The sequence below is a fragment of the Rhododendron vialii genome, chromosome 6a (genome assembly GCF_030253575.1).
Source record: "Rhododendron vialii isolate Sample 1 chromosome 6a, ASM3025357v1".
In the NCBI taxonomy this organism is placed as follows: Eukaryota; Viridiplantae; Streptophyta; class Magnoliopsida; order Ericales; family Ericaceae; genus Rhododendron; species Rhododendron vialii.
The window spans coordinates 24,834,063-24,904,130 of record NC_080562.1 but is presented as its reverse complement, the minus strand read 5'-3'; the positions used below and the strand labels follow the sequence as shown (position 1 = coordinate 24,904,130).

The 70,068-nt window shown below is 39.1% G+C and overlaps 4 protein-coding genes and 2 long non-coding RNA genes across 6 annotated transcripts; 3 read left to right on the top strand and 3 right to left on the bottom strand.

Moving 5' to 3' along the window:
• The first annotated feature begins 1,416 nt into the window (after positions 1-1,416).
• LOC131329897 (glycerol-3-phosphate acyltransferase 1-like) lies at positions 1,417-6,340 on the top strand. The gene is made up of 3 exons (XM_058363314.1): positions 1,417-2,424; positions 4,537-5,035; positions 5,623-6,340. The coding sequence occupies exons 1-3, from the start codon at positions 1,690-1,692 to the stop codon at positions 6,021-6,023; spliced, it is 1,635 nt and encodes a 544-aa protein (XP_058219297.1). The 5' UTR covers positions 1,417-1,689; the 3' UTR covers positions 6,024-6,340.
• A 3,931-nt stretch (positions 6,341-10,271) lies between these two features.
• Positions 10,272-11,355, top strand: LOC131329896 (uncharacterized). Its single transcript, XR_009200879.1, has 2 exons — positions 10,272-10,568; positions 11,001-11,355. It is a non-coding gene; the product is annotated as an uncharacterized LOC131329896 (long non-coding RNA).
• Positions 11,356-11,894: 539 nt separating this feature from the next.
• On the top strand, positions 11,895-17,504 carry LOC131329895 (glycerol-3-phosphate acyltransferase 1-like). Its single transcript, XM_058363313.1, has 3 exons — positions 11,895-12,987; positions 15,782-16,283; positions 16,876-17,504. The coding sequence occupies exons 1-3, from the start codon at positions 12,340-12,342 to the stop codon at positions 17,268-17,270; spliced, it is 1,545 nt and encodes a 514-aa protein (XP_058219296.1). The 5' UTR covers positions 11,895-12,339; the 3' UTR covers positions 17,271-17,504.
• A 922-nt stretch (positions 17,505-18,426) lies between these two features.
• Positions 18,427-21,058, bottom strand: LOC131329894 (uncharacterized). Its single transcript, XR_009200878.1, has 3 exons — positions 20,877-21,058; positions 20,478-20,576; positions 18,427-18,828 (listed from the first exon to the last, which is right to left on the bottom strand). It is a non-coding gene; the product is annotated as an uncharacterized LOC131329894 (long non-coding RNA).
• A 400-nt stretch (positions 21,059-21,458) lies between these two features.
• LOC131329893 (uncharacterized) lies at positions 21,459-25,553 on the bottom strand. The gene is made up of 6 exons (XM_058363312.1): positions 25,357-25,553; positions 23,404-24,875; positions 23,197-23,290; positions 22,325-22,554; positions 22,159-22,236; positions 21,459-21,957 (listed from the first exon to the last, which is right to left on the bottom strand). Exons 2-6 carry the CDS (start codon positions 24,871-24,873, stop codon positions 21,829-21,831), a joined length of 2,001 nt encoding a protein of 666 aa, XP_058219295.1. The 5' UTR covers positions 24,874-24,875; positions 25,357-25,553; the 3' UTR covers positions 21,459-21,828.
• Positions 25,554-57,858: 32,305 nt separating this feature from the next.
• LOC131329892 (uncharacterized) lies at positions 57,859-59,019 on the bottom strand. The gene has a single exon (XM_058363311.1). It carries the CDS (start codon positions 58,912-58,914, stop codon positions 57,997-57,999), a length of 918 nt encoding a protein of 305 aa, XP_058219294.1. The 5' UTR covers positions 58,915-59,019; the 3' UTR covers positions 57,859-57,996.
• Between the last annotated feature and the right edge of the window lie 11,049 nt (positions 59,020-70,068).

Genomic DNA, 70,068 nt, shown 5'->3' with positions numbered 1-70,068 from the left:
TGCTATTGTCAGTTCACTGGGCTGACGATAAGGACACTAGAAAACAAGGAAAATACGTAATTATGTGTACTTTTTGCACCCTTTAATACACATTCACACATTTATTATTGTCAGCCTATTGGATTGATTTTAGAAATTTTCTTTTATTAATGATAGAAAACCTTTCTTCATTAATAATAATAAAAAACTATGCACTCTAAATAAAGAGCACTGCGTGCACGAAAAACACTCATGCAACTAGATAGCCGAGGAGCGGATTAAAAAAAAAAAAAAAAAACTAGATAGCCGAGGAAATTACAGAAAAGCTACGTGCACAGCAGTTGCTACACAGCAGCTGTGCACAGACCCCGTTTTCTCCCGCCTCGGGTAGCGCAAAGATGATCGGAGCCGCTCATTTTGTTCAAAATATGTCGTTTAAGGTCTCTGTAAAAAATGAGCTTCGTTCGATATCGTTAGAGGCGTTAACAAAACACCCAAAATCACTTCAGAATTTAGGGTGCACAGCTGCTGTGTAGCAGCTGCTGTGCACGTAGCACTGCTCAGGAAATTAATGGATGAAGAGGTTGAGAAGTACAAACAAACTTAGTGGATGAAGGTGGTGATGTTTTTTGAACCCAAAAAAGTCAACTCTAATTTGTTGCAAATTCCTTTGAACTGATGGGATTAATTGACCACAGGGTGGTTGCTTAAGAGGTCAAATAATCAGATGGTGCAGATGATCAAACTCAATCGAGGTTTGACCTTTTCTAGAGGAGATTGATGCTCCATTGAAACACAACATTGATGGTCTTCTGGTCTTATCTTCAGACTGAATTTAAACACATTCGCACACAATCCAATACAGTACCAACCATTTCTATAATAAATGGATTGTAAGTAATGCTACGTCTATGTGTCATATTAGAGTTCTTTTTTATTTTTTTTTAATCAGCGTATTAGAGTTCTTTTAAGAAGTCACTACCGTTGATACCGATAATTTTCCCCAACAAAATAGTGAATAAATTTTGTTAAGTGTCACAATAGATGATATACGTACATATACGGCGAATTGCTATAATCACTAAATTAACTATTATGTATCAGATGTATTAGTAGCCGACCAAAAAAAAACAGAAGAAGATGTATTAGTAGGAAAACATCTCGGTTGATGTGTACGATAGTTTTAAAGCTGGCTCATATTTTTCCTCTCCAATCGGCCAGTTACATATTTTCGATCTCATCACTTGGCATGAGTGTACATACATACATACATATATATATGAGAGAGAGAGAGAGAGAGAGAGAGAGAGAGAGAGAGAGAGAGAGAGAGAGAGACGTTTTGACAAGCAATTAAGAGTAGATTTTTCAAACAAAAGAAGATGGTCACCAACATTTCAACCTACCAGTGTTGTTAACCAAAGAAAGGAAAACCAACGTAGTAACCCCATGCAGAGGACACCTATCAATTTCGAAAACAAAACAAAATCAGCAAAAACCAAAACCAAAATTAAGAAATGCTGAGTCCATCCTATTAATGCTAGCGGTGTGGCCTAATAAATAGATACAATAGTCAACTTCCCTCTAAACCCTTCAATTACCCCCCTATAAATTCTCTCTGCACCCCTTCCTCTCCTCATAACCACCTCTCTCTCTCTCTCTCTCTCTCTCTCTCTCTCTCTCTCCTCTGTCAACCCACAAGAGAACAAAACCATGGTGTTTCCCACAGTGCTTCTCAAGCTACTGGACTGGCTATTGTACCATCTTTTGGCCAACTCATGTCACAGAGGAGAAAGGAAAATGAGAAACCATGGCTTCTTCTCCAAAAACCCATCTCTCAAATCACCTCCACAGCCTCCTCCATACCCAAACTTGACCAAATGTGGCGATTTGGAGGGCAGGGTGTCCCAAACACTCGTTTGTGACATCCAAAACACATTGTTAGCAAATTCCCAGTCTTTCTTCCCCTATTTCATGCTTGTTGCCTTTGAAGGTGGTAGCATCATAAGGGCACTCCTCTTGCTCCTATCCTCCCCAATCCTGTTTCTTTTGGACTATGAGCTCAAACTAAGGGCAATGGTCTTCATCACCTTTTGTGGGCTTAAAGTGAAGGACATGGAGGGGATCAGTAGGGCTGTTTTGCCCAAGTTCTACCTTGAAAATCTCAATCCCAAGGTGTACGAGGTCTGGGCCTCAACTGGGAACAGGGTTGTTTTCACTAGTGTCCCAAGGGTTATGGTGGAGGGGTTCTTGAAGGAGTATTTGGGTGTGGGTGATGTTGTAGGGACTGAATTGCACACTGTGGGGCAGTATTTCACTGGACTGATTTGTGGGCCTGGTTTGGTTGTGAAGCACAGAGCCATTAAGGAATTCTTTGGAGAGAAAAAGCCTGATGTTGGGATTGGGAGTTCAAGTCCTCGTGATCACCTCTTTCTCTCCCTTTGCAAGGTATTCTTTCTTCTTAATTAGCACCAATCAATATTCTGTAATGGTAAGAAACAAGAAATTTTTTCCAGATATTTTATTCAAAAATCAGGTGTATGTGTAGATCATCAATTTTGGCATGACCCTCTTAAAGTAAATCTGGTCCATATATACATCCGTTTTATAGGGACATAAAGTTCCTTTGGATTTGTATTATCACGATCTGAATCATTGATCTTATAGAGCTTGTTGAGCACTTGTTTGGAAAAGCAAGTTTTGATCCGATATTAATAACAACATGATCGGACAACGAGTGTTTCTCAATAATTGATGGTTAGTGTGATTTAGAGAATGAACTGGGACAAAAATTTCTCTCGATCATGTGGTTATAAATGTCCGATGAACCGTAATTCTTTGAAGAAATAAAGTGGTTGGCAAACTATGACAAAATATATGGTTCAGATCGTTATGATAATATCTCGAAAGACCTCACTATGGAGCATTACAAATCCGTAGTGCGATTGTTGCGGTAAGGGTTACCTCAGTCCTTGACTTACTAGATAAAATCCCGAGTCTAGTGGTTCCGTAGGATAGCTGATCCTACTTTTTACTACTCTATTGGAAGCTAGCTAGTCATCAATACTTCTAGAAAAGAACGTAATTTAAGGGCTACAACTACGTACAAATTGAGCAAGTGGTGTTTTTATGTTCATTATATTGCCCCTCAAAATAAGGGTGCTATTTTGCACTTTTAGGGCTGGCACTAAACAAAGTTCTCAATGCATTTGATCTAGAAAGGGTGTGTAGGAAACCACATTTGTCTTTGTTAGTAGAATAAAGCCCTTGCAATCTTATGATACACGTTTACAAAATGCATGCCACTTTGATATCTAGTTTTTTATTTTTTTTATTTTTAAATTATCACTTTGATATCTAGTTAGTCGTGACTTAAATCAGTTTTTCTTTTTGGTCAACGAAAGAAGCATATCCACATTTGCTTTGATGAATACATGGTCTGATTTGATTTCAACATTCAAGGATATAGATACACAACACATATGTATGTGCATAAACGAGCAAGACAAGCGTTAAGGTATTTTACTAACTAAAATAAGTACTTATTACTTAATTTTTGAATTAAAAGTGATGTATTGTGAGAGAATGACCTGTCTCTTACAACGATAAAAAAGTAATTACAAAATAATAACCTTAGCAGAATGGGGCTCTTTGAAGAAATTTAACCGCATTTTACTGTATTTTATATATCTAACCTTATACCAAAGTTGGGTCCTATATATTTTACATAATAATAAGAGGGTCCTAGGCCGCAACCTTATGTCTAACTCTAATAAATGCCCCACTCAACAATTTTAATCTTTTGGACCCTACCTAACAAAAAAAGGCACATTCCTTGGTCTGGCACCAAATCAACATTGATCTAGGTGATTATATTACATATTTCTGTCCAAAATATCTGGAAAATTCTATTCATTTATAACAATTGATAAAAAGCTCATATAAACTACTATCACAGTGAGGATAAAAAAAAAAAAGGGGCAGCTCCGGGGACAACCGATTAAACACCTAAAAAAACACTCAAAATCTCAATCTCATAGTTCCCGATCAAATTTTTATGATTTGAACCGTTCAATGTGTGCAGAATGTGATTTTAAGAGTGCTTGTGAGAAAATAGAAAAAAATAAAACCGGGAAGTGCTTGTTTTGAGCAGTTTTTAATTGAACCGTTCATCAAATCTAAGCTAAAAACTACTCAGATCAAGCCCTTTCCGGTCTTTTTTTTTTCGCTGATTTCTAGCGAGTACCCTTAAAATCACGTTCTGATCATATTGAGCGGCTTGGATCATTAAAATTTGATCGGAAACTATGAGGTGTTGTTTTAGGTTTCTAATTAGTTGTCTCCGAAATCGCCCCAAAAAAAAAACCTACTATCACAGTGACATTTTTGCCGAACCGGATGCCATTCTTTTTCGAGCTCTAATGAATGAAGGCACAATACAATAAGTTTACCCACACAAATTACGGTTACGTAACACTTGTGTTTACCATACAAAAATGCTTTTACCATATAAATATCCACATGTTTGATGCATTTTTTGGCTGCCATTGTCTGTACCAGGAAGCTTATGTGGTGAACAGCACTGAAGACAACATCAAGGCTGGGGCTAATTCAGCAATTATGCCAAGAGAGAAATACCCAAAGCCTCTTGTATTTCATGATGGGAGGCTAGCTTTCCTGCCCACACCCTTTGCAACTCTTTCCATGTTCATGTGGCTCCCGCCAGGAATAATCCTAGCCATTTTCAGGCTCTTTGTGGGCATCTTTTTGCCCTACAAAATGGCCATTTTCTTGGGCACTTTGAGTGGCGTGAGAATAAGGGTTAAAGGGCTCAACCATTCTGGTACAGAGGGTGGGAAGAAAGGTCATGTGCTTTATGTTTGTACCCATAGGACCCTTTTGGACCCTGTGTTTCTTAGCACATCACTTGGGAAGCCCTTGACTGCAGTCACTTACAGCCTCAGCAAAATGTCTGAGTTCATTGCACCTATAAGGACAGTTAGGTTGACCAGAGATAGAAAGCAAGATGGTGAAACAATGCAGAGATTGCTCAGTGAAGGTATGTTTTTTTTTTATTTTGGCAACTTCGAGTTTCTAAACTAGAAAAATGCTTTGAAATCATATTAGAGTCTTCTGTCCCCAAATATCTTCGCTAATTCTTCAATTTGGATGCATTGGCAGCCGCGCAAGTTTCTCTTATGAGTTTAGTATTTGGAGATTTCAACTACGTTGTGTGGTCGAGTAATGATTTCGAACAAGACATTTACATTTCTGTGAATACATTCGCTTGAGGAGTCAATTACATATCTAAAACAACAAAATAGTAGTTGCTTTAAAAAATGGACAGAATCCCCTTTTTCCATTTCTCTTGTCCTCTGTTCAATGCATTGGCATCCCCATAAAATTTCGTAGTCTCGAATTCAATAAGGTTTGAGATTTTAGACATATTATCAAAGATGCAATGGCATTAGAACAAATGGGAAAAAACAATTGTGATTCTCTACATCGCAATTGAAGAACAAATACATTCGTCTCTACATCGCTGGGTGGATACTGCTTATTTTCTATCTATGTACTTACATTTTCCGATTTTTCATGATGGTTTGTTCACTATATTTAACACACATTCTAAAATTTTGCCAACAGGCGATTTGGTGGTGTGCCCGGAAGGAACCACATGCAGGGAGCCATACCTCTTGAGGTTCAGCTCACTGTTTGCTGAACTAACTGATGAAATCGTGCCTGTGGCTATGAACACCGAGGTGACCATGTTCTACGGGACTACAGCCAGTGGCCTCAAATGCCTGGACCCAATCTTCTTCTTGATGAACCCCAGGCCCATCTACTACATCCAGGTCCTCGGGAAAGTGCCCCGGGAGCTAACCTGCGCCGGCGGGAAATCCAGCTTCGAAGTGGCCAACTACATACAGAGGCAATTGGGCGATGCTTTGGGCTTTGAGTGCACTAATCTCACCAGGAAGGACAAGTACATGATGCTTGCAGGGAATGAAGGGGTGGTCCTCCAAGATAATAGAAGGAGACCCTAATTAATTTTAAAAAACTAGTATTTAATTATCAAGCTTCTGGAAATTCCCATTTCATCATTCATTTATTTTGTTTTAAAAAAAAGAAGATATCTAGGTTTTATGATCTATGTGGTAGATTTTTGGGACATTTTTGTAAAGATCTCGGGGGTATTTGGTATATGTTTCTATCAATTGTTATTGCTAGATGTTACTATATATAAAGAGATCTTGGATCGTTTTTACGATACCTATTACCTACTGTGACACCAATTTTGGAATGTATTTGTTATTACGTGCATTTATCAAATTACAAATATTTTTCATATCGTTTGGATGAATTTCTAGTTAAGGTACAAATGTTATTTATAGAATTAAAGTGTCCTTAAGGCGGCTACCTAGTGTTTAATTTCTTTATATGACAACTCATTGAGGTCGACAAAATTTTGTCTTGTCGTTTAGCACTAGTGATGGATTTCTAGGATTTTCAAGTACTCAGGTCTCCAGCCTGATTTGAGTAAATGTGCTATGTTATTTTCTTCATTTTCTGCATTCTTGCTTTTCCAGAAACTATCCTTCCTGTGGAGTGAAAAGGTGTCCCTTTGGCCTCTAATCACCGCTAGACTTGACAACACTGATTCCAACATGCTGAAGGACAAAATCTTTGCTAGGATACAATCTGGGGCCATGGGCAAAAAGCCCAATTGATTTCCTCAGTTCTAACCAGCACCTAGCATATTGCAGTTCCATTTTAGTCTCCCCTCCGGAAATTCTGATGAATATTGAAGGTTTGCTTGTCCGATTAACTTTTTGAAGGGTTAGAAATGGTGGGATTAATGATTTTGGATCTCTGGCCCCGAGATACTAAATGGGATGGGATGTAATGTGATATTAGCTGTATTTTGTTTTATTTGGGTGGGCTAAGGAATGTATAAAGGGTGGAGGATCAGTTTTTTGATGGTTGGACGAAAATATTTCCAAAGGCCGGATAAAGTGAGTTTTGTGATCTCGAATGGAGAGTAGAAATGCCCTTGGGGCAGAAGCTCTGCAATCCAGGAGATTATTGCTCAAACTCCCACAACTCTGGGCCCTAACTTTGGTTTTGAACGAGGTAGTGTGGATGGTACTGCTAATAGTCTCTAGAATTCCAAATCCGCTTGGTAAGGTATTAGAACTGAGCTCCTAGTTGTCATTGGTACACCTGTAGAATGTTTTAGTCATTTTCCTATGGCTGGCTATTAGGGAAAGGCTCTAGAAATAGCAGATTGAGCAAACAGGGCATGCTCATGATATGCTACTCGTGACTTGTGAGTAATCACTTGCGTGTATTTTTTGAAGGCACCTTCTCTGCTAATGTATGGAAGGGGCTGTTGTCTAAACGTGGTATTGCCAGAAGTCCTGTGAGATGGGATGTGAGCTGGATTGGGCTGTTGATCACAGGATGGGAAAAACTCCCAGGGATGTGGTTTTCAAAGTAGCCTACTCAGCTGCTTTATATCATATATGGAAAGGGAAAGGAACAAGAGTGTTTCAACAAAAGAGTATAGATAGTCAACGGGTTTGTCAGCTTACTATTAGTAACATTACAGTTTGTTTGGCGTCTATGAAGAATGTGCCCACTTTTGGAAATAGAAGAATTGGGGAGGCCTGGGAACATGGTTTGATGGCAGGGGCATTGATGCTGCAGATGTGGCCTAAAAATTTCATTAATTTAGAGTGTTCTGTCAATCCTTTGGCTTGTTGCTGTGTTTCTAGTCCTTTGGAATGATCTTGGTGTGTCTGTTTTCTGTAACTTCCGGTGTGGTTGTTCAAAATTGTAGGATACTCCCTCATTCCTCTTTCGGTTGGTTTCTTAATGAGATTTAAACTTAACCTAACAAAAAATGATATTCCCAGGAACCAAACTTTCACTGTAGTTTTCCTGCTATTGCTGCCAAAAAATTGCCAGAATAGATGGGGTAGTGACAATATTGCAACAAGTTTAGCAACCCGCTGGAGAGGTCACTTGCCAAACCTGCTGCCTAATTAGGCAGTGGCAGGATATTTGCCCAACTGCTGTAGATGCTCTTGTAGGTCATGATTTGGCACACAACAAATTATATAGCCCCAAGCATTTTGGAACCGTTTCAAATCTTATGAAAATCATTTAGCTCTCTATGGAAAAGAGGGGGAAAGAGACAGGAATGGGGATACTACTCCTATCTTTTGTTAAGCAAAAAAAGATAGGAGATGGTGACCATAGCATGACAACCCCTCTGAGGGTGAGCAAAAGATTCCATCTGCTGGGAAGACGGACAAGAGGAGCCTAGAGCACCGCGGGGTAATGCACACGAGGGATCGACAAGTGCTCCCTCAGGATTGGCTAGATGCTAAAATAATCCCACCAAAGGGCATAGTGGCAACTGGCAAGAAACTAGTGGCCCAGTACTAATGGCAATGTCTCTCTGCAAGCGTCTCCCAAGAGACTCAAACCCATGACCTCCTAGAATAAATCTAGTGTATGCTGAGAAAATTTTGTTGGTTCTAGTAATCTGTCTTTTTGGGCCCTTCTGCTAGGAATCAATTTTTGTCTTTCATAACTGTTAAAGTATGTTTCAATACGAAGATTTCGGTATCAAGATCGTGCAAAACCGATAATCACACAATTAGTTACGGATTTTTGAATATCGACGGTCACCTGGGTGTGCGAGCCTGTGCGTGACTGTCTTCTTTTAACTTTCTGGGCATGATGAACAATTTGGGTGGCTTTGGGTCTTTTACAGGAGCTGCATATTTAAGTTAAGAAGAGATTGGTGTTGGAATCAAGTAATTCGGTTAAGTATACAATTTTTGGTGAATTTCTAAAGCAGGGTTGGTTAACTAGTGCGAAAATGGTTGTGAACATGTTTTTCTCTTGATGATTGGGTTGATTTCCTCTTGTTTCTGAACTTGGGAGTTTTACTTAGTGCTTGTAGTGGTGTAACGTTTGGCGTTGGTTTCAATATTTTTGGGTTTAAGATGAAAGAGTTATGATTTTTCTAAGAGAGTATGACAAATTTGCTCAAAGAAATTTGTGGTGCCGTGTGTGCTGGGACTTTTGGAAGAATTGAGTTTTAATGAAGGGATTTCTAACTTTCTTTATGTGTTTATGAGTGGATTCGGTGTCAAAAACTTGCTTTGGGTTGTTGTTTGGAAGCCTTGTTTTTGCCCTTGAAAGCTGTCAAATTCGTGCTGAAAAACCCAAATTTCTTGATTTCGTTCACTGGGTACATGTAGCGCCCTTAGCTGCTACATGTACCAAACTGAAATTTTTTGAAAAAGCTTACCCTTCTACCATTTGCTCCACCGGTCACGTATAACAGCTTTTTAACACCTCTAAACCACTCCTCAACATACATTAAAAGTGTGTGACGTGATGAAATGTTGACACATGTTGTAATCACCAATAAGAATGAAATGCATGAACAATAATTATGAGATGATGACGATTATGGAAAACGTGAGAGGAAACGGTTAATCGGTAAACTAACGTTAGAAATGGTGATGTGATGACTTATTATTGATATAAATTATGTTAATGCGAGATGGGCGTGATTGTTATGCTCGTTGGTATGTGGGTTTAATTTAAGAGATATGAAAAGTTGATTTTGTTAAAAAGGGTAGGTTTTAGTAAATAAATTGGTAAAGAGAAGAGATCGGAAGTGGTTAGTCTTATTTGAAAGTGGTAGTTTTGTGTTTGGAGGATCTATGGGATCATAGGAACCCGGAATACTATAACTCTATTATGAAGTCGTGTTGAAATGTATGCAGTCATGAGTGTATGCTGAATAGGGAATAGACTTGGGTGACCCTACACTCGAGGGAAATAGACCCAATGTGACCCAAGTGATTATTATTGAGGGAATAGACTTGGGGTGACCCTAAGCTCGAGGGAAATAGACCCGAGGTGACCCAAGGGATTATTATTGATGGAATAGACTTGGGGTGACCCTACGCTCGAGGGAAATAGACCTGAGGTGACCCAAGTGATTATTATTGAGGGAAAAGGAATTGGGTGAGACTGTGGTGACCCTAAGGGTGATGTTGAGAAAAACGATGGGAATTCCTCGATTAAAAAGAAAATAAAGGAAAAGGGTTTTTAACAAGAAATTCTCTGGTATTCTTGAGCGAATCAACAAACTCCGGTATTTCAAACTCGAATCAACAGAGCTTGACCTGTATTAGTCTGGTGTTCATCCACACTACCTCACATTTAAAATGGGAAGCTTTGTATGGAATTGGTTTGATAATTGATATATACGTATGAGAAACACAGAACTTAAACTTAAGTTGCCTCCTAGGATCGTCTTATATGTCAATACATGTTTTCTTTTGATTCTCCCTCTAGAACTCCAAATCATTGTGGCTTGTTCTCCTGATGTGTGATAGGCAACTTGTTCTATATATGTGAATGTATAATTGGTACCTTGTGGTATGATGCATTGCGAGAGTTTCATATATGCTATTTGCATGTCAGACTTATAAAGGAAATCTTAATGTGGAGGAGTTTTGCTAGATGTTGAGATTTGAAGTTTGATTTGGGGTTGACGGGTGAGTTCCCATGTTGTGGAGGTGCGGTATTGTCCGACGTATCATTATCTACTTTATATTTTAACTCTATATGCATGGTGTGTATATTTTTGGTGAGAGGTTGGCTAGTTGTTTAAAAAAAGAGAAAGAAAACATTTTATTAAAGAATTCAGATAAATCTAAATGGAAATTGAAAGAGTAAGGATCAATTTGGTAGTAATGATAAGCTGAGGTTTCAAGTACATTGGGGTGTGTGTGTATGGGTGAGAATGTCAGTATTTGATAAATGGAGTTAAATATTTCCCAGCATGAGTATGGTATTTTGTGTTCCACTTTTTGACAAAACAAATATGCTTTTGGAAAATATTTTTCCTTGGTATCTATCTTCACTTCTGCACATAATTTAGGTATGGATATCTCTACGAGCTAGTGTAGCTCACCCTATCCTTTCAGGTACTCGCTATGGCACTTAGCTTGGATTGCATGAAGTGCACATTGAGACATCTCTTGAGAGCTTCATTGGAATCATTAAGGAGTTGTTTATCATCTAGTCTAATTCATGTGTACTTTACCCGCAATTGAAGGTTGTACCTTTTGGCTGGAACATATGTAAAGCTATGTATAAACTCCTCTCCTTGATTATTGTGAAGCCCTTTTAGTGGAAGACGTTTGGGAGACTTTATGTAAAAAAAAAAAAATTAGAGAGAAGAAGAAGTGACTTTGATTCTTTGTTTGTATTGGCATGACATTTAAGGATAAATATAGTTGAGAGAAAGACTTTTGTTTGTAGAAAATGTATTATTATTTTGTTGAAAATCGAGGACGTGACATTGAAGTTATAAGCCTGTTTAGTTAAATAAATAGGTTCGGCAAATTAGCAGGCTGGTATGCACCCCAATTAGTGGTCTATATGGGAAAACCTAAAGAACTAATCATAGTACTTTAAACATTTCCTAGGGGGAAAAAATGGTACTTCAAACAAAAAGGTTCACAAACGTAAAATACATCTAAAATCAAAATAGCAATTGGTATAAAGATGGTATTGGGTGGTAGTTGGAGTAATTATGTACCCATGGATGTGATGTGATCAACAAAGGCTTGTTTATTTTTAATTTCTTCTTTAAGACTTTGATGAGGACAAAAGACAATCTCTAAATGGGGGATGTCATGTCCCTCTTGGAACACTAATTGCTTAAAATGTTATGGTTGATGCCAGTAAATTGGATGGTTGCAGTTGACATCAAGGAATGCAAGCCATTCATTTTGTTCCTTTATCATATACTCCACTACGTACACGACGCTATTTAATTGACTTTCCCAGTCGCACGGCCACTGGTTTAAAATTTAAATGCATCCTCTCTCGATCCCCTCTTCCCATATTGATAATATGAGATTTTAAACAAAATTCTTGGAAACAAGAATTTCATTTTTAGCACCACTGTGGTTATTCATCTTATTTTATCTTTAAAGAATAATGAAACAATGTGGTTTACAAAAAAGAAGTAAATACAATAAGCTACCATCACTTTAAATGAATAAATAAGTTAGCAGTAACCAACAATCCTGTCTTATTTTTCTATTTTACTTTAAATAAGTGAATAAGTAAGCTATCAAAAAATTCAAAGTAAGAAATGCTGGTAGTATCCGTTTAGTATTGAGGGCCATACTAGTCTTTTTTTCTGGACTTCTTCATCTAATAAATCGCACTATAATATTGACTACCAAAACATATGTCTTGATTACTTGGCTAAATAACTTCTAATTTAATTTAAAGAGCAAATCAGTTAGGAAAATGAGAAACCATGGCTTCTTCTCCCAAAACCCATCTCTCAAATCACCTCCACAGCCTCCTCCATACCCAAACTTGACCAAATGTGGCGATTTGGAGGGCAGGGTGTCCCAAACACTCGTTTGTGACATCCAAAACACATTGTTAGCCAAATCCCAGTCTTTCTTCCCCTATTTCATGCTTGTTGCTTTTGAAGGTGGTAGCATCATAAGGGCACTCCTCTTGTTCCTATCCTCCCCCATCCTGTTTCTTTTGGACTATGAGCTCAAACTAAGGGCAATGGTCTTCATCACCTTTTGTGGGCTTAAAGTGAAGGACATGGAGGGGATCAGTAGGGCTGTTTTGCCCAAGTTTTATCTTGAAAATCTCAATCCCAAGGTGTACGAGGTCTGGGCCTCAACTGGGAACAGGGTTGTTTTCACTAGTGTCCCAAGGGTTATGGTGGAGGGGTTCTTGAAGGAGTATTTGGGTGTGGGTGATGTTGTAGGGACTGAATTGCACACTGTGGGGCAGTATTTCACTGGACTGATTTGTGGGCCTGGTTTGGTTGTGAAGCACATAGCCATTAAGGAATTCTTTGGAGAGAAAAAGCCTGATGTTGGGATTGGGAGTTCAAGTCCTCGTGATCACCTCTTTCTCTCCCTTTGCAAGGTATTCTTTCTTCTTAATTAGCACTAATCAATATATTCTGTAATGCTAAGAAACAAGAAAAGTTTTCCAGAAATTTTATTCAAAAATCAGGTGTATATATGGTGTAGATCATCAATTTTGGTATGACCCTCTTACAGTAAATCTGGATATACATCTGTTTTAGGGACATAAAGTTCCCCTATGGGTTTTTAGGAGTACTACTATTTGCACCGATGGTTTCCGTAGGGAAACCATACCGACGGCCACCGGACAGCCGATCCGAGCCGTCCAAAAATTTTAAAAAAAAAAACCGAGGGGGCCTACGCGAGAATCAATGGCATCCGATGTGTGTAGGGTGCTTGATCTGAACAGTCTCTTTTCGTGTAGCACCCTACACACATATATACACGAAAAAAGAGTGTTCAGATCAAGCACTCTACACACATCGGATGCCATTGATTCCCACGAAGGCCCCCTCGGTTTTTTTTTTTTTAAATTTTTGGACGGCTCGGATCGGCCGTCCGGTGGCCGTCGGTACGGTTTCCCTACGGAAACCGTCGGTGCAAATAGCTTTTTCGGGTTTTTAGTGCATCTTGCAATTGCTCTCTGGAGATATTATTATCACGATCTGAATTATAGATCATATAGAGCTCGTCAAGCACTTGTTTGAAAAGCCAAGTTGATCGGATACTAATAACTTGATCAGACATCACGTGTTTCTAAATAATTGATGGTTATTTAGAGAATGAACCGGGACACAAATTTCTCTTGATCACGTGATTATAAATGTTCTATGAATCTAAATCTTGGAAGAAATAAAGTGGTCGACGAACTCTATAAAATCACCAAAATATATGGTTCAATCGTTATGATAATATCTCGAAAGACCTCACTCTATAAAATTGTCAAAATATATGGTTCAGATCGTTATGATAATATCTCAAAAGACCTCACTCTCGAGCATTACAATCCCGTAGTGCGATTGTTGCGCTACGGGTGCCCAGGTCCTTGACTTACTAGATAAAATGCCGAGTCTAGTGGTTCCGTAGGATAGCTGATCCTACTTTTTACTATATTGGAAGCTAGCTAGTCAATACTTCTAGAAAAGAAGGGCTACAAGTACAAATTGAGCAAGTGGTGTTTTTATGTTCATTGCTCCTCGAAACAAGGGTGCTATTTTGCACTTTTAGGGCTGGCACTAGACATAGTTCTTAGGCTCCGTTCCAGAAACCTTCTTAAAAAATAAGCAGCTTATTTCACATTTTCAAATTCAAAAATAATGTAAATGAAAAATATTTTTAAATTTTTTTTTTGCATCGTATAAAAGATCTCGATGAGATCTTTCAAACAAGATCTATATTGCATATTTTTAGATTTCAATAAATCCATAATTTTTTAGTTTGAAATTGTCTTCTTAAAAAATAAGAGTTTTTTTTACGTTCCGGAACGGGGCCTTAATGCATTTGATCTAGAACTAGAAGGGTGTGTAGTGTAGGAAACCACTTTTGTCTTTTGTTTGTAGAATAAAGCCCTTGCAATCTTATGCTACACGTTTACAAAATGCCACTTGGATATCTAGTTAATCGAGACATCAGATTTGCTTTGATGAAGTTTTGGTCTGATTTGATTTCAACATTCAAGGATATAGATACCCAACACATATATGTGTAAACAACCAAGAGCGGCGTTAATTATTGCTTTTTGAAGAATTTTAAACACATTTTAGGGTGTGTTTTATTAACTAAAATAAGTACTTTTTTATTTTATTTTTTGAATTATAGGTGATGTATTGTGAGAGAATGATATGTCTCGTAGAACAAAAAAATAAGTAATTAAAAAATACTCATTCCGTCCCTTTTTAAGTGTCCTGCTTCGTAACTCCAACTTATTAAAAAAATATCATAATTACACCTTTCACATCAACTTTTTCCTCCACTTTCCCTACTTACCCATTATCATTACACTTTTACTCACTAACTTTTCAAAATAAAATTTATTTTTGGGGACAAAATAGACAATACACCAACTTTTACCCCCCTAACTTTACAAAATGGACACTTATTAAGGGACAGCCCAAAATAAAATACTGGACACAAAAAAAGGGACGGAGGGAGTAATAACTTTAATCTGGTTAACTATATGTTATATATCAACCTTACACCAAAGTGGGGTCCTATATATTTTACATAATAATAAGGGTCCTGGGCAGCAACTTTATTTTTAACTCTAACAAGTAGCCCACTTAACAATTCTAATCTTTTGGTCCCTACCTAACACAAAAAGGCACATTCCTTGGTCCGGATAATTATGTACCAAATCAACATTCGTCTATTCTTTTCCTTTTTTGGTAAAGGAGAGTGTTTCCGGGCTAGCTTTCGCGCACCACGGGACTAAATCTCTATGGCTCCCACTAGCCTTTGCTAACCCAAAGAGTTTTTACGCATGGGTGGCCCCAAGGGTTTTTTCGCAGTGCAGGAGAGTCAAACCTGGGACCTCAGAATGGTAAGCCCCTCTGTCCTACTCAATCACCAACTACGCTACCCATATTACATATTTTTGTCCAAAATATCTGGAAAATTCTATTCATTATAACAATTGATAAAGAGCTCATATGAACTACTATCACAGTGACATTTTTGCCGTTATAATCCGGATGCCATTCTTTTTCGAGCTCCAATGAATGAAGGCACAATACGATAAGTTTTCCCATTCAAATTACGGTTATGTAACACTTGTGTTTACCATACAAAAATGCTTTTACCATATAAATATCCACATGTTTGATACATTTTTTGGTTGCCATTGTCTGTACCAGGAAGCTTATGTGGTGAACAGCACTGAAGACAACAACATCAAGGCTGGGGCTAATTCAGCAATTATGCCAAGAGACAAATACCCAAAGCCTCTTGTATTTCATGATGGGAGGCTAGCTTTCCTGCCCACACCCTTTGCAACTCTTTCCATGTTCATGTGGCTCCCGCCAGGAATAATCCTAGCCATTTTCAGGCTCTTTGTGGGCATCTTTTTGCCCTACAAAATGGCCATTTTCTTGGTCACTTTGAGTGGCGTGAGAATAAGGGTCAAAGGGCTCAACCATTCTGGTACAGAGGGTGGGAAGAAAGGTCATGTGCTTTATGTTTGTACCCATAGGACCCTTTTGGACCCTGTGTTTCTTAGCACATCACTTGGGAAGCCCTTGACTGCAGTCACTTACAGCCTCAGCAAAATGTCTGAGTTCATAGCACCTATAAGGACAGTTAGGTTGACCAGAGATAGAAAGCAAGATGGTGAAACAATGAAGAGATTGCTCAGTGAAGGTATGTTTTTTTTAGTTTTTTTTTTTTGCAACTTTGAGTTTCTAAACTAGAAAAATGCTTTGAAATCATATAGAGTCCTCTGTCCCCAAATATCTTCGCAAATTCTTCAATTTGGATGCATTGGCAGCCGCGCAAGTTTCTCTTATGGGTTTAGTACTTGGAGATTTCAACTACATTGTGTGGTCGAGTAACGATTTCGAACAAGACATTTACATTTCTGTGAATACATTCGCTTGAGGAGTCAATTACATATCTAAAACAACAAAATAGTAGTTGCTTTCAAAAGTGGACATAATCCCCTTTTTCCATTTATCTTGTCCTCTGTTCAATGCATTGGCATCCCCATAAAATTTCGTAGTCTCAAATTCAATAAGGTTTGAGATTTTAGACATATTATTAAAGATGCAATGGCATTAGAACAAATGGGAAAAAAACAATTGCGATTCTCTACATTGCAATTGAAGAACAAATACATGCGTCTCTACATCGCTGGGTGGATACTGCTTATTTTCTATCTATGTATTTATATTTGCGATTTTTCGTGATGGTTTGTTCACTATATTTAACACACATTCTAAAATTTTGCCAACAGGCGATTTGGTGGTGTGCCCGGAAGGAACCACATGCAGGGAGCCATACCTCTTGAGGTTCAGCTCACTGTTTGCCGAACTAACTGATGAAATCGTGCCTGCGGCTATGAACACCGAGGTGACCATGTTCTACGGGACTACAGCCAGTGGCCTCAAATGCCTGGACCCAATCTTCTTCTTGATGAACCCCAGGCCCATCTACTACATCCAGGTCCTCGGGAAAGTGCCCCGGGAGCTAACCTGCGCCGGCGGGAAATCCAGCTTCGAAGTGGCCAACTACATACAGAGGCAATTGGGCGATGCTTTGGGCTTTGAGTGCACTAATCTCACCAGGAAGGACAAGTACATGATGCTTGCAGGGAATAAAGGGGTGGTCCTCCAAGATAAGAGAAGGTGACCCTAATTAAATTCAAAAAACTAGTATTTAATTATCAAGCTTCTGGAAATTCCCATTTCATCATTCATTTATTTTGTTTTTGTTTTAAAAAAGAAGAAGATATCTAGGGTTTATGATCTATGTGGTAGATTTTTGGGACATTTTTGTAAAGTTCTTGGGGTATTTGGTATATGTTTCTATCAATTGTTATTGCCAGATGTTACTATATAAAGAGATCTTGGATCGTTTTTACAATACCTATTACCTACTGTTATACCAATTTTGGAATGTCTTTGTTATTACGTGCATTTATTAAATTACAAATATTTTTCATATCGTTTGGATGGATTTCTAGTTAAGGTACATATGTTATTTATAAAATTAAAGTGTCCTTAAGGCGGCTACCTAGTGTTTAATTTTTATATGACAACTCTTCGAGGTTGAAAAGATTTTGTCTTGTCGTTATATTCAGAATTTCAAAATTAATCAAGGTGAGCTAATTAATCTGGTTTGGCTATCAAAAACATGTATATTAGTCTTCCTTGCATAGTGTTCAAGTCAACCCATTTATTCTTTTTTTTTTTTAATGAGTGGCCGAACTTATATAATTGATTTCAAAGCTTTTGAGAAAGACTAAAATATACTAAACAATACTATATTGGTCCATCCTTGATTGATATTTCCGGACATATTTCAACTATCAAAGATTCAAAGGTTGTGTTCGGTTCACATTTTAGTTTAGTTTTTCAATCATTATCTTATTTCTTTATCTGATTATTACCTTATTTCTCTAATTATTACTTTCTCATCTCTCTCTATTTTTCTTCAATCATTATCCTATTTTTCTCTCCACCTACTACCATAACTAAACTCCCAACCAAACAAAGCCAACATGTCTTTATCTAATCTCAATAATCTAGACTTGTTGCTTAGGGGTTTGCTCCATTGTAGATCTCAGGTTCGAAATATAAATTCTCAGTTCACACGGGGCTCTATCCTGACTTTAAAAGGGGGATTTGCTAGTGGACGGTAGAATTGATCCCTCAATTATTAGTTGAGGCGTGCGTAAGTTACTCTGGATATTTTGAATTTGGAAGGAAAAGAAAAACTATCAAAGACTCTTTGATATGATACGTGTTACCTAGCGTTGGTTTCTTTTCTTCTTTTTAAGATATACTAGATTTGGGCCGTCGTGCTCGCACGAGGATTTCGTGCCCGTGGAATGTCTAAAATTGAAGAATAGGAAGGCAGAATTGTGCACAAAAGGATTTACAAGTATTGAATAATTCCAAAGGAGAAGGATGCAGTATTTGCCAGTATGGATCGGGTGCTTCTGATCAACCATATTTCATCTCAATATGATCTTCATTCAAGATTACAGTATTGAAAATCCACTTACGCTCACACGATAAAATAAGTTTGTAACCATTTCTCAGTTGATGATCGAGCTGCACAAAATACACTCCAACTGTACTACATTATCAATGCGAATTGGCCAAGATTTTGATCCATGCCTTGGCACTATCCAGGTTGTTCTGCTAGCACCTTGTAAAAAACGCCTGAATCCCCGGGGCAAGAGCTATACAATACAATACAAAATGATGAATTAAAGAATTTGACCATTGAACCAAGCAAATTATGGTCCAATATATCCTCTAAGTACCAGCAACTACCAACACCTACAAAAACAAAAAACTCATCCTCATAAACTAATCATAAAACATTCACAACATAAAGCAAACTCATCCTCATAAACCCTAAACATTCACTCAATTATATAGTACTACTTCTTAGTTCTTACTGAAAGGGATGATATAGTTTCTCCCAATCTCAAAACGAACAAAGAAATAACCCTACAAATTCAGCGTAACACTGAAAATTAGCACAAACATAGCAAACAACTAAACTCTATTTTACCTGAAAATGTAACTAATGGTCATATAAACATACTTTTTTTCATCAAAACTCAAGGAATAAGGAAACCCTAGGCTGAAAAGTTTTGTAAACTAACTACAGGAAGATGGATGGGCAGCCACGACACGCCGCCTTTGAACGGCAAATCAGAATCAAGAACCCTGCTACAGTTGCCATCAGCGAAGCATGAGAGAGGGAGAGATTGACCCGAGGAAGAAGTTTCTGAAGAAATTGTACCAATGTCGAAGGCTCCTTCATACGAATGTATACATCTCGTTCTATGGCCGGTCAAATCTGCCTCTGGTCTCACATATCTTCCTCTTCCTCTTCCTCTCCGTCTTTCTTTTTTTCTCTCTCTCTAAACATGTTGATCTCCTTCTTCCCTATGTATGTGCGTGTGTTCTGAGGGAGAGAGAACAAGAGACACAAACAATTTTTTTGGAAAGGGAAGTTTTTTTGCAACGTGGCTGTAAGTTGTCCACAAGAAGGGTGTGAAGTCAGATGGACGGAATTGCCCCTCATGGCAAAGGCAGAGGGCTGCCAATCGAGGGACACAATTGGAAAATCGGACAAAAAGTGCCAACCAATGAAATTGGCCGCAACGCTCTTTTACTTACAAGTTACCATAAAGGATTAGATAGATTTTTAATGACAAAGATAACGATACTAAACTACACATCTATACAAAGAGAGAACCAGTTTGGCGTATCCCTTTTTGAGGCTGTGTCTCTTTAGTTAGTCCAGAAACAACCTTGTAATCTACACAAACTAAAGAAGCCTCTACATGGATCATTTGAAAACGATTCCACAAACTAAGCGCTATTTCATTTTCAACTTTAATCCTGTTTTACGGGTTCTAATTAGCTACTATGTAGTAACACTTTTGAATTAAAAAAGCAAGATTGTGCTGGGAACAAAAGAAACTTAAGACCCTTGAGGTAGGAAGAAGCCTTTGGCAATTGTATAGCAGGGGTTAAGAAGCCAATAAAAAAAAAGAGGTCAAGAAACGTTAATTCTAACATTTGATATAGTAGTTCTCCAAACCTCCTAGGTCCTGCTGAGACATGTAACAGACATAAATTATATAGTGGAAAACCCATTAGTTGCAAACAAATAATAGATTAACAAACATCACCCAATCAGAGAAATAAACCCATATAGCTGAAGACGAGAACTACAACATTAACTAACAAAGTTACCCATTCAGAGAAAATCTAAACAATACCCAGAATAACGAAATTGGAAATTAGAGAAGAAAATATATATTCACCATATAATCAATTTAGACTCAAACCAGGACAAAATCTTTTATACCTTTGAGCCTCGTTTTGGCTTTCTATAACCGAAGATTCGAAGTATGCTTCGATGGATCTTCCAAGGCTAGAAAACCGTTGCTCACTGACAGATGCGTACCTGAACTCAGAGCAACCAGAGCCAGACAAAACGTTTTAAAATTTTTTTAAAAAAATTACACAAAATAAAAAAGAGATCGATTCAAAAGAACTTACGTACATGCATTTTTCATCAAAGTGACCTGTGGTGAGTGAGATAGGAAGCAGAGCTTTGCAATTTAAATAGCCCTACGCACAGTTCTTCCCAATCCATCCACTTTGACTACGGATGAAACATTGAGAAACCAACCATCAGAGAGAGAGAGAGAGAGAGAGAGAGAGAGAGAGAGAGAGAGAGAGAGAGAGAGAGAGAGAGAGCAACCATTCAGATTGATGTGGGCGTTGCTGTCGGAATCGACTTCGGAAATCATCATCTCGATCTCCTCCGGTGTGATGGTGTAGCAGAGGTAGAACGAACCAGAGAGATGCAAGGTAGAGACCCGAGAGAAACAAATGAGGGTTTACGTGTAGGTTGTTGCTGTGTATGAGGGAGAGAGGAAGGAGGAGAGAGAATTGGGTAAAAATCATTTACCTCCCCTGAGGTTTCCGACAACCCCAGATTCCTCCCCTCCTTTTACTGAAATTGCACTGTCCTCCCTTGAGGTAATGGTTTGGATTTCAGATTAATCTTGCCGTTACTTGTCCATCCAGTTGACTAACGATTCTTGCTAATGTCATTTAGTGTTTGCACCCCATTCCCCATTTTACCCATTTCTTATGAGCATAAAATTTTGACCATTCATAAATACTACAAGTAAGGCAGTTGGCCATTGATATAAATTCCCACTAGGAAAAAAATTCCAGTCTACTAAATACTAACTCTTACAATTGATCATTGTGCCACATATTACATATACCAAACAAAAGAAAAAAATTCATGTCTACTAAATACTAACTTTTCCATTGATCATTGTGCCACATATTACATATACCAGACAAAAGTCTCATTGGACACATACAAAAGAGTTAAATGAGCAAGCTACAAAAGGCCTAGTGCTTGCCCTTTTAACTGCATGACCAAGTTCAACATAGTGCAAGATAACATGAAAGAACAGAACATGACTAATCTAATAGGCTAATAGCAACTCACCCAACAAAAAACAAAAGGTGTGAGCATTACAGCTGGTCACCCAAGAAGAAACAAAAGGTATGACCTTTAACATTTACTTAGTGCTCACCCAACAAAAGACAAAAGGTGTGAGCACACATATATAACCACAGCTAATATATAGAAGTAGATAAAAGAGGACTTCATGACCAAAACCACCTCAGTTTCACTTCAGTTGCAATTTGTTGTTGTTGCCCCTGCCCCTGCCCCTTGATCTTCCCCTTCCTTTGCCAAGTACCGTAGCTTTTCCTCTTCCCCTGCTCAAGACCACTCCTCTTCCTCTTCCTCTGACTCTCTGCATATATATAAGTAGAAGAGTTAGACTACACAACAGTTACAGATTCTGTACAGGTAACATTAAGAAAGTTTACTCTTGGATTATCCTTTCTTCATTTTAAAAAGAAGAGGAAAAGTCACACAAAATTTCATATAAAAAAATATTAAGTAAAGTTACTTATAAAAACAAACATTAAGTAAAGTTCAGTGTTAGTCTAACCTGAGAAACTCCCACAGAGGAAACAGGAGTACACCCTTCAGCTTGTGACAATCCCTGTGGTGGATTGGGTGTTGCTTGCTGGTTCACAAAGACATGAATGATGCAATTTAAATAACATAATATTTGAAAGTGAAACCAAATGAACATACAAAATATAATCCATCACCTCAGCTGCAGTTGGTGTGGCTTCAATCCTGGAAGCAATCCTTCTTCTCACTGGAGCTCTTTGGCAAGACCTTTTATTATGACCAAACTCCAGACAAATTGAACACTTGACTGTCTGTGACCTTCTAGACTGACTTGTGCCTGCCTCTGGCTCATCAACATCCCTTCTTCTGCTCTTTTTTGGCCTACCAGGCAATCTCCTTAAAGGTGGAGGTTCCACAATATCACCACCTACATTAATCCACCTAGTTTGATCTGGAACTGGATGAATTATACCTTCATGTGCTTTGAGGTAATAATCTTTGTGGAAGTACATGTCACAATAATCTTCAAGGTTAGCTCTCTTATGGGTTAAGGCTGTAGCCGCATGCCTACATGGTATTCCAGAGATTTGCCACTCCCTACATGTGCATGTATGTGCATTCAAGTGCAAATGATGTGAAACCCCATCCTCTAATACTTCATACTCATCACCACCCGCAAACAGAAGCGTAGTAGAGTTTCTCCCCTTCACTTGAGCTTTCTGCAACCTTTTCCTAACATGGGGTCCTACTGTCCCAGTCCAATGCAATCCTTTCTCGTACCTTTTTTGCAGCCTAGTCATTAACTTTGTACGAATTCCCTCTAACATGGTTAAAACTGGTTTAAACCTCAAGGGACCAACCCAATGGTTAAATGACTCAGCTAAGTTGTTTGTAATGTGATCATTTTTTACAGCCTCATTGAATGCATGCCTAGACCAGACAGTAGACACTTCTGAAAGCCATTTATGAGCCTCAATTGAAATACTTTTTATAGATTCCATGGCATAACCAAATTCTAACTCATTGTATGCCCTAGCAGCCTGCCAAAAGTACTTTTTAAGGAGCAAACCTGGGTGCTTCTTCTTGAAGTTATTGAAGAGATGTCTAGCACAGGTTCTGTGAGTTGCCTCTGGTACCATTTCAGCTATGACTTTGTCCAAACCCTAAGGGAACATGACAAAAAAAAAAAAAACAGAGAATAAAAAATATGTCAAAATGTGAAGCTATGAATAACAAAAGAGAACAAAATGATAACATATGAAATCAAACGGTATACCTTTTGTTGGTCTGACATAAATGTCCAAGCCCTTGCATGAGTACCTGCACCAATGACTGTGTGCAAGTGGTCTATGAAGAATGCCCAGCTGTCTCTCCCTTCACTTTCCACCACACCCACTGCTATGGGGAACAAACCATTATTCCCATCTAGAGCTACGGCAGCCAAAAGCACACCACCAAATGGGCCTTTTAAGTGACAACCATCAATTCCAATAAAAGGCCTACAACCTTCCATGAATCCAGTTCGCATGGCCTCAAAACAAATGAAATACCTCTTGAACACAGGATTATGAGTTTCTGTCAATCTGTCACATTGAATCTTCACAAGACTCCTTGGGTTACTCTTCCTAACCTCTGAGGCATATGTGGTCAACAGTGGGTATGAATCACTGTGATTACCCTCAATAACCTCTAAGGCCTTTCTCTTTGCCCTATAAAGTTGAATTCTAGAAGCTTCAATACCATATTTTTGGTGAAGCAAAACTTGCATACAGTCTAAGGACATGTTCGGATTTGCCCTTAATTCATTCGCCATCTTTTTTGCAATCCAGGTTGAATTTGCCTCAAAATTACTAGTTTCACTTATACAAGTATGCTCTTCCTTATATGTCTTTATCTTAAAAGTGACACCATCAGCCAAAGGTGATGCATGAATCCTCCATTTACAACCCACAACAGCACACCTACATGTGATCCTAGTTTTTTCATTTTTTTCCCTCACTATTTTGCAACCCTCTTGAATGGTAAACTCTTTTAAAACTTCTCTAAATTTGGTAGCATTCCCAAAAAGTAGACCTGCAGCAAGCCTAATTTTCCCCCTAGCATCTACCTGAAACTCTTCTCCACATTTGGTAGGATCAAAGGGCTGAAAAGTAGGGCCATACGTTATTATATCAGAATCACTACTAGACTCCTTACCACCATCATCACTCGAACTATACTTAGACATTCCATCACTACTGACCTCTATGTCTTCCTCAAACCCATACCCAATAAACTCCTCACTACTCTCATCATCCCATTCCACTTCCTTATCACTTATATCTAGACTGTTTTCAGACCACTCATGATCACTGCTATCATCCTCAACATTTACACATTCATGTGGATTTGTAGAAACTGAGGGAAATGAAAGTGTTGTATCAGTTGTAGATGGAATGTAAGGAAATGTAGGACCTTCCACATCACACACCTCTACATGCAGGTCAAGTACACAAACATTACAGTAGAACCCAAACATTTCAATGACATCTAAGTCAGAACTCACATCCATTCTCTCATTAGTTCCAGGTTTGTAACCATACATTTTGATGGTAAAACCCCTGTCAGATGGTAAGTGATTAAATGACCTAGAGGAGACATCATCCAGCAAGTCCATGTAACCATATTTATGGGGTTCAATGTTTTTTATCCTTGAAACTTTTCCATCAAAGTGTACATTTATGTCAAAGTAAAGTGCAGAACCCATACCTGGCAATTAAAGAAAAACAAAGTTAAGCTCATCTTACTATCTTAGCATTTAATAGCACAGAACAACAAAAGAGACCAAATTCATTGAATACGAATAAGATCCCTAATTATTTCACGCAACAACTAGATACATCAAGATCAAATCCAAAAAAAAAAAATTACCAAAAGACATCAAGATGATTAGCTTACTCAATAGTACATGCAAAAATCTTTGAAAATTTTTAAAGTTACCAAAAAATTAGAGAGTGATTGATTGTGCTTACAATCAGTAGATTTTTTTTCCTTTATTTTTTTTTTGATCCGAGTAGATTTTTTTTCCTTGCTATCCACAGTTATTGTAATGGTAACCTCAAACGAAAAAACAAAACAAAAAACAGAAGGAACCCTAAATGTACAAAACATGCGAAATTAACTCTCCATACCTCTACAACTCACTTTGATCGGTGACTCTAACTATGAAATTAAGACATAGATCTCATACCTGTTGAAGAACTTCACCCACGTACATTTATATAGAACCCTACTGGAGCATACCCATGGATCTCCCGCCATATCTTCATCTCGCCTTCCCGCCATTTCTCCCTTTGTTGTTCCCGCCGTTTCACACCTTCCGCCTCCGATTAGACGTGTTCGGCGTACAGAGTGAAGAAAGCAACCACGTGGTCGTCTGTTTGGAGAAGGCACTCTGGAAAGAATGGGTTTCAGTCTGACGAATTTCATCTCCATACGTAATAGAGAGTAGGGTAAGGTTTTTTTTTTTTTTTTTGATCTGCAAAAGGTTCAAATGGCTCATTTACCCCTCTCCGTTAACTCCGTTTAACATCTGGGGCCCATAAGGGAGGACAGGGCAATTTCAGTAAAAGGAGGGGAGGCATCTGGGGTTGTCGGAAACCTCAGGGGAGGTAAATGATTTTTACCCGAGAGAATTTACCAGAGAAATTAGCCGTGGGTGCACGAGCATTTACACAGGCCACGTGGTTGCATATTCTCCATCCGCTCCCTGTAAACTTGAAATGTCGAAAATACCCACAAAGGCAAAGCTATGGACTCTTCAATCCAAGGGCTTAATTGAAAAAATTGGACCAAATGTCCCACCCTTTCAACGTTCTTTTATTACTCCCCGTCCCAAATTCTTTGTCCGGTCCGCAAAACGGAGTGTTAAAAATAATACAATTTTTGCAAGAAAAAATCAAAAAAATTTCAACAACTTACTAGATATCAATGAGTATTTTTAATTTGTGAAAAAAATTTGAATTTTTTCTTGAAAAAATTGTATTATTTTTAACATTTCGTTTTGCAAACTGAAAAAAGAATTTGGAACGGAAGGAGTAATAGGTTAGATACACCGTATCTTGCTTCCTTGCATAGTTGCATAAATGTTCAAAAGTCAACCACCACAGTTGCACTTTCCAAAATACGGTTGAAAAGTTATGGGCCGAATGGTTGATTCATAGGTCAACAAGATAAATGGCCGACACCACGTTAGTTCATTTATGTTGAGTATATAAATGTTCCACACCCAATTCTTGCATCCATGTACGGCTGCAAATGAGTCGAGCTGTTTGCGAGCAGTTCGAAACTTGGCTCGAAAAGAGCTCGTTCAAACTCAATTCGGTTCCTAAACGTTTGTCTTGCATGAGGACAGCACAAGTGATTGAAAGGAATTGATCCGGGCTTCAATATTTGCTGCAAGTGGGAACCCAAAACGCAAAGGGAAAATGATGGCCAATGACATGTTTTGATAATTAATACCCACCAAGAACATTTTCAGCATTAACAAATATTCTTAGTTTGTCCTTAGCGAGTATTAATTATCAAAACACATCCTGAACCGTTATTTTTCCAAACCACATAGTCCAATCCACTTAATCTTCTAGAGACTTGAGAGTAAAGAGGTAAGGCTACTGGGCCCAAAGCCCCAAGCCCAGAGCAATCCTACCTTGGACCCGGAAGACTTGTCACCTTCTCAACCATGTTCACTTTGAGGGACAATTTCTTTAGAGAGCGGTTATTCACAACCCCTTATTTTCTCCACATAGTCCGTTAAATTTTTTCAACTAATTACAACATGACCTCCCAGTGCAAAATGACCTTCTTGCCCTTATACCTATACAAGAAATGACCTACATCCCCTTATGACCAAAATCCCTAAATTATCTTCCTTCCCTTCCCCCTCAAATTCATTATTCACATTTAAAAAAAAAAAAATAGGCGACTTGTTATCTTCTTATCTTCTCTTTTCTCCTGTCTCTCAAGCTTGTGTCTGAGGAACTGTTATCAAATTTTCTGATTTCAGTCCAATCGACGGAGAATACCAATCGACGGGAAACTATTTTGTGATTCTGCTGGAATGTGGGGTGTAAAGATGGATTTTGGTTCCTTGCCGTTTTCAGGACTTCTTTGGAAACAAACAATGAAGTGGATGAAATATGGAAAAAGACTAACAAATGGACTATATTAATCTCCAAAGTAGAAGTACAACCGACTAAGATAGTCGAGTGAACGATTACAAGTTACAACTATTCCTAGAAAAGAAAAGATAAAGACATGTTGGTGTTGATTGTGTGTCCCCAAAACTGCCACGATCTCAAGCATAAATAAGCTTGCCTAAGTTTGATTGGAATCTCCCTCCCAATTCTAAGTGACGATTTCCTTTCATGCCCTTATAAATAACTTCCACAGAGAAATCATGCAAATGACTGCCACGAAGAAGCATGAAAACACGTTGCATAACTGCTCCTAAACAACTGGAAACACTCTCTTTTGCCACCTGTAATTCAATCGTCAGAGAAAACAATCGATACTAATCAATCGACGGAGGAAACAAACTTTATGTTTAATTAATTCATATAAACCTTATCATGGCTCAATAATCAAATTAATTAATTTAACCATACACCTTAGTAATTTTTCAATAGTACCCTTTCATTTGTGCCACGTGTCACTCAATCGACGGGGAATAGAAGAAATTACAGATATGGTACAAACAAGAACCAAAACCCATCCCTATTTCTTCTTTATCTTCATCTTCTCTCTTCTCCTCTCTCTCAAACTTGTTCATCATTTCAATCTCAATGGAGGAACAAGGGCCAGATATTGTATCAATGGAAGATTCCAGTCCTTCCATTGAAAAAAAAGATGACCCACTTCTAGATTATGATTTTGAAATTGAAATGGAATCAAATTCTATCGACAACGATATGATGGTTGAAGAGAAGAGAAATGTTGTGATGGACATTGTATCTTGGAAGCCGCGTCAGGAGGTAAGTTTTTCCTGTTCACAGTGGCCTCTGATTTACAAATTTTTAAACCAGTTTTTCGGTGTTTCAGATTCGAATAAGTTAACCACCGTAAACAATTACCCTATTCGACAGTTAGTTACTGAAATTCAGATATAATTTCAGTATTCAATTACCGAAATATATGTATCTTATTTTGTTATACTCTAGTTCGGCAGTTAATTGCCGATATGTGTATGCATTTTCGACATGTAGTTACCAAAATATAATCTTATTTTCAAAAGCTATTTACCAAAATGTATATAGAATTTTCGTATACTATAGTTCGGCAGTTAGTTACCGAATTGTTTTCAACAAATAGTTAATGAAATTGATTCTTGTTTTCAACAGCTATTTACCAAAATGTATATTGGATTTTCGTATACGTACACACATGTTTTATTTTTACTAGTCGGCAGTTAGTTACCGAATTGTGCACACATTTTCGACATCTAGTTATCGAAATTAGTACTTATTTTCGACAGTTTGTTACTGAAGTGTTAGTACTATCTTTTCATTTAGTGATACTCAGTAGTTAGATATCGCATTATAAGTATATTTTGGACTTTCACTCACCGAAATATAGATTAAATTTTGATAGTTGTTTAATAAAATTTGTAGTTATTGTCGACTGTCAATTACTGAAATAGATCCAGAGAGCTAGAAAACTTATTTTAATGGACTTTTCAATTTTTGATACTTTCAGGGTGATGCTTCAATGCACGACAGTCACATAGGTCCAGTGGCCCTATATAATTTCACAGGGGAGTTCACGACGAAGAAGGTGAGTTTTTTTCAAACAGCTTAATTATTGGTTCTTTTGATTTTGTTCTTTTACTGCTATTGAATGTTTTTGTTCAACCGTGTTTGTAGGTTTTTCCATCCGAAGATGAGTTGAGACATTGGATAATATCTACCGGTAAAAAAATTGGTTTATGATTATCATTAAGGCGTCGAAGAGAATGACAAAGAACTGAAGGCCAAGGATGCGGTTTGCATGTGAACGGGGTGGAAAGTATAGACCGTTTAACAATAAGGCAAAGGATAAAGGAGGCAATGTGAAGGAGAATGGCAAAGAATCGAAGGCAAAGAAGATAGCACGCGTCACAGGAACTAAGAAATGCGAATGCCCGTTTGAACTGAGATGTGTTAAGAGGTTGGAAGATTGGAAGGTTGGACTGTCACTGTCTTCAACGGTAGTCACAATCATCGTCCTGCGGACTATGTTGGTGGATATGTGTGTTTCGTCATTGTCTAAATCGAGAGAGATCCTAAGTCTAATAAAGGGCAAGGATAAATTCAATGTAACTACAATTAAAATCATCTACAATGCACGCTACAAGCATGGGTTTAAGGAGTAAGCGAGGAGATCTCAAATGCAATATCTATTGGCCAAGTTACAAGAAAATGGGTACATCAAGTTTAACCAGAAAGATGACAATGACTGTGTGAAGGACTTGTTTTGGTCACATCCTACTTCTGGTGATATGTTGCGTGCTTTCTGTCGGGTATTGCTGATGGATTACATGTACAAGACTAACAGATACAGGTTTCCTTTACTCCAGATTGCTGGCGTTACATCCACTGAGAGAACTTTCTCAACCGCCTTTGCATTCATCGATAGGGAGAAAGAGGAAAACTATATGTGCGTGTTGGAGAATTCGAAGAGATGGATCCTGATGCACTTCTCCGTGTTATTGTGATAGATAGCGAGTTAGCCCTAGTGAATGTTATTACAAGTTTCATTGATTACAAGACTCTTCTTCCCACGCCTGAGTACCACAATTTACAGAAAACACAAATTAGACAACATTTGAGTGTATATCCACTGACACCACTTTTGTGGACATTCAAAATGTTTCATTGATTACAAGACTCTTTTTCCCACACTTGAGTACCACAATTTATAGAAAACACAAGTAAGACAACATTTGAGTGTATATCCGACGTCACAATTCACTAACACCACTTTTGTGGACATTCAAAATGTCCAACGACACCGTTTCAAGAATGAGCACGTTGGGGTAGCTCCAGACCCTTTGAAAAGGCTAGGTCATGACATGACTATAACTCTAAAACCCGGAGAGAGTATGTGAAGGGGAGCTCCACACCCTTTGATAAGGCCAAGTCACGACGTGACTATCACTCCGATGACGTGGAGAGGGTAGGTGACCTTCCTTCCACACAGCGAACAAAGCAAATGTGCTCGTTGTAGTAGTTACGCACACCGACCGACGTTCCCAATACGTCGTATTCAGACAAGGGAACGAACGGTGTGAACGTTGAATATTCCCAATACCTCATATTCTGATGGACATGGCTTGATTATCTCGCTTGAAGAAACCATGACAATGCACAAACCATCGAAATAACTTCATTGAAAGAAGTTGCAAGCTATGGGATGTAGATATGTTCATTGAAACTCCAGTCATTGACTTTAGAAATTTTGTATACTTGAGAAATTTTGTACAAAAGAGTTGGAAACATAGATGGGGATGTAGGTAGGTTTGTTTTATGAGTTGGAAACTCTCCCATTTAGCTCCCAATTTATAGGCATAGACATTGGGGCTACGGGAGGAATGTAATGGGCTATATGAAGGAAATTATGCCTTGGAAATCGTGGAATGATGTGACAACTTAGTGCACTAAGATTTAATAAGATTCTCTCTGTAAAGATGGCCACGTGGGCGGGGCCCATAAGAATTTTGAATTTGGGTTGGGGGAGTAGATTATGGGCCGTATGGAGGAGGAAATTGTGCTTCGAAGATCGTGCAATGATGTGACAACTCACTACACCAAGATTTAATAAGATTCTCTCCATAATGATGGCCACGTGGGCAGGGCCCGTAAAAATATTGAATTCGGGTTGGGGGAATAGATTGTGGGCTATATGGAGGAAATTGTGCCTCGAAAATCGTGGAATGATTTGATAACTCACTGCACCAAGATTTAATAAGATTCTCTCCAGAATGATGGTCACGTAGGCGAGGCCCGTAAAAATTTTGAATTTGGGTTGGGGAGTAGATTTTGGGCTATATGGAGGAAATTGTGCCTCAAAAATCATGGAATGATGTGACAACTCACTGCATCGAGATTTAATAAGATTCTCTCCGTAATGATGGTCACGTGGGCGAGGCCCGTAAAAATTTTTGAATTTGGCTTGGGGGAGTAGATTATGGGCTATATGGAAAAAGTTGTGCCTTGAAAATCGTGGAATGATGTAACAATTCACTGCACCGAGATTTAACAAGATTCTCTCCGTAAAAATTTTGAATTTCGGGCGGGGAGTAAATTATGGGCTTATTAATTTCACTATAAATATAGGTCATGTTTGGGGATTCATAAGTTCACTAGTAACCATTCATAACTCACATGAACTAATTTAAGTAGTCATGTCTAGGGATTCTCCCATGGATTGTATTTCCAATCCATGGTTTTTCAACAATTTGCACGAAAGATTTATTTCATGGCTTCTTGTTTCACACACTATTAACCAATTATGTTGCAAGGGACGTATGTTCAGAATATGAGGTATTGGGAATATAGGTTGAGGAGTAGATTATGGGTTGTATGGAGAAAATTGCGCCTCGAAACTCGTGGGTTAAGGTGACCACTCACTGCACTTGGAATTTAACCTGCAATATAAATATATGGGAACAACAATAGGCATACAACATTGAAAGTAATATTTTTTTTCAAAGGCACATTGAAAGTAGTTCAAAGAAAGCCATGAACAAGTTGGACCCAAAATGGAAGGATAAAGGCATTGCAGAATGTAGTTCGCAATTGGAAAGACTACATGAACATTTACTTCCTGGACCAGCTGGTGTTGTTCAACAAACATTACATCGTAGAAGTCAAGGGGAGGGTGTGTTGGTAATGACTACACATGAAGCAGTTCATAGACCCCTTACGGTGGAGAGTGAGGACACTGATTTCGTCGACAACCCAGCATGGATAAATGCTGTAAAGGAAGGATACTTTGATTTGCCCGGATACACAGATTTGGCTACTATGAATAAATTGCCTTCTTGTGCATGGGTCGACCTCGTAAGTTCAACTACCTTTACTCACAACCGTAGTTTTACCTTAATGCTTGAACTAGTTTTTTTTTTTTAAAACTAACTACGTGGTTAATGCTTAGGTGGTCGCATTGGTGAAATCATGCGGGCATACACAATCAGGAAGTCCATGGCTACAATGGAAGGTTAGATCAATTTTTCTATTGACAACTAATCAGGTACACGGGAGTAGATAATGGGCATTTTTTTTTCCGAACAGGATCCAACATCATCCGTGGAGGCCAGAATCCATCATAAGGCATATGCAGAATGGGTGTTCGCAGGGAAGGTTAAGACGAGTGTTTGCCTCGTACTAAGAAACATCATTTTGTTCCAGCCTCATAAAACTATATGTTTGAATATCACTAGAGCAAACTTCAGTGCATGATTGACAAATGAACACTGGCAATTGCACGATGTTGTATCAATGGTTGGTTCAGGCCCCCTAATGGTCAAATGTTGTTTTTCCATTTGCAATTTAGTCTTCAGTTACATTCTATGTAATCGTGGTTGCTAGTTTATAAGTTTATGTAATCCAACTATGTTGTTCAAATTATGTACTGCTATCATGATAGTTTATTATTTCGAGCATTCGATGGATTTATTTTTTACATGATGCCACATATCCTACAAATTCAGTCTTTCTGCATTTGTACAACATACAACAAGAGATCGATGTAAACTGGATTTTAGGGACTGAATTTTTCTGGTGTCACATCCACAAAAAATACGTGTAACCACAATTTACATCATAAACCAAACAAAAAATGTCGGATATCATAGCCCAACATATCTAGATATCAAATATCCGACATCCATAAACATCTACAAATAAAATGTCTGCTGTCCACCAACCAAAATATACAACCCATGACTGTCTAACATCATAAATTCAAGCTCTACCCTTGGCCTCAGTCCCCAATACCCCGCCTACTATAAACAGTCGCTCTTGGCCATAGAATGGCCTGTACCTCTTTTAGTGCCGCACACAACTCCACAGCTCCAAGTTCGGTATCGGCCACAGCCCTATCTACCACCTCCAACACAACTAGTACATGCTCTTCGCAACCATGTCCCCGAACAGGTGCTTGCCCACGTTCCACCCTAGGGTGCGAGACATTCCTAAACCATGGAAGGTATTCTGGATTGCACGATGAGACACTACTATCATATCCTATACGGACTCGAATATCTAGAGGCACCACTAAGGGCTAGCCCAAATTCGGTGTCCATTGGTAATCAACTTTGTATGAGCGCCGCCCTCTCTCTGCATGATTGGGTGCTATAGGGTTCGCGGGTTTTAACTATTGTAGACCAAACTGCCTCAACATTCTGTCAGGAAGATACGGCTCCACCATATCCATGTAATGAATCGGATCAGTGTAAAAGGCAATATCAGGGACAACTCGCCTGCAGGTCTTGTACGGGTCAAAATTGACCTGTTATAATCATACATAAAAAATTTACAATGAAGATAATCAGTATTATGTAAAACCAACCAAAATTGGAATATAGTAACCGATTCCAACTCAATTTGATTTATATCTCATTTGCATGCAAGTTGTCCGACAAATCCCGATAATAATTTTTAGAATTGACAGTCTCGCAATGCAGACACCAACATTGTACCAGTGGAAGGTCCTCCGTGTAGTCTGGATTAGGAACCGGATTTAAAGTGGGGAAGTGCGCGTCTATCCATATCTATAACAAAAACACAAGTTTTTCAATTCTTATGCTTTCACTTGTCCAAAAAAAAAAAGTCAATAGGACTAGACCATGAATAGTAATAATGCTTTACATGGGAGGAAATTACCCAAATACCATCAATGCTTGTAGCAACATTTTATGATTGGAAAAGTTACTCACCGCGGAGTCAACAATTATAAGTAATACTTTTTTCTTGGATGCTTTGTTGATTTCTTGCCAACTTGAGCTTTGCTTTGTAATCTTTTTTTCTTATCATTAAAATTTTTGCTTCGCTGTTAAAAAAAAAACAACTATATAAGTAATAAAGGTTACATGGTGATTATGAAAACAATGCCAAGTTGTCCATAAAAGTTAACTCAAGTGAATAAAAGGTTAAAAAAGGCAAGCGTACCTCCAACAATGTAAGATAGCCTCTAACCTGCTTCGTGTCCTTCCTACTTGCCCAACCAAGCTGTCTATACAAGAACACCAAGCAACTAGAACCCCATTCGTACGTACCCACCTGGTCTAAGTCCTCCAATAGTGTAAGGAGATTAACTTGTACCACCGGCCTTGGCTTGTCGCAAAAAAGGGTACTCCTAAAAACATATAGCAAGTATGCCCGAGCACAACGGTCAACCCTCACGTATGTGTCCCCCTCATTTACCTCGCGAAAATACATCTCCAACCAACTAAGCTTAACTAAACCACAGGAAAGTTCTGCCTTCACTACGTCCTCCAACACACCAAGCATAGTCATTAAAAAATTCTTCGCATCCCTTTTGTCCTCCGTGAACGTAGTCGACTCAGTAACAGGGATCCTAAGTAGTTGTTGTATGTCCTCTAGTGTCATCCCCATCTCCCCAAAGTCAAAGTGGAAGGTATTCATCTCCAGATGCCACCTTCGATGAAAGCAAAAATTCTTGCGGAATTGCAAATCGAGTAATTAGTTATGCCACACAACGGGAGCAACCCCGATCTGTTAACCCTTTCTTTCAACATATCATTTGTAATTTTCCACTTAGCCAACAAACTTGAGTGATGATGCAATCTCAATTTACACCGCTCTTCTCCGTCCAATATGGCTTGAGCCACGTGTGTGCGAAAACTCTTTAGCAAACTGAGGTCCGCCAGATCACCCACCGGTCCATCCCCTTCCTGTGGCTGGGCTTCACCCCGACCCCGACCTCAAACTCCATGCAGTGGACGCATAACCTACATGTATATGCCAATAATACAAGTTAGTGTTCATGAAACTTGAAAAAATTACATAACGAATTTTCAATCAGTTTGAACCAATGCGAAGATCTTATTTTCCTGATCATTTTATCCTAAAGGGTCATAATTAATTTTTAATTATAAGATTTTCATTTTATCTTAATTTTATAACTATATTTGGTTCTACAGTTATCTTAGGGCTCTAACAGAAAGGCTTTAGAATTAAAAATTAATTACGACCCTTTTGGGTAAAATAATCAGTTAATTAAGATCTTCGCATTGGTTTAAACAGATTGAAAATTGGAACACTTAATATTTTAACTATAGTTTTAATATATATAACTCTTTTCAGAATGTTACAGCACCGTTTCGATACAAAACTGACGAGATTATAGTATTAAAAAATAGTTAAAAGATTAAGTGTTTCAATTTTCAATCCGTTTGAACCGGTGCGAAGATATTATTTTCCTAATTATTCATCCTAAAGATTAACTGTTCCAATTTTCAATCCGTTTAAATCGGTGCGAAAATCTTATTTTCCTGATCATTTTATCCTAAATGGTCATTATTAATTTTTGATTATAAGGCTTTCATTTTATCTTAATCTTTTAACTATATTTGATTCTACAATTATCTTAGGACTTTAACAGGAAAGCCTTAGAGTCAAAAATTAATAATGACCCTTTATGGTAAAATAATCAGTTAATTAAGATATTCGCATCGGTTCAAACGGATTGAAAATTATAACACTTAATCTTTTAACTATATTTTTAATATATAAAAGTCTCTTCGGACAGCCCAGATTAATTTCAGATCAATGGCTGAGATCACTTCAATCCTACCCTTAACAAAGTGCCCATACTTTCTTAGTTTATTACACAAACGCCATCAGTCTTACTCAAACCCATTTTCAAATTTCAAACCTAGGTCGGATAAAAAAAAATTCAAACCCAGGTTATCTAGCATAGAAGCAAGAGGCGAACCCCCTAAACCTAGGTTATCACTTCACCCTCCATTCCTGCCGCCGCTTCTTGATCGCGGCCCACTCACGTTCACCCACCATGAATTGTTACTGATTCAAAGCCTAGATCTACCTCCACTCCAATAAGTTGGAGGAGTGCCGTAAGCACGTGTAATTCTCTTTCGTGAATCAAGTTAGTATTTGAACCATTAGCTATCAAGTACCGTAGGCACGAGCAATTTCAACCGGGGTGTGTAGTGGCGTAGGCACGGGCAAACAATCGATTTAGTGTTTGAACCACTAGCTAGCAAGTGCCGTAGGTAGGGGCAATTCCAACAGGAGTGCGTAATGCCATAGGCATGGGTAAGCACTAGTATGCCAATAATACAAGTTAGTGTTCATGAAACTTGAAAAAATTACATAACGTACAAAAAAGCAAGTATAAAATTGGAACAAGTTTACCTCATCAGCCTTAGATTCGTCCTCATAGACAGCCTTTTTCTCTTCTTGTGACTGTGTGTGAGCGCAGCCGCCTGAGAGGGTGAGCGCCTGGCGCTCACATGAACGAGCACGTGTGGGTGGACTTTATTGAAAACATGATGACTGACACAACACTATCAAACACTTCCCATTAAATAAGTATTTGACAAAACTCAGAGTCGCCACCTGGTTTAGGTCCAAGAATCATGAATGACTCTTATGGAAAGGCTTGATCCTTGCATCACCATAGACAGGTCCAAGGGCTAAGATACCGAGTGGGAAGGTGTTAAACACCCACTCCGCCCAATCCAACGATTGGCCTCTACTTATCACCATTGGTTCAAATCATCTTTATCCTAAATGCACAAGACTCGAGCAAACGGATAGGTATCGATATCATTTTCCTTGGTATCGATACCTGTTGCTTATCTCCAGCTTTCACTGTTTTGCTTCATTTTTCACCGTTTTGGTTTCCAATCACTTCCAACCTACCCAAACACCACCCAAATGACTCTTAACTTGGTTACTCGTATTTTTAATGACTTTGTTGAACGTATTCATAACTTTAAAGCTCGTTTGGACATGATTTTACAAGAATCACTTTATGTATCAAAGTTGGATTTGAATGATACGAACGTGATGGTAAAGAGGATTTTGGAACTTTACGGACACAACACGAACATTCAGGACTCATCGACGGGTGAGTGCCATACAGAGGACATCGGGGTCCTTTAATTGGCCCAGCAGGAGCTATATGCTTGTATTGGATACTTCAGGACCACCCTATGGGTAAGGTGTCTGGCAGAGGACATCGAGGTCCTTTAACTGGCCCGGCTGGAGCTACGGCTCATGACACTTGTACGAGACACGTTTTGACACATGGTGCTTTCAAAGTTTACTCCTTGAGACATGTAATGCCCCGATTTTCGGGAACGTTAAAATAGACAATTTTATTGAAAACTTAAATAGAGTATGGCTCAATATTACATCATAACCTTACAAAAGTACTTTTATTCAAATAAGGGAGGGAACTAGGGTTCCTATCTATTGCTCCGCTTCCTCCTCCATCCTAGCTAGCTCTTCGGCTCCAAAGGCTTCCAAGGTGTAGAGTTCACCCTGTTCATCTATAAGATCTGACATATTAAGTCGCCACCAATATAATATGTCAGGGTCACCAAAGGTAACACCATGAGCTAGAAATGCTCAATAGATTAACCCATACCCACTAACCCTTAACTTACAAGTAATAGACCAACGATTCCCATATAAGACATGCCAATGAAATAAGACAGTTAACAATATCACATTCACATTCGCTATTCAAACTAACGTTGGTGTCCAAGATTTCGGAGTTTCTCCTACGCGACTCATCGTAGACCGTGTCACCATTTTCCACTTTTCTTTTTCCAAATCAACGTTTCCAAAATTTGTGTTTAACACACCCAACCTCGGTTCCGCCTCTCCGGGTTCCCGAGTATCCACACAATGGTTCCGCCGCTCCGAGTTCCCATTGGCACACAATTGCATTGGCACCTCTCCGCGGTAACCAAGCCACACACCCTACCTCGGTTCCGCCACTTCGGGTTCCCGGGTATCCGCACAATGGTTCCGCCGCTCCGGGTTTCCATTGGCACACACACACACCCCCAACTCACATAATGCCACCAAAATTGGTCATTATGTAGTTTCAAAATATTTCCTTCTTTGAACACTTTGTCCTTGTTAACCACACCCTAGGTGCAATGTTTCTAACTTCCTTGATTTCGGTGTCTCGTTTTCATGCATAGACTCCGCGGTAGGACTTTTCACATACGACATCATTCATTGTAATCTTTAATCTAACAAGATCATCCAACTCAATATTATTTAGCATGCTCAAAACATAAGTTGACGAGTTCAACATATTCCCCATCCTTTTCATTATTTCTAGAAAACACCTTTCAAGTATTTCATGAAATTCTAACATTTTAGGCAACAGATAACCTTATATACTTATGACAGATAACTTTAACAGTCAACAGATAACCTTATATACTTAGAGAAAATGGTTAAGATCTTCGAACTAAAGACATTCTACTTTCCAACATACGATTCTATACTATACGTAGAGTTAGTAGGCTAGGGATTCTACCTTACTTCTTGGCGGTGGTCGGCTACGAAGATTTGGTTGTCGGTTTTGTGATTCGACGGCGTAACGGCTCCGGATTGCTTTGAAAGGAAGAGAGATAAACTTTTCTCTTCCTAGAAACAACTTACTAACTAAACTAAGCTACTTTAGAGATCTAGTGGTGGTTTTGGAAGTGGTTTGGTGGTTTCTCTCAAGAACTCTCAAGAAACACAAGAAAACAAGAACTTTAGAACTAAGAACACTTGGAATTTCTAGAGAGAAGGAGGAGCAAAGCTTGAAGGTGTGTGTTTGAAGCTTGGAATGGTTTCTATTTATAGGCCAAGACTCCTCTCTCTCTCTCTCTCTCTCTAGCCGATTCTCTCTCTCTCTCTCTATATATCTCACTTTTCTTTCACTTGTCATGGTTGATTGATAGGTTAATGGGTGAAGTTAAGGCTTGCTTGCACACTAACCACCTAGTTTTAGGCTTGCATGGCTAGTTTTAGTACTTTGGAGGGGACTATGGAAGATATGGAGGTAGAGTTGTACAAGATTTGGTGTTAAACAATTGATAATTGTACAAGTAGGACAATGGAGGTTAGATTTGTCAAAGATTGGAAGGATGAAGAAGATCATGGTGGTTAAGGCATGGTACAACCCAAATCTTTCTTCTTTCTCTTCCTCTCTCTCTTTCTCCCCTCTCTCTCTCTCTCTCTCTCTCTCTCTCTTGTACTAGTACACACACACACACACACACATATATATATATATATATATATATATATATATATATATTACAATGTACAAGAAAATAATAAACAATAGGTACTTTGGTACTTTGAGTCAAGGAAACTTAAAGGCTAAGTTTTTCCTATTAAACTAGTTAATAAGCACATGTGTACTAAGTCAATATAAATATTCATACAAGTACATATATAATATATACATAGGTACTTATGAGATCTAGGAAGATCATCTTCCCAATAAATTAATCCAATTGGGTACAAAACCCCGATATAAAATAATATAGGAGTACTTAGGAAATCTTAGGTCTTTAAATCCAAGGTACATACATAATATAATATAGGTACAAACATCACATGGGGATTTAGAAAATGACTAGTTTATGAAAACCCTAGTACTAGTTGGAAAGACTAACCTTATTACCCAATGGATAATAAAATCCCTAGTATTTATTGTCCAATGGACAAAAGTAATTAGGAAGCTTTTATACTAAAATAATCAAAATGTCCTTTTAAACAATTATAAAATTCTATTTTTTATAAATATTAGCACTTGAACAAATCCATCGAGGAACACTTTTAATATAAAGAATGGGGTTTCTATTATCCAATGGATAAAAGTTCTCCTAACTTTTATTGTCCAATGGATAAAGAAGAAAACCAAAATAATAAAAGAAAATAATTAATAAATTTTCAAGTCTAGGGTTTAAAAGGTTCACAAGGTTCAAAGATGGGCAAAAAGGTCCATCTATAGTTAGGGAAATGTAACTAGGTGACTTCCTAGTTTGGTTTCTCCAACAAGTTGGTTAGAAGCTAACTAGACTTGCTAAGTATGGCTTAAAAGTCAAGAAACGATCTATGAAGGGCTAAAGTGTAATTACGACAATTTATGGGAATTTAAAAGGAAATATTAAAAGCAATCTAAGTAATTAAAAGAAAAATTCATATATTTAACGAAATTTTTATTGACTGAAAATCAGGGCTGTTACAAGACATATGATTGGTTCTAGAAATGAAAGGTTGGAATTGGATTGCCATTATTGTCCATTCATTGGATCTTGTTGTCATTATTCATCTTGTGATCATCCTTACATTTCATATGCATACATTGTTAGATTATATAGCTTTCTACTGGGCTAGTGTAGCTCAAATCTTACATTATTTTTCAGGTACTAACCCAGGGCAATAGTTTCATGTTTGGAGTGCATGGATGTGGACATTCTTTTGGAAGCTAACATTGAGGAGTGACTAAGTCATCTATGTGATTTATCTTTTGGAAGATATATTCGTAACTCTATTTGTAAATCTTTTGATTAAAGAATATTGTGAGTTCTTAACTCTGGTTTGATATTCAGTACTTATGTTGATTTGGGCCATGGAGCCAAAGATGTACTTTTTGGAAACCTTTAGATGTTGAAGTGTTATTAAGGAAATGGGAATGTTAAACTCTTTTGGGGTATTGTACGGATTATTGTGAGATTTTATGTATGAAAATCCCTTTATATTTATGTTTAAAATCGAGGACATGACAACTTGGTATCAGAGCATAGGTTTAGAACACCTAGAGATTGTGGGGAGGCATTTCGTCTCATGGGTTCAAAAATGTCGTGCCTTCTAACATAACTTGTGCATGCTTGTGTGACTAACATTCATGTGACTACTTGGCATTGCATTTTCATTACCATAGAGTGGTGTGGAGTTGTTAAAGCGCGTTGGGAAGTTGGGGGCTTAGACCTCATAGTAATGATGTTGTGATTAATAGTTTTCCTTTCTTATATCATGTAGTGGGATGCCTTCGAGAACGCATGTTAGACAACGTGGGAATGGAACCTAGGGTGGTCGAGGCTGTGGGGTGCCACCAGAGGATGAGGTTAGTTAGCATGGGGAGAACCAAGGTGGGAATTTGGGGGCTGGGCCTGGTCGGGGTGCAGGAGTACCACCCAATCAAACCTAATTCGCTAGGGACCTCGTCGCAGCACTTACAGCTGTAAATCTTTTAAACCAAGCTCCTAGAGAGAATGTCGAGGATTGCGCCATGGTAGCAATGAGGGAGTTTAGCCGTAGGAACCCTCCGATGTTCAGTGGGACTAGTAGCGACCCTTTGGTAGCCGACCATTAGCTAGCTCAAATCCGTAAACTTTTTAGAGCTCTCAATATCACTGAAGATAATATCAGAGTGGGTATTATGGCCGTTCAACTAGTTGGTGAGGCCGGTGAATGGTGGGAATTCGTTCTAGAAAGCAGGAAGGATGCGAGGAAAGCGGCAAGAGCCGCGGCTCAAGTGAACGAGCTGGACGTTGAGACCTTGACATGGGCTGAGTTTAATCGCTCTTTGAGCAGCAGTATTTTTCAGAGACTTCACGTGAAAACTTGAGGGAACAATTTGAGAAGCTGGAACAGGATAAGATGACTGTCTCGAAATACGTGCAAAAATTTTAGTCTTTGTCTTGTTTCGCTCCAGAGTTTGTGGCAACGGAGGAGAGGAAGTGTCCACGGTTTGAGAAGGGGTTGCATAACATCGTGAGAAGAATGGTGATGGTCCAACGTAAGATGAAGTTTTCAGAAGTAGTGGAATGTGCAAGGAGCATCGAAATACCGAAGGAAGCTCAACGAAATGCAAGGGCTTGAAAACCAAGGCAACCAGTGGGAAGTTTGAGTTCTTCTTCAGGTAGATTCGGGAGTCAGGGACGGAAGAGGCAGAGGGAACCGTCTCAGCAACCATCAAACCAATCTAACTTTAAGATGCCCACTTCTTCGGGAACTCGGGGTGCCTCGTCTAGACCTCTGACCGTGTGCTAAAAGTGTAATCAACCCGGGCACATCCGTACTCAGTGTCCTCAGCTTCTTAAGGAGTGTTATAATTGCGATAAGACAGACCATCTTGGTAGGAGTTGCCCTCAAGGGGCGGGAGCGCGTAGTGAGTCAGGTTCGATACAACAGCCGGGGGTAGGGCGTAGTACTGATCAACAGTCTTTCAGAGGTGCTCAAAGGCAGCAGCAGCCTCATTTCCACCAGACAACGTCTGTTCAAAGTTCTGGGGTCGACCATGGAGCGAGTTCGTCCGCACCTTCTTAAGGTTCCGGTCAAGGAAGAGGTTTTGTGCAGGGTCAAGGTACCTAAGGGCTTGTCTTCAACATCAACACCAATGCTTCACCTTCAGTCTCTCAGACTCCAGAAGCATCTGTTGTGAGGGGTACTTTTCTTTTATTCAACTCTTTTGCTAGAGTACTCTTTGATTCTGGAGCATCACATTCTTTCATTGCTGCATCATTTGTATGTGCATTGGAATTCGACACTGAGAATCTTGATTCACCGTTGTATGTCGAGATACCATTAAAGGGAAAATCATCTCTAAGTCGTATTTGTTAAGATTGTGAGCTTGTTATTTGTGACCATCGCTTCGTCTTTGACTTTATTGTGTTGGATATGTCGGGGTTCGACCTCATTTTGGGAATGAATTGGTTATCTACATTCCACGGTACGATCGATTGTTTCAAGCATCGTGTTCGCATATGCCCATCTGAGGGTGTTTGTTTTGAATTCCATGGGGAGCGTCGAGAACCATTAGAACCGTATCTATGTGGGTCTCGGGAAAAAGAGTCTTTACCTTATGCTGGCGAGTTTGACATTAGATGAGGATGTGTCTACACGTAGGGAGTTACCTCTAGTGGTTCGCGAGTTTCTTGATGTATTTTCAGAAGAGTTACCAGGTTTGCCTCCCGAAAGGGAAATTAAGTTCACGACTTGCTTCTAGGCACCGCACCTATATCAATTCCTCCTTACCGTTTTGCGCCCGCCGAATTGAGAGAGTTGAAAATTTAGTTGCAAGAGTTAGAAAATTTGGGGTTTATTCGTCCTAGCATATCACCGAAGGGAGCACCGGCTTTGTTTGCCCAGAAGAAGGATGGCTCACTTCGTTTGTGCATTGATTATCTTAAGCTCAACCGTGTGACAGTTAAGAATAAGTATCCCATGCCTAGAATCGACGATTTGTTTGATCAACTCCGAGTTGCGACTTGCTTTTTCAAAATTGATTTGAGGTTTGGTTATCATCAATTGAGGGTTCGTAGAGAGGATGTCCCTAAAACTGCCTTCTGTACTCACTGCAGTCATTATGAATTCGTTGTGATGCCATTTGGTTTGACGAACGCTCCAGCTACTTTTATGGATCTAATGAACCGTATCTTTCATGCTTACCTCGATCATTTTGTGGTTGTATTCGTCGACGACATTCTCATTTATTCATCCACGGAGGAAGAACACTGAATTCATCTTACCATTGTTCTTGAACTCTTGAGAGAACACCGTTTATACGCCAAGCTTAGTAAGTGCGAGTTTTGGTTACCCGAGGTCAAATTTCTAGGTCATGTGGTTTCGAAAGGTGGGGGTGTCCGTTGATCCGGAAAAGATAGAATCCATTATGAATTAGCAACGACCGAAGAACGTGTTTGAAATTCGAAGCTTTTGGGGTTGGCTTGGTACTACCGCCTTTTTGTTCTCGATTTTTCTCGTCTAGCGGCACCGATGACTAGACTAAATCGCATGGGGACTCGTTTCGTTTGGAGTGACTCGTGTGAAGCGGCTTTTGAGGAATTGAAGAAGAGGTTGACTACCGCACCAGTTTTGATCGTGCCTGAAAATGGGGTTGGCTACTCCTTGTATTGTGATGCGTCTAAGGAAGGATTGGGGTGCGAATTGATGCAAGCGGGATGAGTTGTAGTGTAAGGATTGAGGCAATTAAAGACTCACGAGCGAAACTATCCAACTCACGACTTGGAACTCGCGGCCGTCGTTTTTGCTTTGAAGAGTTGGCATCACTACTTATATGGTGAGAAATTTGAAGTCTTTTCTGACCATAAAAGCCTAAAGTATCTCTTTTCCCAAAAGGAACTTAACTTGCATCAATGTCATTGGAGAGAACACTTAGAAGATTATGACTTTGAATTGCATTATCATCCTAGTAAGACGAACGTTATGGCGGATGCATTGAGTAGAAAACCGGCACACTTAGCGAGCCTAGCCATATGTGAGTGAAAGATGATGAACGGCTTAGGCCATTATGCTTCGCATTTCGAGGAACTTCGAGAAGGGGTTACATTGTGCAATCTCACTGTCCAATCGACCTTATCGGCACGAGTAGTAGAGGCTCGACAAAACGATGGAGAAGGAGAGGAACTTCGTATCAAATTCCTTAGTGGTAATGCTCGAGATGGGTGGATGATTCACGCTGACCAAAGTTTATGTTATCAAAGGAAGTTATTCGTACCCGTTTCGTGTCGGGAAGAAATCCTACGAGAGTTTCACCATTCAACGTTAGCCATCCATCCGGGAGGAAGTAAAATGTATCACGACTTGCGTAGGCAATTTTGGTGGCCTGGGATGAAGAGAGATGTTGTGATCTTTGTGTCCAAGTGTCTAACATGCCAACAAGTTAAAGCTGAACATCAACGACCCATGGGAGAACTACAACCGTTACCGGTGGCCAAGTGGAAATGGGAAAATGTGACAATGGATTTTGTTACGGGTTTGCCGAGGTCGCCGAGGTGGCATGATGCTATTTGGGTTATCGTGGACCGTCTGACCAAAACCGCTCACTTTCTACCTATCCATGTCACCAATTCTGTGGAAACGCTTAGTCGTCTATATATTCGGGAGATTATTCAACTTCATGGGATTCCCGTATCTATTGAGTCCGATCGAGATCCGAGTTTTACCGCACATTTTTGGCAAAGTTTGCAGGCTGCTCTAGGCACAAATCTCTTGTTTAGCACTGCTTATCATCCACAAACTGATGGTCAATCCGAGCGAACAATTCAGATTTCGGAAGATATGCTTCGGGCATGCGTTATATAGATTTCTGGGGTAATTGGGAAGACCACCTACCGTTAGTCGAATTCGCGTAATACAATAGTTATCAATCGAGTATCGAGATTGCGTTATATGAAGCCTTGTATGGAAGACCGTGTCGATCACCCGTGTGTTGGACTGAATTGGGAGAGGCTACGTTAGTGGGGCCGGACATGATCAAAGAGACTACCAAGAGTATAAGATTGATTCACCAACGACTTTTAGAGGCTCAAAGGAGAACAACCGAATAAGTCAAGATGATTTCCAAAGGTTACAAACCGCTCAAAGTCGACAAAAGAGCTATGCCGACCGTCGTCGTCTCCCATTATCATTCCAAGTGGGAGATCACGTGTTTCTTAAAGTATCGCCACGTCGAGGCTTGCCACGTTTTAGGAAGAAGGGAAAGCTTTCACCACGTTATATCGGTCCGTTCGACATTATCGATAAAATCGGGGAGGTTGCATACTGTCTAGCTTTGCCACCGAGGTTATCAAATGTGCACGATGCGTTTCATGTATCCATGTTGAGGAAGTACAAACCAGACCCGTCTCATGTGTTAGAATGGTCCGAACTCGAATTGGAAGCTGATGCATCTTACGGAGAAGAGCCGATACGTATCCTGGACATGCGTGATCAAGTGTTGAGGGGTAAGACGATACCATTTGTGCGAGTATTGTGGAAGAGTCAGGGTAGCGAAGAGTCGACGTGGGAACGAGAAGACAAGATTAGGGAGAAGTATCCGCACCTATTTTCGGAATGAATCGATGTGAGTGTTTAATATCGAAGTTTTAGACTATTTGACTTGTTGCATAATATAAATGGCCATAAATGTTACATGCTTAGATGATGTACATGTTAGTTAGACATGGTATGAAAAATTTCGAGGACAAAATTTCTTTGAGGAGGGTAGGGTGTAAAGACCTGTAATTTCGTTTAATAAAGTTAATTTATTTCGTAAATGATAATTGCGAATATTATTTGAATAATTGTTTGAGGGGTTCAATTTGTAAGAGTTTGAAAGATTTGGGTAAATGGGTAATATGCATTTGTTTGAGTATATAAGGGAGGAGTGTGAGAAACACACTCACACCCCTCATTCCTACACTCTCGTTCTCTCCCTTTCTCCAACGTCTCTCTCTCATTCACTCTCACTCAAACTCCACTCAAATCACCCAAAACCCTTACAAACCAGCCTTTAATCCTTCACTCCTATGCGGATTATGGCTCGTATTTTGCTTGTTTGAGCTCGGTTGAGACGTATCCCTTCCGATTTCAAGATTTGGGGCTAGGGCTTGGAAATGCTTTGAGTTTGTTCTTCAATCTTTAAGGTAGGGAGTTCTAACTTTCAATATATGTTTATGACTTGTTTCTTGTAGCTTGATTCTTGCCATCGATTGTTGTTGATGTTGTTGTGGTTGAACCCATGAAAATCTGCTAAGAATTTGCTCGAACTGAACTATTATCGATACCATTAGAATTGTTATCGATACCTTTGTGTTCCAAAACCTAGAAAATCATTTGTTATCGATACCATTTGCCCTTGTTATCGATACCCTTGTGTCTGGAATGCTTCTTGACCAAATGGTATCGATACCATTTTTCTTGGTATCGATACCTGTTGCTTATCTCCAGCTTTCACTGTTTTGCTTCATTTTTCACCATTTTGGTTTCCAATCACTTCCAACCTACCCAAACACCACCCAAATGACTCTTAACTTGGTTACTCGTATTTTTAATGACTTTGTTGAACGTATTCATAATTTTAAAGCTCGTTCGGACATGATTTTACAATAATAACTCTATGTATCAAAGTTGGATTTGAATGATACGAACGTGATGGTAAAGAGGATTTTGGAACTTTACGGACATAACGCGAACATTCAGGACTCATCGACGGGTGAGTGCCATGCAGAGGACATCGAGGTCCTTTAATTGGCCCGACAGGAGCTATATGCTCATATTGGATACTTCAGAACCACCCTATGGGTAAGGTGCCTGGTAGAGGACATCGGGGTCCTTTAACTGGCCCGGCAGGAGCTACGGCTCATGACACTTGTACGAGACACGTTTTGACCATGGTGCTTTCAAAGCTTACTCTTTGAGACATATGACTGGTTCTAGAAATGAAAGGTTGGAATTGGATTGCCATTATTGTCCATTCATCGGATCTTGTTGTCATTGTTTGTCTTGTGATCATCCTTACATTTCATATGCATACATTGTTAAATTAGAGCTTTCTACTGGGCTAGTGTAGCTCAAATCTTACATTATTTTTCAGGTACTATCCCAGGGTAGTAATTTCATGTTTGGAGTGCATGGATGTGGACATTCTTTTGGAAGCTAATATTGAGGAGTTACTAAGTCATCTTTGTGATTTATCTTTTAGAAGATGTATTCGTAACTCTATTTGTAAATCTTTTGATTAAAAAATATTGTGAGTTTTTAACTCTGGTTTGATATTCAGTACTTAAGTTGATTTGGGCCATGGAGCCAAAGATGTACTTTTTGAAAACATTTGGATGTTGAAAAGTTATTAAGGAAATGGGAATGTTAAACTCTTTTGGGGTTGTACAGATTATTGTGAGGTTTTATGTATGAAAATCCCTTTTATATTTATGTTGAAAATTGAGGGCGTGACAAATCGGGCAGCATAACGGTATGGACTAAAATATCAGCATGCATGCGGGCAGCATAACGAAAGGGGTAAGATAGTAAATGTGCATACGAGTAGAGTAACCACTACGTAGACGCATGTGCAAGTGATCACACGGACAGAGTAACAACATGGTGATCTATTCAAAGAACTAAAACGTGCAATACTACGACTAAACATGCATGAAAGGCAAAACAATCATTACACATGAACTATATAAACCCTAGATTATCATGCATAAACAAAAACTATGCTAGCATGCAATATTAAAATGAATTAAAAGGCCTAAACTTGCATGAACTAAGCTAGAACGTAAAATAAACCCTAGGCATGCGACTAGCTAATTAAACTAAACAATAATTAATTAGCAGCTAGACTAAACTAATCTAAACAATAAAGAAAATAAAGACGAATGACATACATTGACTCCATGAGACCAAGCAGACCGCCCTCAGAAACTGAGTGGGAATTGAGACTAGATTGCCCTCAGGAACTGAATAGGAATTGAGACTAGATTGCCTGTAGGAGAGCAACCTTGATGCAAGATGCCTTCAACAGCCTAACGGCGTAGGGAAGACTATGCCCGAATGCTGGGAAAGCTCTACTAGCATGAACTTTGACTAAAGTGACTCAAAGCTTTGGAATGACTGCTCCGAATCACCTGAAAGAAGAACTTTCTGAATGAGTTGAAACCTATGGAGGTAAGGGGTTTATATAGGATTGTTCGCGGGAAAAGACAAGTTGGGTTTTTTATGTGGGACTGCAGAAAATACGGAAAAGTGCGAAAAATAAGGAAAAACAACAAAACGACATTGTGGGACGGCACGAAAGCTTGCCCGACTCCGGCCCATGTTTATAGGCTCCGGGCAGGCCTCCCTTAGTCCAGGCCCAGTTCGGGTCCGTTCCGATGCGTTTTAAGTTGATTTTCGGGCTAACAACAGTGACAATTTGGGCTAAAAATAGGACTTTTGTGGGTTAAAAATGATTTGTTTTATGGATTAAAGAGACTCAACATTTAAAAGGAATATTTTAAAATGGAACGCAACACAATTTATAAGAAAATTTGTAATTTTGATAAAAGTATCTCGAAAGATACGACAGAAGACCACCTTTGAACATCAATGCATCAAGATCACTTCTCCAGGCTAACCATAATTGAAACCAACATTTTCATCATTGGGCTGCCGCTTGATGGGAGGCCTAAGCGTAACGGACTACCAAGATGGGGTGTCTACACTGTGCTTCGGGCAGGCTCAAGCCTTGACGTCGGCCTCCTCCTCGGCCTCGGCCTCGGCCTTGAACTCGAGGCCACCAACCAATAACCTACACGTATACAAAAATAATACAACTTAGTGTTCAATAAAATACATAAACAAACTACTTAGCAACTGTAAAATTGGAAAAAATTAATCTGCCAAATTTTCAACATTTGCTTGCCGAAATAATTATAACATTTCCGTTTCTGATTACTGAAACCGATACACAATTTCGGTTTCCGGTTACCGAAAGTACTTACATATTTCAGCTTTTTTGTTATCGAACGTTTCATTCCGTTTAAAATATCATAATCATATAAGAAAATAATACATTACAAGTTAGTTTTCATAAAACAAACAAAGATAAAAACACAAACTATTGAAAGCTGGTGCCAAATTGGAAAATTTTCACCTCCTCATCTTCAGGTATGTCCTCAACGACAACATCTTCCTCTTCCTGTTGATGCATTTTGGCCTGGCCCCGACCTCGGCCTCCTCGAACTCGAACTCAAGGCGGTGGACACTTAACCTACACTTATATGAAAATAATACAAGTTAGTGTTCATAAAATACAAAAACAAACTACTGAGCAAGAGTAAAGTTGGAAAAAAATCATCTGCCAAAATTTCAACATTTGCTTGCTGAAATAATTACAACATAACAGTTTCTGATTACTGAGACCGGTAAACAATTTCAGTTTCTGGTTACCGAAAGTACTTACATATTTTAGTTTTTTGTACACAATTTTTCAACAATTGTAACAAGAAGAAAAGAAACAATGGTGCGGTATATCAGTTATCAAAAAGCAAGCCAATCCAAATTCTAGGTGAAGTGGTGAACTTGAAAGAGGAAGTTTTGTCATCAATCTCCAATTACTAGAAGCTACCTCAATTCGTCGCAACAAAGAAAACTATTGAAAGCAGTTTACTAGCAGCCTTAGATTCGTCCTTATGGACAACCTTTTCCTTTTCCTGTGACTGTGCTTCGAACAGGCTCCAGCCTCGACCGCGGCCTCAGCCTCGACTGCGGCCTCAGCCTCAAACTCCATGCAGTGGACTCACAATAACCTGCATATAATAATAGTAATGCAAACTTAGAAGTCTAAAAATGCAAAAAAGAGAGTTAAGAATGCCAATAATACTCTTGAAATCCGTAAGTGTTATGTTCTACACATGTTCAAGGGTAGGAAAACACCTACTTCTATTTCCGACAACTATGAACTATTATTCCAACACTTTAGGTTACCTTTTCGGCAAATATAAACAATTTCATGCACATAACACTTGATCTCTGCATGTAGTGGTGATTTCTACTAAGGCAAGTATAAAATTGAAGAAAAAATAATTATAATATTCCGGCTTCTGATTACTGAAAGTGGTAAACAATTTCGATTTCTGTAGAGACCCGTAAAATTTTAATTATTTAAAATGTTTATTAATTGGCTAATTAGGAGAATACGGTTCATTTGGTGATTATTTGAATTAGGGATTGAAATGAGGGAATTGAAACTTGAGGGAGTGGGTGTGTGATTAAAGGATATAGGAGTATATATAGGGTGGATTTGTGTGTAGGAGATTATATATCTCCCATCCTCTCTCTCTCTCTCTCTCTACCGTCCCTCTCTCCCTCTCTCCACCGAAAAATCCCTCTCTCTCCTCCTCTCACGCAAAAACTCCTCTAAGACCTCAAGAGCCTCAAAGTTCAACCACCCCTTGGCCTTTCAATCCGTTCTCGAGCTCAAAATTTCATGGGTCAAGCTTGGAGGGAAGTTCTTGGTCAATTTCGGAGTTTTGGAAGTCTAGAAATCGCTTGGACTTCGATCAATCGCTTGGGTCTCGTTCAAACCACTTGAGGTAGGAATTTCTTACTCTCTCTACGTGTTTATGAGGTGATTGTATGCTTAAATCGTGTCTTGATTCATTGTTGTTGTTGGGGTTTTACCTTTCGAAGTCTGAAAATTCGTTGAAAAATTCGGGGTATTGATAGCCCAGCATTTTCTGGACAGCAGCTGTCCAGGTATCGATACCTCATTTTGAGGTATTGATACCCCCTTATTTTATGGGCAGTTTTGACATGTTTTGCTCTTCTCATGCTCGTTTGAACCCCGAACACTTCTAGCACTCTCTAAACACCTTTGAATCACTTATAAACTTGATTGTTCGCGCCTCGAAAGATTCATTGACCAATTGATCTCCATGGGCTCTCGTCACAACTTGAAAAAGTGTAGAATTAAATGATTAGGATACTCGTACATTATTTATGCTATTTGTCGATTGAAATAGATGTCGTGGCATGTCTCAATGAGTGATATAGACTTATTAAGCGCTATGGCGTGACGTAGTGATTGGTGGATTGGTGGACGTACCATGGAGTCATTATTAAATATCGTAAGCCATAAGGTATGACGTGGGCGCTTGGGTGGTCGATAGGGGTTTGCCTGGTGGTCCGGAAGAGAATAGGGTAACTCGTATCTTCGTGCTTCGTCTTGATTGATCATCCCATGTTCCTTTGGTATTCGTTCTATAGATTCTCGTTTGGAACTTAGCGGGTGGTGCGAATGGGATTATAATTGGGTTCGGTACTTGACAATTGATGCCATGCAGTACAAGGAGCGAGTTGAGATAATGAGTCAGGGAACAAAACAGTAATGCAAGTTGATAGGTGAACCACCTACTTAATATCAATATCTCTCTCATTTACATTCTTGAAATTAGAGTATTGGAAATACATAGGATGAAAAGTGATACAAATGATGTGAAATGGATGTACGGAGTCATGAGCACCCGGAATGTACTATGGGTATATGGGGCCCTAAGACCCGGAATGTGAAATGGATGAACGGGGTCATGACTACCCGAAACGTATTATGGGTATATGGGGCCCTAAGACCCGGAAAGTTTCTTAAGTTTACTATTGATGAGTCAGTGGAGAATGAGCTACTTGGACTCATGCTGGATATTTCTGGGAAATGTACAGAGTTCTCAAGACCCATAATGTAAGTCCTTTAACGTAGTAGTGCGCGAGATGGAGTGTGGTCAACAAGGACACATAGAAGATGACTAATTGATTGATTAATGACGAGTGAAGTGCCCCTTGAGTCTTGAATTCCCTCCATGAAGTTGCATTAGTTGCATTCTCTTTCGTTGTCTCAAACTTCATTCTTTTATGTACAAATCTTCTCATTTGCATATAAAGTTTATAGAGATTTTCCTACTGGGCTAGTGTAGCTCAACTTATCATTTTCAGGTGTATCTCAAAGACCTTGACGCAGAGTGCATGGTGTGCATGCTTGTTCTCATCTCTTTTGAAATCTGCCCGAGAAGTGATTTCATTGTCTTTTGCATGATCTATTGGAAAGATGAAATTGTAAATTCATTTGAAATCTTTTAATTTCAGATATTATGTAACCTCTAGAATTACCGTCTTTGACTAACTATGGAATTTTGGCCACAGTGCCATTGTTGTAAATCTTTAAATTTGGGGACTTGGTTTGTAAGTGGTTAATTGGAAACTCTCTTTTGGGTATTATCTATACTATGTGAGGATCATTTTAATGAAATGGATTATTTATTTATGTTGAAAATCGAGGGCATGACAATTTCTGGTTACCAAAAGTTCTTATATCTTTCGACATTCAAAAACCGAAAATATGCAAGTAATACGGGGATTTTGTTTACAAATTTCGGGATCTAATTACCGAAATTGCTACACAAATACGGAACTTGGTTGCCGTTATTATCGTTTTTGACAACAACTATGTACAGATTTCAACATTCAAAAACCGTAAATAAGCAAGTAATACGGTTTTTGGTTACCAATTTCGGGATCTAATTACCAAAATTGCTACAAAAACACAGGATATAATTACCAAAATCAAAATTTCCAAATTTGTTTGGGTTTGCGTTTCCAGACTTGTTTGGGTTTGCCGTTATTGTATACATGTATGTATATACCCAGAGAGAGAGAGAGTATGTATATATACCTAGAGAGAGAGAGAGATAGTGAGAGAGTATGTGTATATACCTAGAGAGAGAGAGAGAGAGAGAGAGAGAAAGAGAGAGAGAGATACCTTGAAGAGAGGAGGAGAAGGAGTGGCGATGGTGGAGATGGTGGCTATGGCGAGCTGGATGGTGGAAGCGTTGACAGAGGGAAGAGAAGAGGAAGGATTCGTTGTTTTGATTTGGGGTGGGGTTTGAGTTTGTAATTTTAGGGATAGGTTTAGGTGTTTTGGGAGGAGCCGGGTATAATGGGAAGATTTGGAGAAATTAATGGGTTATATGGAGAAATTTTTTATTTTAAAATATTGGGGATGAGTTATGTGAAAGAAGTGGGCTAGTGGAGAAATAAGGGGTTGCGAATAGCCGTCCCAATTTCTTATAGTATTTATCTCTCAATGGTGTTTACTTATTTTATTACTGGTCCTTATTTAGGAGTATTGTTTTACCAAGTTAGACTCACCTCAAAAGGTGTTTAGGTCCTACTTCAATTTTTGCTCAGAATTACCAAAAACTCTTGTGAGAAAACCTATTAATTTTTCCAACAGATCCAAGCATTTAATTCTTGGTTTCAAATTTTTGGACAAAAAGTTTGAACCAAGAGAAGTCTTTTTCGATCGAACACTTACCGATATGCGATCAAGTTGAGTTTTTGCAAGATCGACTAAAAAAATCAAACCCTACCAGCTAAAAGAGTTTGGTTATCTAAGTGTAATTTGGTAGGAATCCTGCAAAGGCACATAAACTGGATTATTCCCATGTGTGGACAAAATTGCACTCAAACTCCCTCACTGATTCTTCTTAGCAATTATGGTCATTAAAATCAATAATCCTAATAAATATTCCAACATGGTTGAAGTGACGTTGCAGGGAGAGCGAAATGAAGTTTGACATGATCGATCATAAGTTCCGCATATCGAAATCATAATTTTACATGGGATTTCATACATCATCTACACTTTTGAGTCGTTAGTCACAGACTCACGATACCGAGGAATAGATGTTTGAACATATCTTTATTTTCCTAGGATTGTTGTTCAAGTCCAAAGACAAAAGGTGTTTCCGGCCACGGATTGTCCAACGATATAGTTTAGTTGGAAGTGATAATTAATAAGCGTATAAATGCTCTACTAATGTAGAATCCTCATCAATCATGGCATCATGCCATCTTAGAGAGATTTGATATAATCTTTCTTTATTCAGATCATAAAAGTCGATACAGGTTTGTAATTCGTTCCGGTGTACTGAGCGATCCTCATATTTGTCTTGTTGAAGTACCTTTACGTGGGGATCAGCTGAGGTGGTCAATTAGGACCAAACTTTGACTTATCAATATCAATTCTGAAAATGGTGTCTCTTCCTAGTCACGTACATGTGTTTAATATAAATGTGAAACATTGTGACAATAAATATGTTCCTTTTTTTCTTTTTTTTTGAGAAACATGCGATATTAATTTTGACAATTATACAAAGCTAGATGTTAGAAAAATATATTCTTCCCTCTCTTGATATTGGATTTTAATAACTTAATCAAATAATCACCCAAATATCTTTTAGAGAAAGAAATCAGAAAATCCATTTTCTAAAAAAAAATTAGATAAGCCTATGGAATTGGTCAAGTCATACGAAACAACGCTCTCCTTACAAACATCACCATTCTCTAATGGGTTGACTTTGTGTTTTTGGAGAAGAAAAATCATATACTGCCTGTTTTGGCTAAACAATCCTCTCGGGAGGATTATTGTTTTAAATTTATTAGTTTTGTGTGACTTATTGATTCGTCTTTATGGGAGGAATCAAAAAAGCAAAAAGTTATATATTCAAGACTAATTTTTTTAATAAATCCAAAAATAATCCAAAAAGCACTATGTTTGGAATTATTTGTCTTTATTCAAAAAAAATAGTCTTTTTTTTTTGACATGGAAAAAAAAAAAAGTCTTGAACATCAATTTTTACTTTAAATTTTTTTTTTGTCAAGACGATCCAATAATACAAAAAATATTGATGCAAAACTAACAACTGTTAAGGGTTTGTTTTGGGTTTCTTTGGTTGGGCCTTGCCCACCTTGGTGGGTTATGTTTTCTTTTCTGTGTTTAATTGTAAGATTTGGGTTCTTAGGTCATCTGATGTATGGGTTGTATTCCGTACCATCTGGGCTTTTAGGCCTTAAGGTGTAATAGGCTTTGTTCCTTGGTCGTAATTTCCAACATTTGGTTGAAATTTTCCTTCCTCATTTTTTTTTACTTTCTCTATCCCACTTTATTGGGCATGTTTCCTTTTTGGGACGTCCTAAAAATTGTCGATATCTCACAATCTATAATAATTTTTATGATTTCGAAAGCTTTGTTCAAAAAAAATAAATTAAGATCTATCAAACAAGATCCATATTGAATATATAAATACCACGGATCTAGTGAGGGATCCCTTACCAGTCTACCGTGTGAACCTCCCCTTTCCCGATCGAAGTACGACGATCCGAGCCGCTCAATGTGTTCAGAACGTGATTTTAAGGGTACTCGCGAGAAATCAACAAAAAAAATGATCGAAAAGGGCTTGATCCGAGCAGTTTTTTACTGAACCGTTCAATAAAAAACTGCTCGGATCAAGCCCTTCCCGATCATTTTTTTTGCTGATTTCTCGCGGGTACCCTTAAAATCACGTTCTGATCACTTTGAGCGGCTCGGATTGTCCCAATTCGATCGGGAAATAGGAGTCCCGCACTTTAAGCCCGTGCGGGATCCCTTAAGGGAATCGGACTAATATATAAAATATTATAGATTGTGAGATATAGACAATTTTTTGAGATGTCCCAAAAAGAAACACGCGGAACAAAGTGGGACGGTAGGAGTAATAAAATGTTACTTTTGTCGATAAAAAAAGGGTTAAATACCTAGACACCCCTCGAACTATTGCACTTTGTCTTGCTCACCCCCTTATAGAATTTCACCACCTACGGCCAGACCCCCTCATTAATATTTTCATTTGGAGGACCTGACTCCGATGGACGGAAATAATAAAAAGACCATCTTGCCCTTATACATATCACAACAGTCATTCTCCCCTCTCTCTCTCTCTCTGTCAATTGAAATTCCCACCACCATTAACGCCACCCACCTCCACCACTTCTATGCCTCTTCCCAACCACCATTGCCACCCGCCACCACACGAAATAGGATCTAAAAACTAGAGGAAAGATTACACCTGTATTTGCTGCGATTACACAACAGTCGTTCTCCGACTCGTCCTCGTGCATAATGACAACAGATAGCAAGAATCTTTTGAGTCATAGGGCACAAAACCTTCTCGAGTCGAATGGGTCGCGTCGGATGCATGAGAGGTATTCCAGAGCGGCGGCGTATTTGAAGAAGCATCGGTTGGTGGTGGTGTTGTAAGGAGAGAGGAGGGAGGTCTGGAGAGAGCGGCGAGGGTTCTGAATGAGTTGTTGTCTGGTCGGGTCTCTAGTCAGCGATTGAAGTCGAATTAATTTCTAGATTTTCGATGGCAGCAAAAGGGAGGCTTTACCCGTGCCATCCCTCTCGCAAATTATCCTCCTCCTCCTCCTCGCTACAGTCGTTTTCTCTCTCCTATTCACCTGCTCCTTCGTCGTCGTTGTCCTTTTATCCCTGAAAGTCCAAGCACTTCTTGCAGCTAGAATTCCTAAACCTAGCATTCGGTTTCCCAACAGGTAATTTGCATTGAATCGAGCTTGATTTATGCAATTTGGTCGGATTATGATGTGATCTGATCTACAGAAGCAGAGGTCTTGGATGCTGGACTTGGCATGGAGTTGTTATCGGAATGAAGGAAAAGAATGGGGGATTTGTTAATGAGGGGGTGGGAGGAGGACGATGCAGACGTAGCGGTCGTCGGCAGCGAGGAGGTGGGAGGGGGAGGAGGGGGGAGGTGATGAGTTCAAGGGAGAATGAGTGGATGATGGTGAGGGTGGAGCCATAGGTGAGAGGAGGTTGGAAGGGTGGAGGTCGGCGGTGGAGGAGGTTGGAAGGGTGGGGCAAATATTAGGGGTAATATAGGAAGATTTTATCATTTTTGAAATAATTTAAGCCAAATTTTTAACATTTATAGACGGAATCCTAACGGAAGGGGTGTACGGGACAAAAAAAACTTTAATGAAGGGTCTCACCGTAGGCGAAATTCTAAGAGGGGATGAGCAAGACAAAGTGCAATAGTTCAAGGGGTGTCTAGGAATTTAACCCTAGAAAAAATAACAAATGACAATTTTTTTGAATAGAGACAAAAAAAAAAAATTAGAGGATTATTTAGCCAAAATATTTTAATTTTTTTGACTCCACTATCTACTCGTGAACATGTATGTCATGTACAAAACCCAAGGGAAATTAAACTTGATATTTTTGGAAAGAGAGCAAACTCCTAAGTTTCACATGCGATGCCAATTGTTTAAGCATTCAAAAGGTGATTAATGTAAATTTATAAGTTTGAAACTTATTTCGGTATTTTTTATTTTTTATAACTTTTTGTTTAGCTTTTCGTTGTAATTTTTGGGATTAGTCGTTCTTCTCAATGAGATGAATCGAAAATGTATAAAAATATGGATCGACATTGAAAAAATTTAAATAAAACAGTACTTTAGATAAATAAGATAGCTGTTTAATACATTTTTCGTCTTTAATGAATTTTTTTTGCTTTCGATCATGACTTTGTATTTTTTAGACTCCTCTTATCAAAGCGGATGATTAATAAAATAAAAATCACTCAAATCTAACAAAAGTTCAAAGAAAATGAACAAAATTAAGAAAATAATTAAGTTTACAAGGATGAGGTAAAAAATAATAAACCTGAGAATACATTAGATTCCAATTAATCTACGGGGAGATGCTTTTGAGACACGTACGACCCACATAGATGCTGAACTGGCATTCCTAGCGCATCATCCACCGTCCGATCATTCCAACGACCTTTCATAGCTAGATTCAGCCGTTGGATGAACCCTCTTCTCTTATCCTCACAATAACTCAAGAAATGTGCCACGGCCACAGGGTCCTCATCCATCCAGCAACAGTCGCCAGATTCCGCCAAATCGCCGTCGCCGGAAAACACCCCCACCACCGCACCCAGCCCAGCTAGTCTACTTATATACTCAACCATGCCATTTAGCAGAGATTTAGGGGCATTATTGTCATGAAGCCACACCCGCGCCATGCCCTGTTGGACTGCCCTTAACATGGCATGGTCAAAATCGGTCTCTAACTCCAAAAGTGAGGGGCTTAGGTTAATCACAAACTCATGTTCTTTGAAGGAATCAACCGTGACCGTGTGGGTCAGATTCCGGTTGGCGAGCCGGAGGGTGACTTGGCTGACTTCCTTCTTATTGGGCAGGCTAATGGGGTAAAGAATTGTTTCAACAAATTTGCTAGTGCCAAGGACTAACCGGGTGGCTCTGTCGTTTGAGACGTACATGAGTTGAAACCGGCGGCTGGCGACGGAGTCAGTTGGGGCGCGGTTTTCAATGTGGATCTCGAAGCCTCTGGAGGCTTCTTGGTTTGCCCACACGGAGAGGATCCCGACCACGGCGACGGAAAATAGGCGGAGGAGGATTGTGGAATTGGATGAGACGAGTTTGGTACTGTTATCGTGACCATTCTCGTTGGAATAATTACGAACACCTACAAAGGTGTTGGAGGTGTTTGTGATGTCGGTTGCTGCGGTGGCAGATGTAACGGCCGCGGTGGTGGGGAGTAGGAGGGGGCGGGTGAGGTGGTGGTGGTCCTCCTCCATGTGTGGAGAAATAGAACAATGAGAAAATGAAGGCTGAGATTCTGCGAAGCATAATGAGCAGAATTTGTTAGTAGGAGTAGTAGTAGATGGGACAACCGGCCAGCTTGTCCAGAGCGAAGCCATGGAGTGATAGAGGCATAGAAGGCCCACGGCCAACTTTCAAAATACTAGTAGGCAGAATGTCACATCACGCGCTTTTTAACTTCTCTACAGTTGAGGTGTAAACTGGAGTTTTACACTGCCGCAATGTGCGGGTCTCATCGTCAGTTTATCACAATAATTTAAATCGTTCATCATGTAGGACTCTGCAGAGTAGTGTATTTATGCAAAAAATTAGTTTGAACCAACATCAATAGCTATATTAAAAATTGAATTTTTGTTTATAAATCTAACTTACAGTAATTTTTTAAATTTTTTGTCATACCTTTTACGTCACATCCTCTATCTCGATGAAGGAAATCGTAAAAATGTAGATCAAAGTTGAAGCAAGTTCACATTAAACGACACAAATTAAAGACACTAGAAAAACTATATATGTCTTTCGAACATAGATCGTTCTTAGTGAGCTTTTTTCAATTTTCGTCTATATTGTTAAACTTAATTTAATGATTTAGCTCGTTCAGACGAACTATTAATTCAAAAAATTTAAACTAAATCTAGTAAAAATTAAGGAAAAACGTAAAGAAAAAGACGCAGTCAAAAGACACAAAATGTAGGCCAAAGGTGACCTAACTGATTTGCTCTTTAAATTAGAAGTTATTTAGCCAAGTAATCAAGACAGGTTTTGGAAGTCAATATTATAGTGCGATTTATTAGATGAAGAAATCCAGAAAAAAAGCCTAGTATGGTCCACAATACTAAACGGATACTATCAGCATTTCTTATTTTGAATTTTTTGATAGCTTACTTATTCACTTATTTAAAGTAAAATACAAAAATAAGACAGGATTGTTTGGTTACTGCTAACTTATTTATTCATTTAAAGTGATGGTAACTTATTGTATTTACTTTTTTTTGTACACCACATTGTTTCATTATTCTTTAAAGATAAAATAAGATGAATAACCAAAGTGGTGCTAAAAATGAAATTCTTGTTTCCAAGAATTTTGTTTAAAATCTCAAATCTCAAATTCTCAATATGGGAAGAGGGAATCGAGAGAGGATGCATTTAAATTTTAACAAAAGTGCTACACACACAACGGTTGTGTTTTACACAACACACAACCAATCTCTAGCCGTCCATTGTTGTAATAAATGGTCAGGATTTGCTCAAACTCTTCCCCATAAAAATTAATCTTTTTCTTTGAAGAGTTTTTATAAAATCTAGACCGTCCAAATACATCTGGACGGTCAGAATTACATACACAACCAACACAACGGTTGTGCAAGTAGCATTTTTGCAATTCTAAATCCAATAATGCTATGGGTACACTGATTGTGTACACAACCTACGTGGCGTATTCCTGAGACAACTGGTCCCATTGCTCTACTCTCTCTAACCCCTCTCTTTCTTCTTAAAAGTTGGCGCACAAAATCCTCCTAAAATTTTCAAAACTTTTGAATCCTCTCTCAAAACTCCTCTCTCTCTCTCTCTCTCTCTCTCTCTCTCTCTCTCTCTCTCTCTCTATTTTGAAACACATCTCTCTCTGATACTCCCTGAACCAGAAAACTGTTAGAACTGTGGCTCATATGTTAAGTATGAAAAGATACTAAGGAGTTCTAGAAAGAAGGTCAGATGCTGGAGCGTAGCGGACCGAAACGAGTGGAGCGAAGCGCAATGAGTGGAGTGGAGCGGAATCCGATTAGGGTTAGAATAGAGTAGTTATAAATACTCTATGTTGTAAACCCTAATTCATACTATGATAATAAAGAACAACAGCCGCTCTCGCTCCCGTGAACGTACCCAATTTTGGAGAACCACGTACATCTAGCTCTGTGTTGATTTTTTACTGTTTTATACTCGTAAATCGTGTGCGTGTGTGTGACGATCTTTACAAGTGGCATCAGAGCTTCAGGCTATTTTAGATCACTGTAGACCCCCCAATCTAGGCCTCCGAATAATCTTTAAATTCCCCGATGATGAAATAAGGAAAAATATACATTCAAGGCTTGGATTATGTCTCCTTTGTTACTCATTCTCTAAACCTCAAGAAAACTCCTTTTCCAAACATGTAAGGTGGCCCCCGGTTCAATTGCAAATAGAAAAATGCATTTGCTTGGTCAAAAATAACTTTTTTTATGACACGTTGAGGGTAAAATAGGCACATATTTTAATGTATAAAACGTCTTTGAATGAAACCAATTGGGTTAAAAAGAGGACTCCATAAGCTTTCTAACACTTCGAACCACACCCAAATCTGAGTTCGGGAGTGTCCGGGGCGCCCCCATGAAGTTCAATGTGCTGAGTTGTCTCGAAAAATCGCGCGGCTTTTAAAAACACAGCGCGACATTTCAGAAATGCAGTGCGGCATTTCAAAAAATCACTCCACTGCACGAGATTTCAATACACCGCTCGGCCTTTTGAAATTTGAAACACCATCAGGAGTAGCGTCTGACAGATTCCCTTGCGCATCAGCAAGTTGTTTAAAGCACGTTTTTTTTTTTTTTTTGCCTTTGGGTGCACTCCAAGCATATTTTTGCCTATAAATACACCCCTCCTCTTAGGGGAAAAGGACCCCCCCCCCCCCCCCCCCCCCCCCCCCCCCTTAATTCCCTCTCTACAACCCTTTACACCCACATGCATATCTCTCTCTCTACATTAACCCACAAGCTGGGCTATTACAAAATCAGTCACAAACTGATTTTTCTCTCTTTCTCTCTCTACACTCATTTGCTCACAAGTCTCTCAAAACTCAGTCCAAATCAAGCTTCACTTTTCCACTTTCAAGCACATCTAAGCCTCGATCAATAGGTATAAAATAAATTTCTTGGGCTAAACCATGTTTTGGCCTTGAGGGGAGCTCACTAGGGCCCTTCCTAGTCCTTCTATACTGGATTTGGGCCTCGAACGAGCTTTATATTCAAAAAACACAAAAAAAATAGTTTCTGCACTGGATACGGTACATCGTGCGGTGCTTTAGAACATCGCACGGTGTAGCGTATTGCACTGCGCGTTATTTTTAATATTGTTTATTATTACTTTATTTTCTTTTTCTTTTTCTTTTTCTTTTCCTATTTCGGCTAATGTTATTTAAAGATCGTAGGAGTACATTCCAGAGTCAAGTTTCATGTTAAAAGTCATTTTTTTGACTTTATTAAATCTTTCAACATTTCAAAAAGTTTTTAACATTGTTTTACATGATAAGATGAACAAAAGGGCCTCGTAAATCATTTTTGAGAGACTCGGAAAATATAACAAACTATTTTGAGGACCTATGATTTGTTTTGTCAGGTAAAAGCGAACTGATTCTGGAATGTGTAGACAGGTACATCGCACGGTGTTTTAGTCACAGCGTGCGGCGTTTCACATGATATTGGCAGACTGCTGTAATGCTGTTATTTCACTTTATGTATATTGCTCATCCATTTCATACTATATAGTTCGCACCACAAGCACGCCAATGTGTTGTATTATACCCTATGCCCCTTTCCCATATATGTTTTAAAGTTAAAATTTTCAAATGATATTAAATCCCCCATTTACAATGTTTAGTAGAGACAAGTCTTTACCGGGCGAGCGGGGTGCTTTTTCAACAAAACCTTCCCTGCTCGTAACGTGGCTCCCGAACCCAAAATCTCAACATTTTCGCTAGACCAAAAGCCTTTCTTTTCAAAACAAAATCTCGGTTTCTCGAATCATCTATCTCAAAAATTTGGGTGGCGACTCTCAAGTGCACCGGTCGGGTAGCCCACAATCACACAGAAGAACGATGTCATCGAGTTAGCCTGTTTCGAAGTTTGATGTGATGAAGTTCAATGGAACTTCAAATTTCAGATTGTGGCAACAGCGGGTAAAAGATCTGTTGGTGCAGCAGGGCTTGTACAAGGGATTGAGGTGAAGCCAGAAGCCATGTCTAATGACGATTAGGAAGAACTTCAGATGAAGGCGGTGAGTACGATTCGTCTGTGTCTTGCAGTCGAAGTTATGTATCACGTGTTGGGTGATGAATCGCCGGCTAGGGTCTGGACTAAACTAGAGAGCAGTTATATGTCAAAATCGTTGACGAACAAACTGTTTCTAAAGCAGAAACTGTTTGGGTTGAAGATGGCTGAGGGTGCTTATCTGATTCAGCATATCAACACGTTCAATCAGGTTGTGAGCGACCTGCAACGCATTGACGTAAAATTTGAGGAGGAATGTGGACACCCCAATTTGAACCTATTAAAAACCCTTAATTCGTGGCTTTATGACCTCCCGATGATGAATTTGGGATTAACGTGTATCTAAATTATGGTGAACATTGCTTCTTGGAGGTTTCAAAAATCAAATAATTGAGTCCTGGGCGCTCAGGACCATTTCCAAGCGCTCAAGACCCATTCTCAAAAACTCATATTTTGGCTCATTCCTGAGCGCTCTGGAGCTTCACTCCCGAGCGCTCTGATCTGCTCCTGAGCGCTCAGGTCAACAACTTTACCATGGTAATTTGAATTTCCAGCTTTTTCAGTCATCACATGGCTATGTTTTTCAGCACGTTGGTCATTGCTACAGTAGTATTGACCTAATTTATTCAGAGAGATCAAATCATATCTCTTTAAATATTTTTATTATTAAATTTGAAATTTGAAATTCAATTTTCTTGGCCTATAAATAGCAGCCTCAATGCTGCATTTTGGGAACCAGAAGAGAAATCACTAGAAAAATACCCCGAAATTCTGCCCTCATTTTCAAAGAACAAAAGTCCTCTTTTGAAGCAAAAAAAAATCATCTTCCTTCAAACTTCGTCAAAAATCAAAGTGACTTCAAATTTGTTCTGGAAAATTCACAAAGCCTAGGAGCTACACTCATTGTTGGTTCCTGAGGGTTTTCACATCATTTTCAGAATCCATTCAAGAAGCAAGGTTTCATTTAAAAAGGTAGGATCTCTCTATCTTTTTAACTAAACATGCTGTTATCTTTCTGAGGGGGATCATCTAGCCCACTCCAGTCCTCTATACTGGATGTGTGGTTAAAATGATCTTTGTATGAAAATAATGGCATAGGAATTGCAAGGAAATGACTTATTAAGGACAGTATGATAAAGCCACATTTTCCATGAAAGTCATTTTCCAAATATATTCTAACGTTTCCTGAAAGCCTGTCCAGCATTTTTCAAAGATTTGAATGTAATAAAGCAAAAGTTGGATGATCAGGACCAGTTCTTGATTGTTCAAATTTTCTACTAAGCGAGGATTCGTGTTTAGGTTATTCCAATTATTGTAGCCTTTCGTCTAACCAAAATTTGTAGGAGTTGACAGCAATACTCCTGAGCGCTTGGGAGTACAGTCCCGAGCGCTTGGGAGTGATCTCAGAAACTGATCCTCATTTTTCATGCTTTATTCTGTGTCATACACCATTTCATAAACATACATTGTACACTAGCACATGTACTCACAGGTTTATTTGCCATATTTTCCAGTATGTGCTAACTGTTCGAATAGAAAATGCAACAAAAAGTATTTTCAAAAAAATCCCACAAATGTTTAGTAGAGACCGATTTTATATCGGGTAAGAGGGGTGCCGTAAAACCCTTCCCCTCTCGTAACATGGCTTCCGAACCTAAAAACAATCTCTGGTTTTTAATTCCAAACCATTATTTTCAATCAAAATGGTTTCTCGGGTGGCAAATCATAAACCTGGGTGGCGACTCTTCAATTTTTCAAATCAAAACCCATTGTTTTGGGCCACCCCGATCCACCTGGGTCTGTGGTAGCTCACAAGGAAGACCAAGCGCTGATGTTACTGTGTTCACTATCGATTTCTCTGGAAACCCTAGTTACAACCTTACTTTGGGGGAAAGAAACCCTAGAACTAGAGGAAGTCACTGTAGCCCTTCTGGCATATAATCAACGCAAGCAACAAACAAAATCACCGCAAGGTGAAGGTCTGGTGGTTAAGGGGTACGGGGATTGAGGCAAGAAGAATGAGAGGGGTAAATCAGTTTCAGGGCATGAGAGGTCTTAGTCAAAGAACAGGTTCGAGGGCACGTTTGAGTTTAAGTGTCATAGTTGTCATGAACCGGGGCACATGAAGAAAGAAAGTCTACAGAGGGGAAAGGGAACTGACTGGAAGAAGAAGGGAAAGGCAGGGGAGAAGAAAAATGGATCATCAACTTCTGCAAACATTGTAGAGCTGGAGTCAGATGATGGTGATATGCTTTCGGTCTTAGCCGGTCCGAATGACTTGGCAGATTCGTGGATTCTTGATTCGGCATGTTCGTTTCACGTGTCTCCTAACAAGGATTGGTTCAACACCTACAGGTCAGTGGATTGTGGTAATGTTCTTATGGGTAACGATGCATCGTGTAAAGTCATAGGAATAGACACAATAAAGATCAGAATGTTTGATGGTGTTGTGAGAACTTTGGGGGATGTTAGACATGTTCCAGATTTGAGGAAGAATTTAATTTCGTTGGGAACCTTAGACTCTAATGGCTGTGGTTATAGAACAGAATGTGGAGTTATGAGGGTAATGAAGGGTGCCATGGTAATTATGAAGGGTTCCAAGGTTCCTGGAAATATCTATAGGCTGGTAGGGAGTACAATTGTAGATGGAACTGCTGTCACTACAATGGATGATACTGATGATACCATGCTTTGGCGTATGCGATTAGGACATATGGGAGAGTGTGGGATGTTAGAGCTGCATAAGAGGGATCTGCTGAAAGGGGTTAAATCGTGTAAATTGGATTTCTGCAAGTTTTGTGTCCTGGGGAAACAATGTAAGGTGCAGTTTAAGAATGCAACTCACAGAACGAAGGGAGTTCTTGACTACGTTTATTTAGATGTTTGGGGGCTAGTGAGGGTAGCTTCGAAAGGAGGATCTCTATATTTCTTGTCCTTTATCGATGATTTTTCGAGAAAAGTTTGGGTGTACTTCATGAAACACAAGTCTGAAGTTTTTGCTAAGTTCAGAGTGTGGAAAGTTGAAGTGAAAAACCAGACAGAGAAAAAGATTAAGTGCCTTAGGACAGATAATGAGAAGAAATTCAAGAATGAGCATTTTCTGAAGTTTTGTGAGGAACATGGGATTCAGCAACACTTTACAGTTTGGAAGACACCACAGCAGAATGAGGTGGCAGAAAGGATTAACAGGACCATTGCAGAAAGGGCACGGTGTTTGAGATTGAATGCGGGACTTCCGAAGGTTTTTCAGGCAGAAGTAGTGAGTATAGCATGCTTTGTTATAAATAGGTCACCGAGTGCTACTTTGGATGGGAAGGTAGCCGAGGAGATGTGGACAGAGAAAGAGGTTGACTACTCAGGATTGAGAATATTTGTGTGTCTGGCCTATGTTCATGTTCCCAGTGATGAAAGGTCAAAGTTTGATGCGAAGTCTAGACAGTGTATCTTTCTTGGTCATGAGAAAGGGGTCAAAGGGTACAAGCTTTGCGATCCAGAGACAAAGAAGATGGTGATCAGTAGGGATGTGGTATTTGATGAGGACTCTATGGTCAAGGCATATCGGAAGGTTGAAAAAGCTGAGTCAGAGGAAGCGAGCAGCAGACAGCAGGGCATATGGATTGAGCTGGAAAGTTTTGATAGAGGTGATACAAAGCCAGATGAATAGCTTGATCAATAGCAGCAGCAAGAGCAACAGCAAAGCTTGGCCGCTAGGAGAACCAAGCGCACTACTAAGCCACCGGTGAGGTATGGGTTTGAGGACTTGGTTTCTTATGCATTGATTACTACTAGTGGGGATCCGTCTACTTTTCAGGATGCTATCACAAGTTTTGAAAGGGACAGATGGACGGAAGCCATGGTAGAGAAAATGGAGTCTTTGCATAAGAATAAGACTTGGGAGTTGAAAGAACTGCCCAAAGGGAAGAAGCTAGTGGGTTGTAAGTGAGTATACAAGCAGAAAGAGGTAGCAACAGAAAATGATAGGGAAAAGTTCAAGGCTCAGTTAGTGGCAAAGGGGTATTCACAGAGGAAGGGGATTGATTTTAATGAGGTCTTTTCTCTAGTGGTGAGGCATACGTCAATCAGGATTATCTTGGCATTGGTGGCTAGCTATGATCTGGAGTTAAAGCAGATGGATGTGAAAACGGCATTGCTTCATGGTGATTTGGAGGAAGTCATATATATGGAGCAACCTGAGGGGTTCATGCAAGCAAAGATTGAGCATCTTGTTTGTAAGTTGAAGAAGTTACTTTATGGGCTGAAATAGTCTCCAAGACAATGGTATAAGAGGTTTGACTCTTTCATGATACGGATTGGATACACACGCTGTGAGTATGATTGTTGCATTTATGTTAAGAGTCTTAATGATGGTTCCTATATTTTATTGTTTCTTTATGTAGATGATATGCTGATTGCTGCAATGAGTATGGTTGAGGTAAACAGGTTGAAGTCTTTATTGGGTAAAGAGTTTGATATGAAGGATTTGAGAGCGGTTAGGAAGATACTTAAGATGGAGATTCGCAAAGATAGGTCAGCTAGTAAGTTGTGGTTATCTCAAAAGAATTATGTAGTGAAAGTGTTGGAGAGGTTTAGTATGAATAATGCCAAATCAGTCAGCACTTCATTGGCAAGTCATTTTAGATTATCTTCAGTTCAGTGTCCGGTGTCAGATGAAGAAATTGAGCATAGGTCAAGGGTGCCTTATGCAAGTGCAGTGGGTTGCTTAATGTATACAATGGTTTGTACGAGACCTGATTTGACACATGCAGTTAGCATAATCAGTAAGTACATGGCCAAACCAAGCAGAAAGCATTGAGAGGTACTTCAGATCATGGGATTATGTTTGGTAGGCAACGGGATCAGATTTCAGTGGTGGGGTATATGGATGTGGATTATGCTAGGGGTTTAAATGACAGAAGGTCTACAACTGGTTATGTGTTTACACTTGTGGGTGGGCCTATTTGTTGGAGATCCATGGTACAACCTCTGGTCGCTTTATCTACTATTGAGTCTGAGTATATGGAAGTGACTGAGGCTGCTAAGGAAGCATTGTAGTTGAAAGGGTTCGTTAAGGAGCTTGGCATAGATCAAGGTGGAGTTCAGGTGCATTGTGACAGTCAGAGTGCCATTTATTTGGCAAAGCATCAGGTGTATCATGCTCGAACCAAACATATCGACGTGAGGTTTCACAAGGTGAGAGAGTTGATTGATGCAGGTGATTTGAAACTGGATAAGGTGCACACTTCTGAGAAACCAACTGATATGTTGATAAAGACGGTTACTGCAGACAAGTTCGAGCATTACTTGGACTTGGTTAATGTCTCCCGATGCTAGGAAAAGAGAGGCATCCCCCTAACTTACTGGATGATGATGGTTATCTTCTGAAGGAGCGAGAGTAAATTTGCCAAAGTGGAGATTGTTAGAATTGTGGTTCATACGTTAAGTATAAAGAGATACTAAGGAGTTTTAGAAAGAAGGCCAGATGTCGGAGCGTAGCGGAGCGAAACGAGTGGAGCGAAGCGCAACGAGTAGGGTTAGAATAAAGAACAGCAATCGCTCTCGCTCCCGTGGACGTACCCGATTTTGAAGAACCACGTATATTTCTGTGTTGATTCTTTACTGTTTTATATTTGTAAATCGTGTGCGTGTATGTGTGACGATCCTAACAAAATCTCTCTCTCTTTCTCTCTGTATTCAAAAAGTTAGACACCAACAACAAGGTCTCCGTTTCCGAGCTCCCGTCCGTTTTCAAAGCCCTCAGCTTCGACATCGGCACGTCCTTCGCGGATCTAACCGACGCCGTGACGGGGATAGACAAGGACGGCAATGGCACCATCGATCTCCACGAGTTCGCCGACTTCTACAGCGCGAACGTGTCCACCCACGGCGCCAGCAAGAACAACAATGAGATCGGCAACGCATTTGATATGGGTTATCTTTATCAGTGTGTGCTAGGAGTCTGCATATCACGATTTGAAGATTTGTTTCTGATTACATTTCAAAATTGATTGTTTGTTCTTGGCCCAGGCCGAGGTGTAGCTTGCGAGGTCACTTAAACCAAATCAAAGTGTGGATACAGATCTGAGTGAATATTTGTTCTCAGTGAACAACAATCTAATGTGATTTTTATTTTTTTATCAGCAAATGTAATTTTGGTTGTCTGTAATCTGTATATTGTGAAGAACACGGTGAACTGACTTTTGATTAGCAATTCTTTTTGTTAATACTATGTATTGCGACTTTTAGGTTCATGTAATGCTAATAGATTTTTTCTGATACTGGTGTGCTTATTGAAGCAGTGGAAAACCATTAAATTTAATTTCAAGCAAAAAACTTCTATTCCTTTGCATTGGCAAGAATTGAGATACAGACACAAGGATGATGTACATAACCGACACATTAAGAACAAATTGGTGGCAAACCCGTGATTGGAGAAGTTTTGTGATGAACCAAATAATAATTATTAGCTATTAACAATTGATACATATGAATTAAATCACATCACCAATTTATCAACAAAAACTGAAATCAACAAAAAGCTTTGAAGGTTTCTACAGTGGTTTCTTGGGGTTTCTTCTGGTGTACCATCAATGGTTGAGAAGAGTTCGCTTACCGCAGTCCGACCCTCTCAAAATTCAACCCACCCCAACCCTTTTTTTGTTTTGAAGTTCAAAGCAGAGCAACACGCCAGTAGCTACCCTCTGGAAAGATTAAGGTCAAAATACGTACATAATAAACATCCTAATCCAATTATTTCAACCCCTAATCAACCGTCAACTTCAATTATTCCCTTTAAACATGCCGATCAAAAAAAAAATTATTCCCTTTAAACAACTTCAATCATTGCTGTTCTTGCCGGCATCGTGGGTGGAAAGGTCCATGGCACCATCACCGTCCTTATCGATCTCCATCACGGCGTCAGTTAGATCCGTCGAGGACGTGCCGGCATTGAAGCTGAGGACTTTGAAGGCGGATGGGAGCTCGGAGACGAAAACCTTGCCGTTGCCGTTGGTGTCTAATTTTTGAATACAGTCAGAGAGAGAGAGAGAGTTTTCTTGTTCAAGGAGTACTAGAGAGAGATGTGTTTCAAAATAGAGAGAGAGAGAGAGAGAGAGA

Coding starts and splice junctions, on each gene's coding strand:
- LOC131329897 (XM_058363314.1), top strand. CDS start 1,690: ATGGTGTTTCCCACAGTGCTTCTCAAGCTACTGGACTGGCTATTGTAC. Junction 2,425..4,536: donor TCTTTCTCTCCCTTTGCAAG/GTATTCTTTCTT, acceptor TGTCTGTACCAG/GAAGCTTATGTGGTGAACAG. Junction 5,036..5,622: donor GCAGAGATTGCTCAGTGAAG/GTATGTTTTTTT, acceptor TTTTGCCAACAG/GCGATTTGGTGGTGTGCCCG.
- LOC131329895 (XM_058363313.1), top strand. CDS start 12,340: ATGAGAAACCATGGCTTCTTCTCCCAAAACCCATCTCTCAAATCACCT. Junction 12,988..15,781: donor TCTTTCTCTCCCTTTGCAAG/GTATTCTTTCTT, acceptor TGTCTGTACCAG/GAAGCTTATGTGGTGAACAG. Junction 16,284..16,875: donor GAAGAGATTGCTCAGTGAAG/GTATGTTTTTTT, acceptor TTTTGCCAACAG/GCGATTTGGTGGTGTGCCCG.
- LOC131329893 (XM_058363312.1), bottom strand. CDS start 24,873: ATGGGTTCTGCACTTTACTTTGACATAAATGTACACTTTGATGGAAAA. Junction 23,291..23,403: donor TTATGTCAGACCAACAAAAG/GTATACCGTTTG, acceptor ATGTTCCCTTAG/GGTTTGGACAAAGTCATAGC. Junction 21,958..22,158: donor CCTCTGTGGGAGTTTCTCAG/GTTAGACTAACA, acceptor ATATATATGCAG/AGAGTCAGAGGAAGAGGAAG.
- LOC131329892 (XM_058363311.1), bottom strand. CDS start 58,914: ATGGAGGAGGACCACCACCACCTCACCCGCCCCCTCCTACTCCCCACC.